The sequence below is a fragment of the Euprymna scolopes genome, chromosome 21, assembly GCF_053919585.1.
Source record: "Euprymna scolopes isolate OS-2025 chromosome 21, ASM5391958v1, whole genome shotgun sequence".
In the NCBI taxonomy this organism is placed as follows: Eukaryota; Metazoa; Mollusca; class Cephalopoda; order Sepiida; family Sepiolidae; genus Euprymna; species Euprymna scolopes.
The window spans coordinates 71280801-71352889 of record NC_136502.1 but is presented as its reverse complement, the minus strand read 5'-3'; the positions used below and the strand labels follow the sequence as shown (position 1 = coordinate 71352889).

At 32.0% G+C, this 72089-nt stretch overlaps 2 protein-coding genes and 1 long non-coding RNA gene across 4 annotated transcripts in view; all 3 read left to right on the top strand.

Moving 5' to 3' along the window:
• The window catches only part of LOC145242471 (RWD domain-containing protein 4-like), a 43131-nt gene extending 33367 nt beyond the window's left edge, over positions 1-9764 (top strand). Inside the window, exon 7 of one of the 2 annotated variants that reach the window (XM_080105529.1) lies at positions 8624-9764. In XM_080105529.1, the coding sequence (XP_079961655.1) occupies positions 8624-8968 (345 nt within the window). In that variant the 3' untranslated portion in view covers positions 8969-9764. Of the gene's footprint in view, positions 1-2539; positions 4722-8623 lie in introns of those variants that run through there. The other variant, XM_080105530.1, reaches the window with a different exon arrangement.
• A 5243-nt stretch (positions 9765-15007) lies between these two features.
• LOC145242469 (uncharacterized) lies at positions 15008-43101 on the top strand. The gene is made up of 2 exons (XR_013862742.1): positions 15008-15325; positions 42603-43101. It is a non-coding gene; the product is annotated as an uncharacterized LOC145242469 (long non-coding RNA).
• A 1086-nt stretch (positions 43102-44187) lies between these two features.
• LOC145242468 (uncharacterized) lies at positions 44188-45679 on the top strand. Its single transcript, XM_080105527.1, has one exon. The coding sequence runs from the start codon at positions 44335-44337 to the stop codon at positions 45490-45492; it is 1158 nt and encodes a 385-aa protein (XP_079961653.1). The 5' UTR covers positions 44188-44334; the 3' UTR covers positions 45493-45679.
• Positions 45680-72089: the final 26410 nt, after the last annotated feature.

Genomic DNA, 72089 nt, shown 5'->3' with positions numbered 1-72089 from the left:
CATCAATTTAACTTTAATAAAAGAGGGAGCTGCATGTTATCAATGATAGAGTTCGTTATACAATTGCTTGGCACTCATCACAATCATCCATTTGAGGTGGTTCCCTCACCTCCTTCCCCAGTCAAACTCATAGAGAATTGTCCGCTTGTTTTGTGTTGTTTATTAAATTGTTAGGTGAAAGTACAGACTAAGAAAAACACCCTCTCCTCCACATGTTAAGAAATGGGTTTCCAAAAAGTTCTCTGCATAAATACTATTGTTTTTATTGTTTTAACATCTTTATTTTATATTAGCTTTGTTACAATTAACGCTATGATTGTTTACAAATGATTTATTGTGGTTTGTGTGGACCGTTGTGCTTTACGTTGAATGCTCAGAAAAAGTCTCTTCTAATTAATATTTACCAGTTTTAAAATAAGTAAACAAACTTGGCTGTTTTTTAGATGAACAGAATATTCTTTTAACTGGTAAACATTAATCAGAAAGGACTTTTTTATGGAATATATGTGATTTGCACACTGAATTTTTTAATAAGAGATTCATTCATTTTTTTTCATAGAGAATTTGGGACGCTATAAGATTTTTACATTAACAACTTACCAATGGGGACTTGTTTAAAAAATTGTCCAGTTATTGAGTCCATTTGAAGAAATTACCAAAGAAGCAAGTCACAGATTTTCAGCCATATCAATGATAATGCCTACAATTTTGGCTTTGAAGTTATTTCTTTCAATCGTCCAATCTAATTCCTATATTTTTGACTTTAGTGGAATCCTTACCATTGTTGAACAATTAATGAATCAATGGAAACAAGATTTTCATCCTATCTAAATGATAAAAACCTGTGTCTACTTTCCTAGATCCAAGATTCAAATTTAAATTTCAAAAGAATGACATTGAAAACACTAAGAATTAGATTCAACATCTTCTACTTTCTACTGATGATAATGAAGCAGAATCGGCAGGATACACTTTGTCAAGCTCTGTTGAGGGTCAAGAAGATCAAAGTGAAAATAAAACTATCTCTTTCAAACCTGTTTGATGAATTAGTTTCAAATAAGCCTACAAATGAAAACTTAGAGCAAGTAGAAGCTGAGTTAAACCTGGAGACTGCAACTACAGCAGAATTACAAGAATCACAATCAACTCAAAAGGAGTTAATCCCTTATGGTTAAGTGCATTGACCATTAAGTAGCTTTACAACTACTTGCAATAGGTGAGGATCCATTTCAATGATGAAAGAAGACAGGAGGCCTTGCCACTGCTGAATAAACTGACTTGAAAATATTTAAGCACACTACTTTCATCTGTGGAGAGTGAGAGGCTCTTTAGTACAGGTAGTAATGTGTATGAACCTACAAGAACAGGCTGTGTCCTGAGAATGGAGAAACTCTAATGTTTCTACATTACAATGTAAAAGTATTCAACTTTAAATATTGAGGAGACTATGAGGGCAGAGGAGGAAAGCAGCAAGAACAGAAGAAGTAGAGCAGCAGCAAGTGCAGAACTTCAGTTTATAGTTATTCACTTCAAAAATTACAATTTGTACTTTGTAATTTGTTTGTAATTTCTTTTTTCTTATCAAATTATTTAACTATATATATTTAAGAATTGGAAATTATACTTTGCATTTTGTAATTTTAGTTTATAAAGGCAAAAAAGCCAAAATAGTGACCGGACACTTAATTAAATGTTAAGTTAAATTAGCAGTTACTATGTTAATGTGTCAAAGCTATCTGATGAATTACTTGGCAGTGATGAAATGATTTAAATTTAATAGGAAAGAGAAAAGTAGATAATCGGCCGATTTATCAGCAAATTTTCCGATTACTGGCAAAGTGACTGATTAGGCCGATTATCGATTATGTGCCGATTAATCAGTACACCCCTAATACATACATGCATTTAAACAGACAGGTGAGATTTATATTATAGAAGATGTACAGTTTTAACGTCCCAAATTTTTAAAAGGATTATTTCAATTGTATTTTCATTGCAAGTTGGAATCATTTTCAAACAAAAAAAAAAACAAAACAAGTGTTTTTCTCATGTAAAAAGAAAAAAACAAAAAAAATTACCTGATTAATTTACATATATTTTAAAATATTTGGTATTTTTTACGACTTAATTCAGTGTAGTTTACTTCCTAAAAAGAAATCCAAATCTTTTTTGTACTAATATGTTTCTACATTTTTACTAATATGTTTCAACAGCCTTTAAAGATAATTTAAAAATAGAATTTTTAATAAAATAAGAAAAATTGAACATTTTAGAGTGGGGAATCACTTTTCCATATAAATTTAGCGTAAAATGAATACTCACTTCTTGGCTTGGTAAACGAGACATGTAATCATTAGCATTTTTTCAAGTTTCGTGGCAGGGGGTAGGGGCAAAAAGAGGGAACGGGGTGAGGAGAGTTCAAACATTTATATATGTGTGTGTGTTTTGTGAAGGTTCCCTTACAGATGGTATCCGTTGTCTCCACATTAAAAGGGGGTCTTTCCCACTTTATTGTTTGATTTGCCTTTATTTTTTTCAGCCAGAAGATGTAAAGAATGAGAAAAACCAGAAAGATGAAAAACAGCCAAAAGTGAAAAAGCCAAAAGAGCAACTGACAAAAAACCAGAAGAAGAAATTATTCGACAGGGTTGGGAATCGAGGCGAGGTTGCCCGGGGTGCTGATTGGGTGGACGTTATCAAACACCTGTCCCAAACAGGATTCAAACTAGAAACTGGATGACGACTAAGAAAAAATAGTAATAATTAATAAAAATGCTTCTTCAGTGCAGATGTTTATTTTATCAGTTGTTATGGTGTTCAGTATACTATAGGGGATACTACTTGATCTATTTGTGTTGACAAATCACCATCCTCTCCAAATTACTGCCATTCTGTTGACCCTGACTTCTGCAATAACTGAGAAAATTAGTTTATTTTTTTCTGATCCAATTTATTTTCTTCCTTTTTTTTCCTCCAATCTTATTTTATTTTTATGTTCTTGTTTTTAGGGAAATTCTGATTTTTTTTTAAATAGATATTTTTTAAAGCAATATAAAGTGAATTTTTGTTTAAATTGTATGAATGTGAGTTCTGCTTTTATTTTTATTTATTTATTTAATAAAAAAGGTCAATCTCTATAAAATTGCTAGAGCCTTATTTACTTTTTCTTTTTCATTGCTATTTGGTTAGATTTTCTTTTTCTTTTTTCTCTTTCTCTCTAACCGTTCTTTTTCTTTTGCTGCTTTTTCTCTCTTCCTTTCCTCACTGAAAAATGAAAATTTTAATTTTGCCTTCAAATAATTCATGTTGAGTGTAGAGGAGTTAGATGACTTCTATTTCATCAAAGAATGACTTTCCATCTTTTTCCACCCTCACATGTACTCTCTTAATTTGAACTCTTTTTAGTTGATGAACTGATTGGAGTTGTTAAGAAAAGAAGTTAACTTTTGCATTGTCTTTTCCACACACACACACACACCCAAGAGGACCATCGATCCTCAAACTGGAAAATTCATCGCAAGTTCATCTTTTTTTACCATTGATTACTCACATCTCAGATATTTTTTGTTGGAGATTTTTTAGTCTTTACTTTTAGACTTGAATTAATGTCAATTTCAGACAATACATTATTTCTGATATGAGAAATTTCGCCGTTTCTGAAATTTTTAGATAAGGCTCGATAATTTAGATTATTCAGATGGTTCTCATCTTGCACGTTATTCTCACAACGTTTCCGATGATGTAACTTCTGATCTTTTTCAGACTCGGGTATCTGTATGGAATTTCCATCAGCCATGACTGGGTAGAAGTCTTGATATTAAGATTCACAAATTCGACAATACATACCTAAAGAAAGTCAGAAGTTACATTGGCTGAAACATTGTGAAAATAATACTCAAGATGGAAAAGACATAACAAAACCTTCTCTTATCATCAACTTTGTTGCAATAGACTTGCACATTGTGAACATTAGTGTCACAACAGATATGAATGTTGTCAGAAAGATGAACACATGATCTTGCAAATTTTATCAGATTCACACAATGACAGTAGCTCCATCATTGTGTGCATGATAAAGCGCAAAGGTGAAAAAGGTGATGTGGAGAGGAGCAACATGGAAACACAAGGAAGCTTGAGCCTTCTACATAGAAAGTTGTTGACCTTGAAAGTTTGGTTTCAAGGTTATGTTAGAATAACCTGAAATCTTATTAATCAATAAATAAAAAATAACTAATCCAGTTTGGTTTCATGTAGATGAATTTCAATCTCTCTAAGGTTGGAATCCAACCCCATGTTATATATTGGATACAGAGATTATGCTAACTAGTATGAATTTTGGTGAGGGTTACATAGTACATGTCAGGATAACCTGGTGGCAAATGGAAATAGACCCAGTGCAGCTGGCATGATTGAGGTGAGGGTTCAAAGGTTAGCTCCCTATACAAAATGCACTAGAGAGTTGGGTGTCAAATGATATTACAGAGAAATTACATCAAATTCGGAGGACAGAATAGTTTCCACTCAATTGGTATGGGAAACAATGGAGACAACATGCGTCTTAAGATGTAGAGATAATTTGAATGTATTTCGCCTCAACATTTGTGATCTGCATTTCTCACTGCCTAATTAGAAGAACAAGAAGGAATTAATTTTATCCTCTCTTTTAGTCTCTCCCCCACGTGAACAAACTTTCTCTCTTCAATAAAACCTTTGAAAACTTTGCAAGTCTCTATTGTGTTGATTCATTTTAAGTTAACAGAAGATCAACAACCACGAGGGGATCAACAGCCACACATGGAAAAGTAATGATAAAAGAAGAATGAAGACCAGCAACAACGTCCATATGTAAAAAAAAAAAAAAACTTCTCATTTCTTGATTACTCATTAACGATGACACACATGCGTATACAAGTATGCACTTGTTGTGAAAAACTTAGTTTAATGTTTGTTTGAACATCTTACACAGCTAATGTTGCAAATTTGGTGTAAGTTGCAGTACTGTGATTACACTTATATTTTGTTTTGCTAACTTTTTATAATCAGAAATTTGTGGAAGAGGTCGGCTAAGGAATTGCAGAAAGAAACAGTGAGAGAAATAAGTTACTGTGTAAACCATTGAAAAGAAAAAATGTCATGGCAGTTTGTACTAATATGACGAGAGGCTGCACAAGAAACTACTGCAAGGTCCAGACTCCATTCACAAAAAAGAAAGCCTCTTTGGAAGTTGGGTCAGAGTTTGCAGCCCTCGACTATCATTCAGATTGTGTAAGGCCAGATAAAATGTTTATTAAGAAAGCATACTCTACATACTACATTAAATAACATCAATTCTACCTTTGTCGGAAATATGACACATGGAATATAAGGATTAACAGATAAAAATGGGGGCAGAACATCCACAGTCCATTTTCTGCTTTTTAGCATGTATGAGGGTCGTTCCAAAAGTAAAACCTCATTTAAAAAATATTTTTTAACTCAAAAAGCTGAAGAGCTATAAAAACATTAAAACAAATGACCTTTTGTGCTCCAGAATTTATTTTCTATATAGTTGGTAATAGTCAACTAATGTACTTCCTAACTTCCGGTGTGTCTGCTACTGGAAACAATGACAAAGCAAATCTGTTTGCGTTTTTCCCCACGCCTACATCTCCCCTGTTCATGTACTCTTTTGTTTTATTATGTTTTTCCGATTGTTATTTTTTATTTGATAATCATTGAAAATTTTTTCGGCCTTATTTTCATTGAGAATTATTGAAACTGAGACATGCATGCGAGTATTATGTTTTTTTTTAAACAGTTCACTTCTTGTAATTAAGAAAAGAAATATTCAAGCTGAGATCGAAACCTAAAGATAGTCAGTCAAGTATGATAACCATTAGGCCAGCTTGACACAATCTTCAAAAAGTGTTTTCAAACCTACTTATTCTTAACATAAGGAATGTCATGTGAACCATTCATCTATGTGCATTCATGAAACAATTGACAAACAGATAAAAAATCCGATGACCCCCCCCCCCCAATGTACCAATTTTTCAATTTTGACCCTTTAATAGCCCTTTTTTTCTGGATGAAAACAATTAAAAAGTTTTCCACATGTTTGATTATATATTAAATTTTAAGTTTGTAGATCAAAAATCCGTTGAGTATATAGATTGAGAAGTGTCCTCACACACATTCTCATTTCTATAGATTTTTAATAATGTCCTTTTCTTATATTTTATTTCAATAAATTGCTTTACAACAGAAATACTGAAGAACAATAAAAGTGAAGGAACTGATTTGCCTTGTCACCGCTTTCCGTAGCAGACACACTGGAAGTTAGAAAGTATATTAGCTGACTCTAACCACATAGTCACCACCATTCTCAATGCACTTTTACCAAGAATCAATGACACATCTCTGCTTCTGATGCACGTCCATGACAAGGGTTGCTTTCTTAGTCTTATACCATTAATATCTGCAACAGAGATGAAATTTTTAAATCATGACATTCATAAGTTCAGTCATCATAACAATGCAATTTGCAATCCCCTCTGATCCATTCGGACGGAATAAAGAAATCGGAAAAATTACTTTTGGAATGCTCCCCGTACATCTAAATGATCTTTTTGTGTGTTTGTACGACACACGTTCTACGACACCTAGTATGCTTTGCTATGAAGCCTCATTACAGTGAGAAACTGTGCCCAGTCATCTGCATTAGAGTTTCTTGTTTTCTAGGCAGATGGCCTTATAAATATTTATCACACTGCGTTGTGTAACTGCATACTTGGGTACTATAACAGGTATTTTTATACCCCCTCCCTCATTAAGTGAAAAAAAAAAAATGACTTAGTGAAGTTTCTACTCTGAATAGTTGTTTTTGTATCCTTCAAAATAGTTTGCAGATTCCCCTCCAATTTATATAACATAAATTGGTGCTTGTCCAGAACCTACTCCACACTCATGATCAAAAGAAAAATTTGTATGATCTACGTAAGAAAATTATGGTTAAATGACGAGAGATGATTTCACAACACAAAATAGTCTAAAGGAACAAGGGAGATAACTTCTATAGAAGTTTTTCATGGAGGTGGGATTTCTGAACTAGCGCTCATAAATCTTATGTCTTAAGTAGGGCTGTGACAACAGCATATTCTTTTCATTGTTTTGACTCTTAAGTATATATCCGTTAATATCTCATGTTTTTATATAGACTGATGTGGTTCTCAGTTGATTGACTGTGTCTTACTGTGTCGGATATATACTTGAGAGTCAAAAGAATGAAAAGAATATGCTGTTGTCACAGCCCTAGTCATAAGTTAGACATGGATATAAAATTTGTCCACTGAAAGAACCACCACATACATTAATATACTTTTTTTTTACAAGGGAGTCACTGTTTATCAAGGCTTGAGAGCCACTGAAGGATAAAGGTTTATGAGTGTATGGTGTTCATTGAGACAACATCATAATGATTGTTAGTGGTGGAAATTGGTAGAATTTTACTATTCAAGAGGATGCCTCAACAAGAACTTGTTTACATTGGACTTGAAGATGATCATGTTGTACTTGGAAACAGAAAAGAAATTAAAGCTTAGTATTTAAGAAAGCAGAAAAGATCCTTGTTTGATTTCAACAAGTGGGGACATCCTGTGACGTCTTTATTAAACATGTGAGAGTAAGCAATAAATCTTAAAGAACATAATTTTTTTTTGTGTTCTTGTGTGCTAACCTGTTGTAGAGAATGTTGCCCAAACTTATGAGATGATCAACTACCAAATGTTATAAAAAAAAGTGCAGATTTGCAATCTTGTTTTTGTTGATTTTATATGTTGTGTCTTGATGAATTACAAGCTAATCCCCTCATAAACCATTACACATTCACATTGTCATCAAGTTCGATTCATCTGCTGGTAAACTCACTTGGGCACCAATATTTATAAAAACGTCACAGAAAATATCGGGTTACTTTTGTATGCATGAGAGACAGATGGATACCTACACAGAGTTAAATTGTGCACACAATTTGGGACAACACTCTTGACATGTCTTTTTCATTTATAACCTCCCCCGTCAAAAGCTAGGAAATCTCCATCCGAAAGTCATGTGGTTTCACTGACTTCCATTTTGAGGTCATCACAGAAAATGTGTTCACAAAAATCAGCTGATAATGCCACAAAAAATGTGATCAACTTTGTCACAGGATCTAATTTTTTAAAAATCAACTTAGCACAAAAACTTGACCTGATGGAAGGCAAACAGATGCCATTTCCTGATTCAGCAGTGCAAAAATACCCTAAATCAGTTGTAGAAATCTAGACAACATTTAAAAAGTAAAAAATGTTGCCCAGTGTTATTTGTATTATTTGGAATCTTCAGTCTAGTGTTCTCATCTTATTTTTAGATTTTAGGGAGCTTAAATCAATGTCGACTTATATTATTTCTAATACAAGGTGTCCATAAAGTTCGTGTGCACCTTAAAAAATTTATAACTTTATTCATATTTGCGATAGAAATAATCTGTAAAAAATGTTATAAAGTTTCATGTATCTAGTTTTAAGTATAGTTATTGAATAATTTTTCACCACAAAATTCGTAACAATTTTTAGATAAGTAAAAAATATTTTCTTTTGTTTTTCAGAATCAATTTGATCTTATGGCTTCAATTGAGAAAAAAGTAAACTGTGTCCTTTGGTTGGCTGAATTGAAATCTACTATTGCTGTACAAAGAAAGTTTAGAATTCAATACAATAAAAAAGCGCCTCATAGAAGCGCCATTGTTAAATGGATGAAAAAATTTAAAGAGACAGGCTCTGTCCATGATAAACCATGGTCTGGAAGGCCATGTGTCAGTGACGAAAGTGTTGCTTCCATAGAAGAATCCTTTACTGCAAGTCCAAGAAAGTCTGTAAGACGGGCATCATTGGAGCTCAGGCTGCCAAAATCTACTGTGCATAAGATTCTGCGGGCAAGACTTCATACATAAGAATGTATGAGATTTTTGTGATGAGGATTGTTTAGCCTATTGTTCTCATTTTGAGTGTCATTTTCACAACGTTTTGCTCGATATAACCCCCAACCTTCTTTAGGTGTATCAAACTTAGGAATCTTTCAGTTGAACTCAGGAATCTGCATGGAATTTTGAGCTGAACCCTTATTTAATCCATGAGGGTAGAATGTTCTCGTTCTGTCAGTTATGACAGTCCTAAGTAATTAGCAGTTGTATTTTTATAGTGTCCCTCTGAACTGAAAATTGAGCCTTCAACCTCCAGAAGAGTGCCACTTAAAATGAACTCGAGTGAACTAAATTTCTATTCAGTAATAAATAGGAACTTTTTCTTCACCTAGAATGTTCTTAGGTCATTCTGAATTCTCATTCATGAACTTTTTCTTTTTTTTTTTTTCGTAACCAGTTGTTATTAAAAATTAATTACTTTTGTTATTCTTTTTTTATATATAGCCTTTCCCTTTACTGTGTGTATCACCTACATGCTATTATTATTTCTACTTAATATTAATCAATTATTTGTTGAAATAAATACAATAGCATAAAATAATTTTTTGTTCTTTAAAAATAAAAGAAAAATGACAAAACAAAAATATCATATTCCAAGAATAACCAAAGAGCAGCCACCTTGTCCACCATTTTGAAAACAATCTAAAAAAAGAAACAATAAGTCAGTTATTCAAACTTGTGAGATTTATGTTGTAAAGCTTACACATTCTTATTAATTGCTTCAAAATGATTTTCTTTATAAAATTAAAACAACTTGATCAATTTATGTAATTTTTTAAATGATATTTTTATTTCGTCACAGTTTTTGTATGACATATGTATGTGTACATTGTACATACATCATACACATTTTTAAAAAATTTTGTTTTTTTATTACAGGCAAATTCTAGACAATAACTTTTTTTTTCATTCTTACTTTAAAAAAATAATTTAATCATGAAATCTATCAAAGTGCATTTTGGTTTATTTGTAAATAAATCTGCCATGTTTATCTTGTGTTGATAGTTAAAATAAAAAATAATGAATTACTTCAAGCTTTGAAATTTAAAAACGAATTAGAAACATTTTAACTATTGAATAGAAAATCACTTTAACTATCTTAAAAGTTGTATTAAATCCTCATGTATTCAAAGATTTGTTTACATACAATAATTTTATAAATAGATTAAAACATTATTTTAATATTATTTCAAAGAAATTTGACTATAGGAAAAAAAGACAATTATTATAAAATATATTATTAAAATCTTAGTTTATATCATTAATAAAAGATGTTTTAGCTAAAATGAACTTAAGCTAAAGCTCATTATCAAAAATATCTTCATATTACCAATCTACTAAATTAGAATAAGTACTTTTTTTAAGAAATGGAGTAAAATATTTTTCATTGCAAAATATATGGTAGAATAATAAATTGGATAGTCAGAATCAAATATAGATTAGATCTAACTTTGAAAATCCGATTAACTTAATTTTATATATTAGATAAATCATTTCCTTATACTTAATTATTTAATTTAAAGAATGGATAACAATTATTCTTTTAGTAAGAGTTAGTATTTCTTATTTGATTTTATTTATCATTTATCTAAACAAATATCAAGATATATGTGCGCCTTGTCTCAGTTTACATTTATTTCTTATTAAATTATTTATACTTGTTAAGAATGAAATACAGGAATAGAGAGTCTTTGCTACTTCCTTTGTAGGACTGCTATAGTTTCTTTGGATTTAATGTAGCAATTCATAAATGGGGATAAAATGTACCCAAATTTGATTGAAACATGCTTTACGAGTTGCTTGAAGTCGTGAGTGTGAAGTATTTGTTTATGAAGTGTTCAGCTGTTTTTCTGTAGAAATTATTTATGCAAGGGAAAATTGAGATCCTATTACATATATATATATATATATATATATATATATATAATAAATTCCACAGCCAAACAACGTCGCAGCCCACAAGAGCCATGACAGTCAAAGAACCGGAAGTCCAAGTCTTGTGTGCAGGGCGTTTGCTCAGTTGGTAGAGTGCTTGCCTTGCATGCAAGAGGCTCGGGTTTCGAATCTTGAGTTCGGATGTGTCTAACTGACGAGCCCAAATGAGGGCGAAACTCTAGTCTTGGACTTCCGGTTCTTTGACTGTCATGGCTCTTGTGGGCTGCGACGTTGTTTGGCTGTGGAATTTATTATATACATTCTCTCACATTCTGAAAATCATATATATATATATATATATATATATACCATAACTATAAGCATAAATACAGTAATGATTGTGTGTATATATATTGAGCAGAGGCATTTGGAAGATGTCAAAACATCGTGTATTCATGACCTACACAGCAGCAGCCATATAGCTTAATGGTGAGAAGCCTTGACTGTCATTTGGGTGGTCGGTTTTCGATCCTGGCTTGAGGCAATTGCCTGTCTAGCCACACTGATGAGCTGTGAAACAGCGAAACAGTACTCTAAGTGGATGACTATATATATATATATATATATGTATGTGTGTGTGTCACATTACCACCTCTTTGTTTACATTGAAACAAAACAATCTCAAATACGCCAGTCAGCAGAGACAGATAATCGACACATCATAACCATGCATTCTAAAAATAGCAACGGTTTTTTTCAACAGCAAAGAAAAAACACAAAAATTCTTTTTTTGGCAAATCCAACAAACACACTTTAATTTCGAATATATATACACCTCAGATATTTTTGTCTGTAATAAATTCGTCCTGAAATTAATTATAGTCATTTGTTTGTTTGTCGAGCTAATTTTTGTAATGTGAATACCTTTCCATGAACACAGTGACTTGCGACAAGCCCAGTAGCCATGGGAACCAGAAGCAGTAAAATAAATAAATAAATAAATAGCTCTTTTCAGGCTATCTACCAAACTATTAATGCGATTCAAACTGTCCTTTTAAGGACAACTCACAAACTACCAGAATGTATCCAGCTACCTATTCCAGTACCCATCGACGTCTGTTCTAATATCAGATCCAGTCTACACAACCCGGACCAACTTGAGGCATGTTATCCTACTTCAGGAACATACAAATTTCAACTCCATGAAACTCTCGTTCTTGTCCCAAACGATTTTAATATATGATCTCTCCATCACCATACGATTTACCATTTTCTTTTGGTAAATAAAAATGATATTTATCGTCTTTAACCGATCATTTGTGTTTGTCATCTCTTTGCTATTACCGTTATCTCTTTGCTTTGTGTCTACTTTGTTAGTTATTCAGTCAATTGGGATTTTCACACTTTCGACTGCATGCAACACACACACACACACACACACACACACACACATATATATATATAAATGAGAAAAGACAAAATATAAGTCGAGACAAGAAACACACACACATACACACACTTAATGGTGTTAACCCACTCATATTCAATTCTATAATAGGTCTACTGATATATATATATATATATATATATATATATATATATATATATATATATATATATATATATATAACAATGTGTGTGTGTGATTATACTACATATCTAAAAAACAATATTAGGTCTAAAATTGTAAATCTTCTGGGAGTTGAAGTTATAATTCTGACTACAGACGATAATAACTAAAAATGAAAAAAAAAAAAAAAATAAATAAATACTATGAGAAATTACATGACTTGAATCGTGTCACTTCATTGGTTAATCGGTTTAACATTGTTTTAATTACAGCCTTTCTGACTTGAATTTTTAACCCGCAAGAGCAGATGTGTTTAAACTGAAAACTTCAGTCCGAGTAAATCTTTAATGCATGACGGACTCATTCTTAATATTCTAATTAATTTAAGGGATTTGACGCCCTTTATTGTCATGGCACTTTTGAGGCAATTTAACCTACTAAGTTAGGTGTTCTTTTTTTTCTTTTCTTTTTTTTCTTTTTTTTTTGATGTAATATCGTCTTTTTAATCAGCAAAGAATGTTGATTTTGGTTTTACCTCTTCGACGGAATGGTCCGCTTTTTTCTATTGGAACATTGTTTAAATGGGCCTAAAGTAATGAACTCTGGAAAAATGGTGGGATCTTTCTATCGATCCAGTAGATATCTCACTGCTGATGCTATTCTCTATCTATATAAGAGCCAGGTACGTCCAAGGATGGAATACTGTTGCCACATCTGGGCAGGAGCTGCTAGAAAAGACTTGTCCTGCCTTGATAGAGTTCAAAATAGACTTCGTAGCCTCGTAGGAGATGTCCTTTTCTCCTCCTTACAACCTCTATCTCACAGAAGAGATGTTGCGAGTTTGTCTCTGATGTATCGTTATTTTCATGGAAAGTGTTCAACTGAGCTTCAATCTATGGTCCCCCCTCGCCAAACTTTCACAAGAAACACTCGTCTAGCTGTAAACACTATCAATAATTTCCCCCACTCTTTATCTGTGCCTAAACCTAAACATAGATTCCATGAACAAAGCTTCTTTCTTAGAACTGCACGCCTGTGGAATTGTCTTCCGTTTTCCTGCTTTCCGGCTGACTACAATATGGTTGTGTTCAAGTCTAAAGTAAATAAGTTCTTGATGAGCCGTTCCATATAAGTTATTAAATTTACCAAATTTTCATTACTAATGATTACTATATTGACCAACTTCTACTGTACACTCTTTAACCCTTATCCTTGAGTGGCCTCTGGGCCTTGATAATGTGGTGATGCCTTTGTAAAAAAAAAAAAAAAAAAAAAAAAAAAAAAAAAAAAATGATAATCAGTACAGAAGATTTTTCCCTACCACTTCTTACAAACTACGAGACTTGGCTGAGCAGCAAAGTGGCACAATATAATTTTGCAATCCAGAAGATGAAACGACCTGCCTTAATCAACCAGGTGTGTTTTTTTTTCGATGTTGTGTCTATTTTTTGCTCTGCCAGAGTTCTAAACCATGTGAGAATAAAATTCTCACAATACCTAACACTTTTATCAGGCCGCCGCCATGGCTGGCAGATCAAGAACAATCTACTCCCATAAAGGGTTCAGTTTGAAATTGTATGTAGATTTCAAAGTTTGAAAAGATGTATTTTTGGTACTTGTACAGTTTAATCAAGACATTAAAAAATGAAAATATCGAAAAAAAAAAAAAAAAAAAAAAAAGATGGTTATATTGTACGTATCCGTTATGAAACGAAGCTCTCCGAAAAAAAATTTCACTTAATTTCATCAAGTAGTTTTTTTTTTTTTTTTTTTTTTTACAGCGAAAAAACAAATTTGTTATGATACCGAGCAAAAGTTTCGATTTTTAGGAAGAAAAGCTAGTAATAAAGATGGGGAGGGAGTCTCGGCGCTTTAACTGGAGTTATCTCCCCGTGGCGTAGTAAAAATTTCCATAATGGCTGACTTCAACGCGCTCTCATAAAAACGAGTTTTCCACTGTAAAAAAAACAAACTACTTGATCAATTCAAATTAAATTTAATTTTTTTTCGGAGATCTTCATCTTCACTCCAAGACATTAAAAAATGAAAATATCGAAAAAAAGGTTATATTGTACATATCCGTTTTGGACTGAAGATCATCTTCAGTCCAAAACGGATATGTACAATATAACCTTTTTTTCGATATTTTCATTTTTTAATGTCTTGGATTAAACTGTACAAGTACCGAATTTTTTTTTTTTTTTTTTTGCAATGTTTGTTTTCAGTTTTTGTTGACCCACGTAAACATATCTAACCAGAAAGTCAGCGATCCTTGCGGCGCTTGCGCTGTTTACTATACTATTCCATTCCTCACCCACAGAAAAAAAAATGTCCTTAGTCTGGGTGGCAAAAGACGGAAATAATTTTTGTTTGGCGGGGGGGGGGCTTAAAAGTCAATTTTGTTATTAAGTTGTATTACAAAATTTCTTTTTTTATTTTGAATAAATAAATATACATTACAACTTGACGAAGCATGAAGTGTTGTTTACGTTTGATCTAACAATCACTCCAAGTGGCAATTTTTACGAAGGTACAATGTTGATTATACACCGCCTATTTCCTCTGACCCGTATTATTAATTGAGAAGAAAAATAGTTGCTTATTTTGTAATTTGAGTTATTGACATTTATTTTTATGTTACTCTACGTTACGTTTGATTAAATAAGACGAGTATCTTGTTAATGGCAATCAGCTATCATTTGTTGATCGTAAAGTGACGACATTTTTCTCCGTTTGTTTGTGTTAACAAACAACAACAACAACAACAACAACAAAACCAACAACAACCTGTTTAAATGTAAAACAAACAAACAAACAAACAAACAAACAAACAAAAAGAAAACAAGAAACAAACAACAATGTCTGATGGTGACAAGAAAATGGTGAGTTGACCTATGAATTGTTTCTCAACTTTTATTGGCATTGGATTTGACTGTTTCTTTTAATAAATTACAGTTTTTAATTCATTCGATGGTCGCAGTTAATTGTATGCCAAAACAGGTGTTTCTATGGAAGGGGACCCATATCAACCCGAATGTTTCCGATTTCGATTTAAGGGACAAATCGAAAATGACAGAAGTGATTTATGATTTGAAAGCCGAAAAAAAAAATTAATTAAAATTAAAAAAAAAAATGTGATATTATTGTAGATTAATACTCTCAGCTACCCAACAGCCCAGAGCCCCCTACCTAAAAAAAATCAATCTTTTTTTTTTTTTTTTGAGATTACTCGTAAACAAAAACAATTATTTTAGAATTCAGAGTGAAGGATTAGTTTTGCATATAAATTTAACGTACAATGATCCCTCATTTCTGTGTGATTCTAGCGTTTTAGGACAGTTAATCAGTTTTGATATGAGCGATGCCGCCGATGCAGTCTGTGCGCTTGGTTTTTTTTTTTAAACGATTACGTTTTACGAGATTGTCAATTAGTGATGAAAAAATTGTTAACTGCCCTAAAAATATAGAATGGTCTGGAGATGGGAGATCATTTTACGTTGAATTTATGTACGAAATTGGCCTCCCACTTTTTTCTTTTCACCGACAAACTTGTCAAGGTGTATCCTAAAAAAAATAAAAAATGATAGAATCTCATTTTCTTTTTTCTTTTTTTTTTTTTTTAGGAGAGGGATAATTTAGCTGACGGTGTTAATGTACAAATTTACCAAAAATGTAGGCAAACGACAGTAAAGCGAATGACTGCAAAAGGATAAGGTTCCTATTTACAATGCCTCCCTACATGACAGAGTTAGACACCAGGGTCGTTTTTTAACGTGGATTAAAGGAACAAAAATAAAAAATTGTCTCAGTCGTAAAGGACTTCTCCTCCACTGACAGACAACATTAACAAGAAATTTAAGTGCAGCAACTGCAACATCTGAAGAACAGATACTACTACACTGTGATCTCGGCCCAAAGGCCACACTAGTTTTAAAAAAATATATCTTCCCTCTATAAAAATAAAGCTGAAAAAAGCCAATAAAGTTGATTTATTTACTGATTTCAAGAAAATTATTAAACACATTCTTAAAACGAATGGGTGTGGGGTGAGGTAAATGACGATACCCTTAAGTCGGGGAAAAATAGAAAAGTTGTTTCATTTATTTGCAGTACTAATTGACTATTTGGTGACTGCTCAGCCATTTCTGGTCATTTCCATCAATTGTAATTGGAAACAATCGAGCCGAGTCATAAAAATATGCCTTTCCTGAACTAAAGTCTATCACTAACCCTAAGTTCAAATAGCATGAAAAACTTTCTTTCTTTTTTTTTTTTTTATCACTGTATGCCTGATTTTTTTTTTTTTAATGGATAGGCCAGCTTGCTTGGGAGCATTCAACTTTTAGGGACCTTTAAAGCTCAATTTTACCAATTATCCAATTTTAAAATGTAATTTTAAAATTATCCAATTTAAAAATTGCTATTTTTTAAAATTTAATATTTAGAATTTACTGTTGTTTTGTTTTATATGTCATAATTATTTTCTTCTCAATACAAACTAAGCAATAACAGTAAAAAAAAAAAAAAACATCAAAAATAATGTAAATAACAACGTCAAATGAAAATGTCTTTTATGTTGAAAAAAAAAAAGGATGATGTCTGAACTTATGTAAGTGGGGCTTCATTATTGCATGTTATACCACTCTAGAAATGAAAATAGAACTTGTCCAAATGATGAGTGGCAGGTCTTGCATTATTATTTCTTCACCATTTGGAGGGGGGTAGTTGAGGCAGCTTATACGGTTAATAAAAAAAAAACAAAAAAAAACTTGGTTTTACATTATAGCATCAACAGACGCTAAACAATTTCTGTAAAATACGTAATTTTAATTGGTTATTGAAATCAGACTTGAACCAAGGTGATACTAGAGACATGCGTGAACTCATTCAACGCCACCTAGTCTATAGAATTTACACATTGCTACATGCAATTATTACACGGTAACAACCAAAATAAACGTGTCTGCTCAATTTCTTTTTAAAACAACACATCTTTCATCTAGAACGTTGAACACCTATTAAATCCTTACTTTGTCTTCACAAGTCGTAAATAAAATTGAGATGAATGGAATAAGTTCAAAAAACATCTGCCGTTACTAACCAGCAGAGTGTTATCACTGTCAGCCAAGGGTCTATCAGGCATTTGTACACAGTGTGATGATGTGTGGAAGTGAAACTTGGCCAATGAGTTGAGGACATGTGTTGCATGGCACAAAATAATACAATAATGATGTGATGGATGTGTAATGTGAATGCTGAAGACATGCTTAGAACTAATGAGTTCAGAGGAAGATTAAATCGGGGCAATATAGGGAGACCTGTGCAGAACAGAAAGAATTGATGAAAGTTGGGTTAGTAAATGTACAACAATTGAGGTAACAGGTTCAGTTCATATGCTATGGCCAAGGAAACATTGGAGAAAGTGATGAGGATGGGCTTGAAAGAAAGAGGGATAAATAAAGACCTGGACAGAAATAGGGTACTTTGGAAGTTAATCTTAAAAGCCATTAAATACATGCCAGCATGTAAAACAAACGGTGAGCTGATGATGATGATGATCATCGTCATCATCATCATCATCATCATCATCATCATCATCATCGATAGACGTTGCCATTCTTTTGATTTGTCCATTTCTCTACATCATCGTTAATTACACATTCTTTCTATTTGTTAAGTTGTCTAAGGTTGCTTCAGCTACTGCTTTGCTTTCAAACTCTTTTAGACGACTTTGGCAAACTGGACTGGGTAATTGATGTATCACCAATTACTAAAACACCTTTTGCTCGGTTAGGTCGGTGTATTGACTTCCTTCCTGTCACAAGGAAATGTGATACAAGGCTAGAATGTTGGGGAAAACACAGCCTGAGCAATTCCATCAGTATTTCCCAGTAATAGTATTTCAGGAGATTATTAATACGTCAATCGCCTTCTCAAAGTGAGAGGATAAAGCCTGGGAGGGAAAGGGGCTCCACATTGTTTCCATATCTCAGATAGAGTTGAGATCACAAAAACAGACATTGTTTTACAAGTCGAAAGGTGATATTTATTTTCAATTAGCCACTTGGTTTAAAAGCACAAATGAACCATGATGTTAAATGTTAATTGAAACCACAAAGTCAGGATTTACTTTTGAATTGGTAGTTGAGATACCACTTTCAAATTTCAAGCACTCATGATATAATAAATTACTTGGCAATTTTAATCCATCTGTTCTAGAGAGGGCAGTAGCTTGTGTATGTGTCCAGTTAAAAGTCAGAAGGCACAGCCATGAAGTTGCTATATTCTTTTTCAGCATTATTTTGAATAGAATATGAAAACATTTTAACATTGAAACCGGAAATTAATTCATCATGGTTCGCTTCAAAATGACGTTTTAATTCTGAGATGTCATGATATAGTAATCAAGTCTTCGTTTTAATGTGGCCGCATTTCTTTATACTATGCCATGATACGAAATTCCAAAATGTTTTTGACACCTATAAACTGTCTCTATTTACTTGCCTCTGAAAGAAAGAGCACTCTGGATTGGGACAAAAAATAAAATAGTCTCGGTCTAGAAGGATCTCCACTTCACTGACCAAAAGATAGAACAGATGAAATGTAATATCAGTACAGATACTTCATGTTGATCTTAACCCAAACAACTTTGAAATGACAAGTAATTTTTATTATAAATAATAAAAATTACATTTGGGTTGTAATTTTTACAATGTAATCTCCGACTATGGAAATTGCTTCAGACAAAGCGTGAAGCCACTTGATGTAAGGAGCTAACAAGAATGAAAGCTGATTATCACAAAGACAAGAGATGCCTATTGACCTTTGTCTTGAAAAAACCAAGGCTGTAGGTAGGACGGAAACAGTCAGCAGGAAGAGATTCCCATAAGCCTGCAGTTCTTGGAAAGAAGCTGTATTATAATGACGTATAAAACAGGGAATTGATGAAAACCTCTAGATTAACAAGTCAATAAAGCTGGAACATAGGTGCGGTACGATATTTTCACAAAACCGAGTTGGCCAATAGTTTTGTGATCACAACATGTTTCGACTGGTCTTTCTCTGTTTCCTTCTACGCTGATGTTGCTTTAAGATCCGTAGAAAGAATAGATGAGTATGGTCCAGTCAACGAAGCTTGAATTTGTTGCTGGAGGGAAGAAAAGTTGCCAAGCAATCAAAAGAAAATGTCAGAAAGTGCTTTTATAAACAATAACGTTTATTAACACAATCTTCAACAAACACCACGGAATGGGAATGATTGTGTTTGACTGGCAGAATAAAGTTTTCTTAGAAAATCTTAACTGCAATTAGGCAGCGTTAATGATGAAGAACAGAGTGGCAACAGGTTTGATTCTTTAAGCGGCGACAAAAAACGAACCAACTCCTCCGTTTCCACTCCATTCAGGGGAATAGATGAGACAACTGAAGAGCACATGCCATAATAGTATTTATAAAAAATACTGAGACTAGTAACATGACGTCTGTGAGAGAAAGAGGTTGTAGGGAATAAAAAGAGTGGGACTAAGAAAATGATGTTTCTGCACGTTATCAAATGGAACAGAGATTCATGAGACCAAATATGACAACAATATGTCTTCAGGTGCATATTTTGAATTTGGGAATGTTTATGTCAAATTCAGAAACAGAATTTTGAACTGAACTTTGCATTTATTCCATATGGATCATGGATAAAGTCATTGATGAACAATCAATTAGAAGTAACATTTTTTTTTTACTACAAATGATAATAATTGACAACAAAGACTAATGTAATAATTAACACTTCTACCTGGTTAGGACTGACAGAGCAAGAACAATCTACAATTGATTAAATTAAGAGTTTAGTTGGAAATTTTAGATGGGTTCCTGAATTGAACATAAACATTTGAAAAAATTTACCTGGACGTGAGCGATTACAATGACTAAAATGACATTGTAAAAAGCGACACCATTTGCTGTTGCACGTATCGCTTCTTTCTCTCTCTTAATCCGAGCCCAAAAAAGAATCTCTAATCTAATAGGTCTCACCCTAACCTGTCCTCTCACTAAAATGTTGCATCTCTGTGCCTGTTTTACAAGTACTTTAATGGAACATTTCTGACAAACTCAGAGCACTTGTACCACCTCAACGTACATACCCTCAACTAACCTAACAAGCAGCAAAATTCCACTCCTTCACTGTTGAGGTTCATAGATGCAAGAAAGTTTCTTTCCTCGGATTGCTAGACTTTGGAATTTTTTCTCTGTTTCTTGTTTCCCTGACAATACTAACATGCAGAAATTTAAATGTAATGTGAACAAATAAATCACATTTCAAACTCCTACATAGTTCCCTATTGATATACATTGCATATCAAATTATTAACGAATTTACATTTTTTTAAATATTAAAGGAACAAGTGAATAAAAATCCATGAAACTTTGGAAAAGAGCTTACAATAAAAGTATTTAAAGCAGTATTAGCGAAACTATGACAGAAGACAGGCATATCTGTTGATTTCAGTGTGTCAAGTTATTAACGAGGTTGAGAAAAAAAACACAATATACCCATGACTTGTTTATTGAAATAATTTTCAAACATTAAATGAACTAGGAAAAATGCTTAGAACACAATAACTACATAACAATTTCTATGTTGACATAATTAGTAGGGGATTTGCAATCCTTTTTTATGAATAACTTGTAAAAGACGTTGGTCTACAGAATTAGTTAAATTTTGATTTCGTCAACAGTTATTCCTCACAATACCTCTTGGAGAGCATCCCACAACTCATCTTTGCTCCTTAATTGGGATCCACTTGCATAGAGGCGTCGCTTCATGATACTCGAAAGGTTCTCAACTGGGTTAAAATCTGGTGAATTCGCAGGCCACTCGATCTTCCGTAGTTCAGAGAACCCCAGTTGTTGCAGATACTCTTTGCTTTTGTTTGCTGCATGCGAAGACCCATTATCCTGCATAAAAAAATGGTTCTTCTGAACGTCAAACCTTTGCTTCTTCAGCCATGGTTCGAAGTGCTCCTTCAGAAAAGCTATGTAAGGATTTGACATCATTTTCACGCCTTCTGGGACTCCATGGACCAACTAAAGTACGTCCGATAATCCCAGCCCAAATCATTATCCCACCACCACCTTGTTGGCGCCTTAAACGCTGATGACGATGTCGTCCATCTAGGACCCATCCCTTGCTCCAGCCATCTGGGCCATCAAAAGTGACGCGCACTTCATCCGTGAACAAAACTTTGGATTGGACTTTCATGTTGTCCTCTGCTCATTTCAATCGGTTTTGTATGTGATGTTGCTTTAATGGCGGCTTTGTCACAGACTTATCAGACTTTGCCACTACTTTTAGAAGGTGACATCGAGACATTCTTCAATCCGGCTTGGTCAAAGACTTCTCGACTTGTCTGCCCAGGGTTCTTAACAACTTCTTGTTTAATTTGGAGTAGAGAACGGCGTGAAACAACTCTAGATTTACCTTTATCAGCTCTCTCTTATGTACCTTTGTAGGGTCCTTGACAAAGTTCTTCACAGTTTGATGGTACCTTCCTATCATTTTCAATATTTCGAGGGTAGTTTTACCTTTTGCTAGCTGTTCTGTAATAGTACTCTTTTCACAACTACTCAAACCACCTTTACGACCCATTTTATTGACGAAACAAACAGCCTCGTTAATAATTTTATACACCTCAAATACAGTGGATTCAGCAATTATGATGGTAAATTGTTTATACTGCACGGAACAGTACGAAAATTTCATGGTACACACAGCTCAGCATTGCGAACATTTACGAAGCTTTTGATACAAAACTACCGGTAAGTTTCTGAAACTGGTAAAAAAATAGTATGTTAATAATTTGACATGCAGCATAGTCTTAAATAGTAGCCCGTTACCCTTACATCAAAGTGGCACCAATATGCTTTGTTTTGGGGTGAATAACAGAAAAAATAGAATTCAAGTTAAAAAGTAAGACACAAGATCAAGTGTGAGTTTGATGAAAACATATCTGTAGAACAAACTAGATTTGAACTTGGTCACCCAAGTTTGTGTAGTTAACCATTTAGTCACTGTTACCCCCTTGTTTAAGCGCTTTATTTCCTTTTGTTTGATGACCCATTTTGTTACAGTGTATGTGAAGATTATCTGTATTCCTTTTTTAAAACTTCATAATAACTTAATGAGTACAGACAAGCAGTAGTTCACTGCATACACACACAGTCATACACTTATGCACTCTGACAAAATGCAATACACGCACATTCATGCACTTATGCACCATAATACAAAACAGCTTAAACTTACGCAAATGCCACATTATTACATGCATGTACATCCTTATAAACTACAGGCATAAAAACACATTTTCTTAATTTTCTATCTGGAAATTTCAAATGAATAATTATATATATATACTAGCAAAAGTACTCGTCGTTAACAGGGTTCAAAAACAGCCTACAGAAAATGGATTCTGATTTATGAAAGTATGATAGGGTTGTAAAGAGATAGCTTCGAATTTGGGGTTATCAGAACCAAATCAAAATATGATGAAAGTAAAAATAAAATAGATAAACCCCATAATTTATTATACCATACCCGTTCACACTGAAACACTTATCACAATATTCTGTGGATCTATATTAAAAAACCTTGTTAAACTTTGTGACATATTTCCATTCTATGGAGGTCAGGCATGAACGAACAACCCATAATTTTATTATACCATATTTCTTCAAACTGAAACATAATTATCAAAGTATACTTATGCAGATAGATATGAAAAGTCTTTATTAAAGTTTGTGCCTATTTCCATTTAATGGAGGCCAGGCGCGAATGCAGACCCCACAATTTTATTATACCATCCCTATTTAAGTTAAAACATACTTATCAAAGTATTATTATGTACATCTATAGCAAAAACACTTGTAAACGTTTTTTTTTAATTTTTAAATTTTTTATTTCCATACTTTGTGGACCAGGCGCGAACACAGACCCCACAATTTTAATGAACCACCTGTGTCTCGATACATCTATCAATTTTTTAATGCAATCAGTTTTTTAAAATAGTCAACCATATAGAAGCCTATTCGTGACCAGACACACACAGACATTCAGCTTTATATTATATATATATATATATATATATATATATATATATATATATATATAAAACATCGCTAATTCATTACCCACACAGCAGCAGCTGTATAGCGCAATGGTGAGAAACCTTGACTGTCATTTGGGCGGTCGGGTTTCAATCCTGGCTTGAGGCAGTTGCCTGTCTAGCCACACTGTTGAGCTGTGAAACAGCGAAACAGTACTGTATATATATTGTTTAAATCATGTTTTCTTTGTTCATTGAACATCCATGTTTTTATCTGATTTTTATCTGTTTTCTAATCTTTTTATACCAATTTGTCAATGTGGATCTTAGCATTTTCTCTAAAACACACTAACTTAACAATCTAGGGTCCATGCTATTACTAAAAACGTGAGATGATAGATAAAAAACGATGCTAAATTTAGATTCAGCACCTCAAAATTAGGTGAACTACGTTGGAATACTATGCAGCAGAATTGCAGAATGTCAAGTTTAGAAACATCAGATTGTAATGGCTAAGTCGGTTGATTGAATTTTAAGCCCTTCATTGGTTTGCAAACATTTCACAATAACCTAAAATAGAACAATATTAAAGAACGTGAAAAAATTATAAATAATATAAATAACAAGACAAAAGTAAAAAATTATAAATAATATAAATAACAAGACAAAAGTAAAAAATTATAAATAATATAAATAACAAGACAAAAATAAAAAATTATAAATAATATAAATAACAAGACAAAAGTAAAAAATTAAAAATAATATAAATAACAAGACAAAAGTAAAAAAATTATAAATGATATAAATAACAAGACAAAAATAAAAAAGTAAAAATAATAAAAAAATAACAAGACAAAAATAAAAAATTATAAATAATATAAATAACAAGACAAAAGTAAAAAATTATAAATAATATAAATAACAAGACAAAAGTAAAAAATTATAAATAATATAAATAACAAGACAAAAATAAAAAATTATAAATAATATAAATAACAAGACAAAAATAAAAAAATTATAAATAATATAAATAACAAGACAAAAGTAAAAAATTAAAAATAATATAAATAACAAGACAAAAGTAAAAAAATTATAAATGATATAAATAACAAGACAAAAACAAAAAAGTATAAATAATAAAAAAATAACAAGACAAAAATAAAAAAATTATAAATAATATAAATAACAAGACAAAAGTAAAAAATTATAAATAATATAAATAACAAGACAAAAGTAAAAAATTATAAATAATATAAATAACAAGACAAAAATAAAAAAATTATAAATAATATAAATAACAAGACAAAAGTAAAAAATTAAAAATAATATAAATAACAAGACAAAAGTAAAAAAATTATAAATGATATAAATAACAAGACAAAAATAAAAAAGTATAAATAATAAAAAAATAACGAGACAAAAATAAAAAATTATAAATAATATAAATAACAAGACAAAAGTAAAAAAATATAAATAATATAAATAACAAGACAAAAGTAAAAAAGTATAAAAAATATAAATAACAAGACAAAAATAAAAAATTATAAATAATATAAATAACAAGACAAAAGTAAAAAATTATAAATAATATAAATAACAAGACAAAAATAAAAAATTATAAATAATATAAATAACAAGACAAAAGTAAAAAATTATAAATAATATAAATAACAAGACAAAAATAAAAAAATTATAAATAATATAAATAACAAGACAAAAGTAAAAAATTATAAATAATATAAATAACAAGACAAAAATAAAAAATTATAAATAATATAAATAACAAGACAAAAGTAAAAAATTAAAAATAATATAAATAACAAGACAAAAGTAAAAAAATTATAAATGATATAAATAACAAGACAAAAATAAAAAAGTATAAATAATAAAAAAATAACAAGACAAAAATAAAAAATTATAAATAATATAAATAACAAGACAAAGTAAAAAATTATAAATAATATAAATAACAAGACAAAAGTAAAAAATTATAAATAATATAAATAACAAGACAAAAATAAAAAATTATAAATAATATAAATAACAAGACAAAAATAAAAAAATTATAAATAATATAAATAACAAGACAAAAGTAAAAAATTATAAATAATATAAATAACAAGACAAAAGTAAAAAAATTATAAATGATATAAATAACAAGACAAAAATAAAAAAGTATAAATAATAAAAAAATAACAAGACAAAAATAAAAAAATTATAAATAATATAAATAACAAGACAAAAGTAAAAAATTATAAATAATATAAATAACAAGACAAAAGTAAAAAATTATAAATAATATAAATAACAAGACAAAAATAAAAAAATTATAAATAATATAAATAACAAGACAAAAGTAAAAAATTAAAAATAATATAAATAACAAGACAAAAGTAAAAAAATTATAAATGATATAAATAACAAGACAAAAATAAAAAAGTATAAATAATAAAAAAATAACGAGACAAAAATAAAAAATTATAAATAATATAAATAACAAGACAAAAGTAAAAAAGTATAAATAATATAAATAACAAGACAAAAGTAAAAAAGTATAAAAAATATAAATAACAAGACAAAAGTAAAAAATTATAAATAATATAAATAACAAGACAAAAGTAAAAAATTATAAATAATATAAATAACAAGACAAAAATAAAAAATTATACATAATATAAATAACAAGACAAAAGTAAAAAATTATAAATAATATAAATAACAAGACAAAAATAAAAAAATTATAAATAATATAAATAACAAGACAAAAGTAAAAAATTATAAATAATATAAATAACAAGACAAAAATAAAAAATTATAAATAATATAAATAACAAGACAAAAGTAAAAAATTAAAAATAATATAAATAACAAGACAAAAGTAAAAAAATTATAAATGATATAAATAACAAGACAAAAATAAAAAAGTATAAATAATAAAAAAATAACAAGACAAAAATAAAAAATTATAAATAATATAAATAACAAGACAAAAGTAAAAAATTATAAATAATATAAATAACAAGACAAAAGTAAAAAATTATAAATAATATAAATAACAAGACAAAAATAAAAAATTATAAATAATATAAATAACAAGACAAAAATAAAAAAATTATAAATAATATAAATAACAAGACAAAAGTAAAAAATTAAAAATAATATAAATAACAAGACAAAAGTAAAAAAATTATAAATGATATAAATAACAAGACAAAAATAAAAAAGTATAAATAATAAAAAAATAACAAGACAAAAATAAAAAAATTATAAATAATATAAATAACAAGACAAAAGTAAAAAATTATAAATAATATAAATAACAAGACAAAAGTAAAAAATTATAAATAATATAAATAACAAGACAAAAATAAAAAAATTATAAATAATATAAATAACAAGACAAAAGTAAAAAATTATAAATAATATAAATAACAAGACAAAAGTAAAAAATTATAAATAATATAAATAACAAGACAAAAATAAAAAAATTATAAATAATATAAATAACAAGACAAAAGTAAAAAATTAAAAATAATATAAATAACAAGACAAAAGTAAAAAAATTATAAATGATATAAATAACAAGACAAAAATAAAAAAGTATAAATAATAAAAAAATAACGAGACAAAAATAAAAAATTATAAATAATATAAATAACAAGACAAAAGTAAAAAAGTATAAATAATATAAATAACAAGACAAAAGTAAAAAAGTATAAAAAATATAAATAACAAGACAAAAGTAAAAAATTATAAATAATATAAATAACAAGACAAAAGTAAAAAATTATAAATAATATAAATAACAAGACAAAAATAAAAAATTATAAATAATATAAATAACAAGACAAAAGTAAAAAATTATGAATAATATAAATAACAAGACAAAGGTAAAAAATTATAAATAATATAAATAACAAGACAAAAATAAAAATTATAAATAATATAAATAGCAAGACAAAAGTAAAAAATTATAAATAATATAAATAACGAGACAAAAGTAAAAAAGTATAAATAATATAAATAACAAGACAAAAGTAAAAAAGTATAAATAATATAAATTACAAGACAAAAGTAAAAAATTATAAATAATATAAATAACAAGACAAAATTTAAGAATTATAAATAATATAAATAACAAGACAAAGGTAAAAAATTATAAATAATACAAATAACGAGACAAAAATTAAAAATTATACATAATATAAATAACAAGACAAAAGTAAAAAATTATAAATAATATAAATAACAAGACAAAAGTAAAAAATTATAAATAATATAAATAACAAGACAAAAGTAAAAAATTATAAATAATATAAATAACAAGACAAAAATAAAAAATTATAAATAATATAAATAACAAAAAAAAGTAAACAATTATAAATAATATAAATAACAAGACAAAAGTAAAAAAGTATAAATAATATAAATAACAAGACAAAAGTAAAAAATTATAAATAATATAAATAACAAGACAAAAATAAAAAATTATAAATAATATAAATAACAAGACAAAAGTAAAAAATTATAAATAATATAAATAACAAGACAAAAGTAAAAAATTATAAATAATATAAATAACAAGACAAAATTTAAAAATTATAAATAATATAAATAACAAGACAAAGGTAAAAAATTATAAATAATATAAATAACAAGACAAAAGTAAAAAATTATAAATAATATAAATAACAAGACAAAAGTAAAAAATTATAAATAATATAAATAACAAGACAAAAGTAAAAAATAATAAATAATATAAATAACAGGAAAAAATAAAAAATTATAAATAATATAAATAACAAGACAACAATAAAAAATTATAAATAATATAAATAACAAGACAAAAGTAAAAAATTATAAATAATATAAATAACAAGACAAAAATAAAAAATTATAAATAATATAAATAACAAGACAAAAGTAAAAAAGTATAAATAATATAAATAACAAGACAAAAGTAATAAATTATAAATAATATAAATAACAAGACAAAAGTAAAAAATTATAAATAATATAAATAACAAGACAAAAGTAAAAAATTATAAATAATATAAATAACAAGACAAAAGTCAAAAATTATAAATAATATAAATAACAAGACAAAAGTAAAAAATTATAAATAATATAAATAACAAGACAAAAGTAAAAAAGTATAAATAATATAAATAACAAGACAAAAGTAAAAAATTATAAATAATATAAATAACAAGACAAATGTAAAAAAGTATAAATAATATAAATTATATGGAAAAATGCGCGCATGAAAATTAATATTCTTAAGATTTTATTAAACCTGGAAAAGTAAAGGACAAGAAATTCAACCTGTAAAAGTAAAGAACAAGATATTCTAGTAAAGTAAAAAATAAGAATTTTTTAGACTTAAAATATTGCAGCTAAAAATAAAAGTTAGAAAGGGTGTCAGTCGCTGGATTGAACTTATTTCCCCCCTATTATTTGCATATATTTATGTAGTGAAAATTGTTTGAATAAAATTAATTAATTAGTTAGTTCGTTAGTAGATGGAATTAATAATTTTATAATTTACATAAAAATTAATAATTTTATTATATCATAATTAGGATCATTTAATTCTTTCTAACTCAACAATAAAGAACATATGCAAATAATAAATAAAATATTTATCAATATTCAAATTTTATTTTTAGCTGCAATATTTTAAGTCTAAAAAATTCTTATTTTTTACTTTACTAGAATATCTTGTTCTTTACTTTTCCAGGTTGAATTTCTTGTCCTTTACTTTTCCAGGTTTAATAAAATCTTAAGAATATTACTTTTCATGCGCGCATTTTTCCATATAATCCATGATTTTTCCAGGCATTGCTATTGTATTAATATATAAATTTATAATATTTATTAATGATTGTCAACAAAAATTAGCTCTCAAACACACATTTATGCAATATTTATCATTCAGTCACAGTAGTTCCGAGCCAGGGTCTCTACCGAGACTGCGTTTCATGAATTCGTGATCTGTATAGAGCGTAAACTAAAAAAAAAGAAGATGCCACTTGGTGTCTTTTTAGATATCGTTGGAGCTTTTGACAAGATACCCTTCCGTAGTATGTTCAAGTCGCTACGAGAACTCAATGCGCCACCAGTACTCATCCGATGGATTGAGTATATGGTGAGGCACAGAACAGTTCAAGTAGAACTACTGAGGGCAACTGTTAAAAGGGAAGTAGTTAAATGAAACCCCCAAAGTGGGATTTTATCACCTTTACTATGGAACTGTATGCTGAATCCTCTTTTAAAGGAGTTTAAAAATAGGAATATTTATGCCCAGGCTGATGCTGATGACATCGCAGTGCTGGTCGCAGGTTCAAAAGCATCATTGGTCAGATGCATTGCCAAAATGGGACTACATTTTTCATGAAACGTGATAACGAAAAATTTGAGTTCATTCAAAGAATATGTATATCATAGAATTCACTAATATTTTTAATCGATAAATTCACCATTTTTTGCTATAAAATCATAAGGAGAGGTAAAAAAAATTAGTTATTAAAAAAAGTTCGTTTTTTTTTAATTATAAAAAAAACATACACGGGATTGAACCTAAAATCTTTCCACCAACCCCCGGTACTCTAACCGTTACACTAACATGTCATATTGGCAAAATCGCAGTAAAAAATATTTATATCCAAAAAAGGTTATGCAAAATAAAAAAAAGCGTTAGTCACTTATGTACTTACTCTCCTGTTTGTAAACCCACATATTTTGTTGTAACTTTTTTTCTACTGAACCAATTTTCGAAATTTTTTTTTCAAAATGTAGCTAATGAGGTGTTCTATCCAACTATATAACCTGTTTGAAATTAGGTTGCGAAGGGAATTAGTGGTGGGGGTTTGAATGTGTCTCGATTCATTCAATTTCGGACTTAAGCATATATTCAACCACTACCGTGGTTGAATGATAACAAGACAAAAGTAAAAAATTATAAATAATATAAATAACAAGACAAAAGTAAAAAATTATAAATAATATAAATAACAAGACAAAAATAAAAAATTATAAATAATATAAATAACAAGACAAAAGTAAAAAATTATTAATAATATAAATAACAAGACAAAAGTAAAAAATTATAAATAATATAAATAACAAGACAAAAGTAAAAAATTATAAATAATATAAATAACAAGACAAAAGTAAAAAATTGTAAATAATATAAATAACAAGACAAAAATAAAAAATTATAAATAATATAAATAACAAGACAAAAATAAAAAATTATAAATAATATAAATAACAAGACGAAAGTAAAAAATTATAAATAATATAAATAACAAGACAAAAGTAAAAAATTATAAATAATATAAATAACGAGACAAAAATAAAAAATTATAAATAATATAAATAACAAGACAAAAGTAAAAAATTATAAATAATATAAATAACAAGACAAAAGTAAAAAATTATAAATAATATAAATTACAAGACAAAAGTAAAAAATTGTAAATAATATAAATAACAAGACAAAAGTAAAAAATTATAAATAATATAAATAACAAGACAAAAGTCAAAAATTATAAATAATATAAATAACAAGACAAAAGTAAAAAATTATAAATAATATAAATAACAAGACAAAAGTAAAAAAGTATAAATAATATAAATAACAAGACAAAAGTAAAAAATTATAAATAATATAAATAACAAGACAAATGTAAAAAAGTATAAATAATATAAATTATATGGAAAAATGCGCGCATGAAAAGTAATATTCTTAAGATTTTATTAAACCTGGAAAAGTAAAGGACAAGAAATTCAACCTGTAAAAGTAAAGAACAAGATATTCTAGTAAAGTAAAAAATAAGAATTTTTTAGACTTAAAATATTGCAGCTAAAAATAAAAGTTAGAAAGGGTGTCAGTCGCTGGATTGAACTTATTTCCCCCCTATTATTTGCATATATTTATGTAGTGAAAATTGTTTGAATAAAATTAATTAATTAGTTAGTTCGTTAGTAGATGGAATTAATAATTTTATAATTTACATAAAAATTAATAATTTTATTATATCATAATTAGGATCATTTAATTCTTTCTAACTCAACAATAAAGAACATATGCAAATAATAAATAAAATATTTATCAATATTCAAATTTTATTTTTAGCTGCAATATTTTAAGTCTAAAAAATTCTTATTTTTTACTTTACTAGAATATCTTGTTCTTTACTTTTCCAGGTTGAATTTCTTGTCCTTTACTTTTCCAGGTTTAATAAAATCTTAAGAATATTACTTTTCATGCGCGCATTTTTCCATATAATCCATGATTTTTCCAGGCATTGCTATTGTATTAATATATAAATTTATAATATTTATTAATGATTGTCAACAAAAATTAGCTCTCAAACACACATTTATGCAATATTTATCATTCAGTCACAGTAGTTCCGAGCCAGGGTCTCTACCGAGACTGCGTTTCATGAATTCGTGATCTGTATAGAGCGTAAACTAAAAAAAAAGAAGATGCCACTTGGTGTCTTTTTAGATATCGTTGGAGCTTTTGACAAGATACCCTTCCGTAGTATGTTCAAGTCGCTACGAGAACTCAATGCGCCACCAGTACTCATCCGATGGATTGAGTATATGGTGAGGCACAGAACAGTTCAAGTAGAACTACTGAGGGCAACTGTTAAAAGGGAAGTAGTTAAATGAAACCCCCAAAGTGGGATTTTATCACCTTTACTATGGAACTGTATGCTGAATCCTCTTTTAAAGGAGTTTAAAAATAGGAATATTTATGCCCAGGCTGATGCTGATGACATCGCAGTGCTGGTCGCAGGTTCAAAAGCATCATTGGTCAGATGCATTGCCAAAATGGGACTACATTTTTCATGAAACGTGATAACGAAAAATTTGAGTTCATTCAAAGAATATGTATATCATAGAATTCACTAATATTTTTAATCGATAAATTCACCATTTTTTGCTATAAAATCATAAGGAGAGGTAAAAAAAATTAGTTATTAAAAAAAGTTCGTTTTTTTTAATTATAAAAAAAACATACACGGGATTGAACCTAAAATCTTTCCACCAACCCCCGGTACTCTAACCGTTACACTAACATGTCATATTGGCAAAATCGCAGTAAAAAATATTTATATCCAAAAAAGGTTATGCAAAATAAAAAAAAGCGTTAGTCACTTATGTACTTACTCTCCTGTTTGTAAACCCACATATTTTGTTGTAACTTTTTTTCTACTGAACCAATTTTCGAAATTTTTTTTTCAAAATGTAGCTAATGAGGTGTTCTATCCAACTATATAACCTGTTTGAAATTAGGTTGCGAAGGGAATTAGTGGTGGGGGTTTGAATGTGTCTCGATTCATTCAATTTCGGACTTAAGCATATATTCAACCACTACTGTGGTTGAATGATAACAAGACAAAAGTAAAAAATTATAAATAATATAAATAACAAGACAAAAGTAAAAAATTGTAAATAATATAAATAACAAGACAAAAGTAAAAAATTATAAATAATATAAATAACAAGACAAAAATAAAAAATTATAAATAATATAAATAACAAGACAAAAATAAAAATTATAAATAATATAAATAACAAGACAAAAATAAAAATTATAAATAATATAAATAACAAGACAAAAGTAAAAAATTATAAATAATATAAATAACAAGACAAAAGTAAAAAATTATAAATAATATAAATAACAAGACAAAAGTAAAAAATTATAAATAATATAAATAACAAGACAAAAGTAAAAAATTATAAATAATATAAATAACAAGACAAAAGTTAAAAATTATAAATAATATAAATAGCAAGACAAAAGTAAAAAATTATAAATAATATAAATAACAAGACAAAAGTAAAAAATTATAAATAATATAAATAACAAGACAAAAGTAAAAAATTATAAATAATATAAATAACAAGACAAAAATAAAAATTATAAATAATATAAATAACAAGACAAAAGTAAAAAATTATAAATAATATAAATAGCAAGACAAAAGTAAAAAATTATAAATAATATAAATAACAAGACAAAAGTAAAAAATTATAAATAATATAAATAACAAAACAAAAGTAAAAAAGTATAAATAATATAAATAACAAGACAAAAATAAAAAATTATAAATAATATAAATAACAAGACAAAAGTAAAAAAATATAAATAATATAAATAACAAGACAAAAGTAAAAAATTATAAATAATATAAATAACAAGACAAAAATAAAAAATTATAAATAATATAAATAACAAGACAAAAATAAAAAAATATAAATAATATAAATAACAAGACAAAAGTAAAAAATTATAAATAATATAAATAACAAGACAAAAATAAAAATTATAAATAATATAAATAACAAGACAAAAATAAAAAATTATAAATAATATAAATAACAAGACAAAAGTAATAAATTATAAATAATATAAATAACAAGACAAAAGTAAAAAAATTATAAATAATATAAATAACAAGACAAAAGTAAAAAATTATAAATAATATAAATAACAAGACAAAAGTAAAAAATTATAAATAATATAAATAACAAGACAAAAGTAAAAAATTATAAATAATATAAATAACAAGACAAAAGTAATAAATTATAAATAATATAAATAACAAGACAAAAGTAAAAAATTATAAATAATATAAATAACAAGACAAAAGTAAACATTAAACTTAATAAGAGCTTAATGAGTACATCACAAGCAGTAAACTTTTTTTATTCAATTTTCATCCCAAACAAGGTACAGTGTCACTTTGAAGTAGGGAGCCACTATCGGGGACATATGTTGCAGGGGCATTATGAAGGGAGATGAGTAGCAAGATGTCTGTTCACATTACACTTGAACTTCTGCATATCAGTACAGTTGAGAAAGCAGAATCCCAGAAGAGAGTTTCAAAGTCTAGCAGTTCTGGGGAAGAAACTATTGGTGTAGAGGGCTTTCTTACACCTAGGGATCTCTACTGTGAAGGGGTAAGATTTAGCTACTTGTCAGGTTTGTCAGGGGTATTCACGTCAAGGGGGTACAAGTGCTTGTAATTCGTCAGAGCATTCACCATTAAAGTACTTGTAGAACAGGCAGAGGGATGCAACGTTTCGTCAGTGGGACAGAGGCTGAAACCTAGATGACAGTTCAGGACCTGTCAGGTTGGCGACTCTCTTTTTAACCCTGACCAGAAGTAAAAGCAGCAGATGCACCAGCCCAAATGTGACAACAGTACTCCATATATGGGCGAATGGTGGTCTTATAGAGGCACAGGATACTTTCAAGCCTAAGTAGTTTTCTAGCACGGTAGAGAGAGCCCACCTTCTTTGCAGCAGTCTTAGCAATGCTCTCAATATATCTATTCCAGTTCATGTTCCTTGTAAACGTTAGGCCGAGGAGTTTAAAAGAAGTACTTTCGGGTAATGTGTTCTTGACCATTGCTATTGGTGGTAGAGAAGGTTTCTTGTAATTATTGAAGGAAACAAGCTTAGTCTTGGCAGCATTGAATGTGACCATCCATTTTTGTCCTCATTCCACTACAGATTGGAGGTTATCCTCTATTGTTTCTGCTATTACCTTAGATATGTGTTCATTTGTTTTCCCCTTGTGCTTGTTATAGAGTGTGGTGTCATCAGCAAATATACCCATCTCAGGTTATTTATGAATATCAAGAATAATAAAGGTCCAAGGATAGACCCTTGAGGTATTCCCACATTTATATCATATTGTTTAGATGTACGACCGTCGAGGACAACCTGGATTTTTCTCTTACTTAAGAAGGATTTAATTACATTATGTATTCTTCCAGTGATACCATATGATCTAATTTTCCTTAGAAGACCATCATGCCATAACCTGTCAAAAGCCTTAGATATATCGAGGGCTACCACTCTACCCTCCCTTGTTTTGTCTAGTGAACAGTATATACGTTCAGAGATTACAGTTAGGATATCTGCTGTGGAACAGGCTTGCCTAAATTCATATTGATTGTCGGTCAGTAGTTTAGCAGCTGTAAAGTGATGGACTAGAACTTGATTAATTAAGGACTCAAATATTTTGGCAAAAAGCAGGAGAAGGCTAATGGGGTGATAATTTAATGGGTCAGTTCTCTCGCCAGAATTCTTCAAAACTGGTATCACAAAAGCAGTTGCCAGCAGTCAGGAAAGTAAGATTTGTTAAGGCATTTGTTGTAAAGTTTGAAGAGAACTGGAGCAACCTCAGCAGAGCATTTTTTTAATTGCACAGCCCGGATGAGATCGAGTCCACATTTTTTTGAAATGTCTAGGTTTTTTATGATACCATGTACCTGGGAAGGGGTGATTTTCAAATCATCTTGTGTGGTGTCTGTTCGCAAAGGGAAGTCAGGGAGAGAGTGGTGTGCCGGGTCCAATGCGGAGTTTGAGGCAAACCAACTGGCAAGCAGGTTAGCCTTCTCAGTTGCTGTGCAAACAATTTCATGGTTGTTTGATAGTGGGAGAAGCATTGACTGCCCATTATCTACTACACTGCTGTAGATTTTCCAAAAATCATGGGTTCTTAATTTCTGTGCTTCGATGGGTTTTCTGGTGGTTTCAGTGTATTCTGTCTTAGCTGTCACTATTTCTCTCTTACAATTACTTCTAGCTTCTATACACTTCTGTCTGTTTGAACTGGACTTACGTTGGTTGAATCTGTGGTACGCATGCTGCTTTTGAGCAATGGCAGCTGCACAATAGAGGTAAACCATTGGGGAGATGGTTGGTTGTTTTTGTTTTATGGCATATCAACCTTTTTCAGGTTATTTAATGCCGAATCTAGTGATTTTGAGGAACGATTTTTTAATGAAGTATATTTGTTTTTTAAGTCGGATTCTATTTAACCCATAGTTGGGACCCTAACAGGTACTACCACTCCGGGTCAGAGTGGACCTGGGAGCAAATGGCAATTAAAGGGTGGCTCCACACTCCCCAAGGCCCACAAGCTGGGGCCTCACCATCGGATATAGTTTTAGGTCATATCCAGGACCCTATTGGGGAGAGTGGGGCTTGCTATAGAATATCCGTGTGGGAACATGTGCTTCAATTGCAATTTTGAACTATTCAATGGTCTCATTTGCACACTGTTCAGCTGGAAGAGAAAAGATATTTCCCCATGAAGCATCTCTGATGAGATTCCTGATGGCTTCCCAGTCAGCCTTTTTGTAATACCTCATTGTTTTGAGCAGTGGGTCTTCAGTTTTGGGTCGAGAATTTAGGGCGCTTTCTACCATTACCACAGCGTGATCAACATTCCTGAGTGGGCTGTAGGCGTTTGTTATACAGTCATTGGGAACTGTAGTCAGAAGGAGATCTAGAAGTGAGGTATGTTGATCTTGCTGGTCTGAGAAATGTGTTGGAAATGTAACCGTCTGTGAAAGGGAATGAGATATAGAGGAGCTATGTGTTGTGCTACCAGCTACATGTGTGTAATTAGAGAATCCAAACCAGTTACTGTGGTGGACATTGAGGTCACCTAATACATGTACTTGTGCCTAGTATTAAGGGAAACTGCTGTATCTATGCTGTCAGAGACTTTGTTTATTAGGGTACAGTCCTGGGTTGAGGGGGAGCGGTTGAGAAAATACAAGTAGCTAATATTATGTTGCATGTTTAGCCTGAAGTACATAAAGGCCTGATCGTCTGATTCTAGTTTTGTTTCTCTAGTCAGGGGGAGGGTGTTACGAATATAGACTCCAAGCCCGTGCATATGTCTGTTTGAGTTCTTACGGCAGAGTGGAAAATAACCAGGCATGTTAAAATGGTTAGAGGGAATGGAGAAGTGTAGGTTAGTTTCACTTAATGCTAAGATATCCGGGGTGTTTACTAGGAGAAATGATTCAACATCATCTAAGTTAGTTCTAAGCCTGTGGATATTTGTAAATGATAGCCTCAAGGGGAGAGGCAGGTTGGACTTCTTTGAGTTTGGTCCTGCTTTAAATGTAATTTTTGATTGAACTGTCATTTCATTTTATTTAATTTAAAAGTTTTAGTTAGGGTGAGTGAAGGGTGCTGGACAAGTGGTTGTGCAGAATATCAGACATGCAATACAAGTAGACCATCATCTGTCTCCTGACCTACAGGATTGTGGCCCATCAGAGATGAGTGCAGGGTCCCTTTCCATGCACGACATGGCACTACAAACATCCTGATATTATACAACTGTTGATGGAGCAGCCACTCTAAGTGCTACCAAAGAGTTAGGGCTCCTGTACTATCAGTCGGAAACAGCAGCCAGGAACTGTCAATCCGGTACCCTCACCCATCAGACAAAAGTCAGGCCAGTCCAACTGTACTGGCATATATGGTACTGAAGCACCCCCACAGTGTCCAGTTTAGAGTGATGGGATGTGGTGGGAATGAGAAAAAGGCGTTCCTTGCCCTAGTCAGAAAACAAGTTCAACCACTGGGTGATTCTGTCGAGTGCATGTGATAGCACCCCTATGCCTGGCTAATAGGCAAAGAAGGAGTTTGAAAGCTGGGCGATAGACAGAGCCTATCTCCTCCTTAAGCAGTTTAGGTTTGCCAACTGGTAATTTGTTTGAGTCACCAGCTCTAGAAAGGTTGTCGTCTGGGACAGAAGAGGCCTCCCTCCCCTAGATTTAGCTTCAGAGTTTTCCTTCTCCTAGATGGATGACCTAGGAAGATCTACAGAGTTTTCCTTCTCCTAGATGGATGACCTAGGAAGATCTGCACCTGGGTCCTAAACCAGGTATTTCTGCGACCCCGCATGAGTAGTTAATGTTAATCGGTTATTTAGTAGGTTATATATCTATTGAAATGTTACACTCCTCAAAGTGATTAAAAAGGACACTACGATGCTTTTCATTTTCATTATTAATGGAAGAGAGGATAAGTAGGAATTCATGCAGTGGAAGCAACTAAATTTGCAACAGGATTAGTTTGAGAGCGAGAGAGGAGTTAATGTATGGTTTAGATATAGTTCATATGTTAGTTTATGGATAGGATAACATGTTAAAATACTTGATTAAAAACTTGATATTAGGAATTAAAATTTGCTGCCCAAACTCTGAGTATTTAAGATGACAGAAAGATAAGATGTATGCTCAATATAGATACAATTAACAACATTTGATTTGGAGTAGAGTTCAGTGCAGGTATAACTGGAAAATACAGGTTATGGCATATTCTGTAAGCATAATTAAGTATAAATGGATAAATGGTATGTTTTCAGTAGATACGAATATATGGAATTTTAGCTATTAAGTATATTTGTTGTCTTCAGACTTCTAACGAAGGAAGATAACTTCGCCTTTCTTTTAAAATTCGGAAGTTTGTATTTTGTATAATAATGAGTATCAGTTCAGCTTTTATATATTAATTATTGTAATACTATCTCCTATCAAAGGGAAAGAGATAAAGGGCTGCTATTTATTATAGATCATTTTAAATCTATGTATAAGACTATGGCTAGTAAGTATCTACTTTAAAGCTTAGCTATGGGATAAGAGTATACTCAAAAGCATGCCTTAGTAGAAATCTTTAGAAGTTAATATATAACGATTATGAAAAAGCCTAATGTTTAAGGGTTGAGAGCTAAAAAACCCTCTAAGTTACGTGCAATGGATTAGTGATCAGGAGAGAGGGTTTAAATAACAGAGTAGAGTATAATTACACGTTAGGATATAGAGTTTTGGGTAGAAAAAAAGTTTGACATACAAAACAGACAAAGTATATATACAGTGCCAGCAAAAAGAAAGTCCGCACTTGTAATTTTTTCAAAAACTGCAAATTTAAGTTAAATTTAATGTAACTGTTTAAACAAACTATACCTGTTCATATTTGACTTTTAATTGAAATAAGTTCAAATTGAGGAGGCAAAAAGAAAGTCCGCGGTAACAAATTCACTTAAAACCAGCTTAAATTATCGCCCCTAAATCAGTTAAAAATATCCACCAACAAGCAACAAAGCATCACTAATTGTAATTGTTGTTGTTCCAGGTTATACAACGTAACATTTAGTTCCTATGCCACAACTTTCTCTTAGTGATCGTCAGGAGCTCATTAATCTCTACCTTTCTGGTTTGATCCAATCGAGAAATCGGCCACAGATTGAAATGTGATGAGAAAACAGTACGAAAGACTGTGCAACAGCACCAAAACACAGGCAGTGTTTGTGATGTCCCTAACTCTGGTCGTATTAGCAGTCATTTCAGGGAAGACAATGCTATCAAGTTCAGCAGCCTAAGAAACAGATTTGAAACGGCTCCCCACATCCAACAACAGTGCAATTTTGTTCAAAAGTGCTCTCTTTCTACTGTCAAGAACAGATTAAAGGAATTTAATTTGCGAGGATATGTTGCAAGACGCAAGCCAATGATTTCTGTAAAGAATAGAAAGCGCCGTCTGGACTTTGTCAGATGCAATGAAGGTCATGATTCTTCATATTGGTCAAAAGTGCTTTTTAGTGACGAAAGCAAGTTTAATAGGCTAGTCAGTGATGGTAAGCAGTACCTTCATCAGAGGAAAGATGAACAATTTAATCCTAGGTGCTCAGTTTCAATGCTGCAAGGTGGTGGAGGTCAAGTTTTGGTGTGGAGCATTATTAGTACCAATGGTCCAGGGCCTATAGTTTGCTTGCAAGGTTGAATTAATTCGACCAAGTACATTAATATGTTGACTGAGCATTTTCTACCCTACTTTGGTTGGAATTTGGATGATAATCCCATCTTCATGCAGGATAATGCTCCCATTCACACAGCTGGCAATGTCAAGAGGTTCCTGGAAGAGCATAATATTCCGTGTTTGGATTGGCCTGCACAATCTCCAGATCTCAACCCTATCGAAAACGTATGACATTACATTAAGCAACAGCTATGCAATGATAAAATTTCAAATTTGGAAAAACTTTGGACAAAAATTAAACAAAAGTAGTATTGCTTCAGTCTAATTCAAAGAATTCTCAAAAGATTGCAGAAGAGCTATGCTACTAAATATTAACTAGTATATTGTGTTCCTGTTGTATTTCTGTTGCAATTATGTCTTAAAGTTACATTGAAATAACAATTTTCCATTGTGCGGACTTTCTTTTTGCCTCTTCAATTTGAAGTTATTTTTTCAAATTGACGTGAACACTAGAATATTTCAATTAAAAATCACATATGAACAGGTAAAATTATAGAGGAATAAAAGGCGAATCAAATGAGGTATAGTTTGTTTAAACAGTCACATTAAATTTAGCTTAAACTTGCAGCTTTTGAAAAATTACAAGTGCGGACTTTCTTTTTGTCACCTGTGTATATATATATATGATATAATTGGATATAACTGCTGGGTACAATCGTGATAGAAACTTATGCTTCCACTAGAGTGAGCACAGACCAGTTTATACTTCTATTCTATTCTAAGTTCAATGAAAAAGCAGAAAAAAAAGGAAATAACTGAGTTGTGTACTTTAATTTTAAGCAATCTCTTTCATTTCTTCTTTAGGTTTATTTGTACATCTTTGGGCAAGAATGGATAATGCTTATCTTAGATGATTATATTCATGGTTCCACAATCCCCCAAAATTGCTACATATAGAATTGTTAATAAAATATTTGGTACAGATAAACTTAAGTCTATAGATGATTTGTCCATCAAGTTTAAGTCATGAATCGACAACAAATGCCATTTCAATTTTATGCAAGCAAAGTTTGGTGATTATCTTATCAGTAGGAATGGATCCTGAGTGGACTTCACACTCACCATAACTAATGCTTCTCATTAAACTTTTATAGGTGGGGATATCTCAAGGATAATGTCTATTGAAACAATCCATTCCTAAAGTGCCATCACATCCCATGTCAGGACAGTGCCGAGAGACACTAAGTGTATCCAGGTGCGCTCATTACCAAATGCTGATAAAGACCATTGGATATTTACAAGTACTTCAATGGAATGTGTTCTGACGAACTTTCTGCTCTGGTGCCCCCTTTGATGTAACCCTCAATCAGCTAAATTACATCTCTTCACTACAGATGCTGTAGAGCTTACTCTAATACCTTCTTTCCTTGAACTGCTAGCTTTTAGAATTCTCTTCCTGCTCCCACAACTGTACTAACGTGCAGAAATTAAAATTTAATTTGAACAATCATCTTGCTGCACAACTCCTCACTTAGGATGCTCCTTATAAATCTGGACACTAATTCTCTGTAGCCCTTTACATTTTAGTCGCAATGTGCTTTGTTAAAAGAAAAAGAAAATAGAAAAACTCAGATACAAAAGCTAAAGTTAATCAGTAAATAAAAGAACATCATTTAGGAAACGTTTCCAAACACTGGAATAATTTCTTTCTCTCAATCAATGTCAATTCTTATAATGTTCTCCATAAAACTGTTATAGTAAACTAGACTGAAAAATATTGCAAGATCAGATTGTAAATTTTATTAAAGATTCCATTGGTGTCCATTGTAAATACAACACACACTGATCTCATTTGGTGTCATGACATTAGGTTGAGAATCACTGCGTTAGATGGTTATTAACTTGCTTTTATATGAAAAAGGGATCATTGAATATCTGATGAAGTTATCTCAAAACAATTTCGAATCGTATTTTGCAAGAAATCTTATTTTAAAAAGTTACTAATTTAATAAAGTAGATTTGATTTTCCCTCTCTCTAATCAAATATCATAGGACTATAATCACAGATGCCACACATTGTTCTGATATGGTGTCCTTCATGCTAATGCCTTATGTATATTTCAGGAAATTATCAGTTAGTTTCATTCAACTTTCTGATTTCCCACATTATTTCTGATCAAGCTGATTCTCTCTCCCAAAAAATCACATGTGAGGAGATAGATTTTGCTCTGTCAAAAAATATTTACTAGCACTCTCTTATCGTTTACCAGGAAAGACCATCAATATTTCAGTTTTGCATTCCATCATATTATCTTTCACACATTACGCTATACAAACAGCTTCTTTATGCTCCTATTCTTATTGCCTGGACAGTTTGATTGGCTGCTAATGTGAAGTTATATGTTCCACCTTTCCTCTAAATATGTATTTAAATCTTTTTCAATTTTCCTTCTCATTGCAGATTTTTCTTGATGGAAACTAAATACAGATTAGAAATTTGGAAGCTGTTTCAACTGAAATCGTGTCATACTGTTCCAACTGGCATGAATGAACAGTTGCATGAAAATGCTAATAAGTTTTAAAATTCTTCAGTTGCAAATCAGCAAAACTAAAGGAAAATAAAAAAAGCAAGAATGTATATTCTTAGGATGTGTCCAGTGAATCTATCACATTTAACAACAAAAATGATATTTCAAAGCATAAGAAGCTGATCAATGCTGCTGAGAAATAGAATGTTTTTATGTAATTTGTATGTTTCACGCTGAAAATAATATTCCATACAAGCAATGGCTTTGCTATTCTGCATTGTAGTTATAATAACTTGTGCTACTCTCTGAAGATATCAGCTTCCTGATTTAAATGTACCAAATGTTATTGTTTTTTCCTTTTCTTTTGCAAAACCCTATCATGTCTTGCAAAAACAAAATTTTTCCTCTACAAAACAACCAAACAAAATTCCATGAATAAATATTTAAACATAAAGAAGTTGAAGAATGAAAACTTTTATCAAAATGACCAGATTTGGCATTAAAAACTTGAAAAGTAAAACAAGCAACCAAATTATGGATAAATATTTAAAGATATTTATATCTTGAAATATTTAAAAACTTTTACCAAAATAACTGGGTTTGGCATTAAATAACCAAAAAAGGGTTGATATGCCATAAAACAAAACAACTGAACATAATTATAAAAGGCTCTAACATCTGACTTTATAGATGAATTAATAGACAACAGCAGACATTATCGAAGTTTACATAGAAATACCTTTTATTTGGGCTAATAAAGAATTAAAAACAAATAAAAATCAATCTTTACAAAAGGCACCATTTATCATCTAGTTTGTGAAATTCAACAAAATATGTCTTTGAAGATTTACTATGTCATTGCTGAGTTGTCTAAGCTAAAAACATCTTGCGCAGACAGTGTCTTAAATCCAACTGCTGAGGCGAGTTTACTGAATTGTGTGGGTGCTGTAAGAAGTAGCCCAACAACTTTCTATGTTTCTTCACCAAAACCTCTGATTGGATGATGGGCCACTCAGTGGTACATGCTATTTTACAGCAAAATACAACGAACGAACTAACAAACAAAGCAGTTCATAGAAATGCATGGTCACATCTTAAAATAAAATGAGCATGGCAAAGAATTTTTGCATAAAATAATTTTAATAAAATATTTTCTATCTAAGATTCAATAATTTCTAAAAATTTTAAATATGGCAACCAAGAAAGAAACAAAATCTGAAGGCTATCTTTTCAATTGCTAATCCACTGAGATAGTGCCATTGGACCATTCCCCTTTTGATTCTTATCTTATGTAGAGCATTTAGCAAGGAGAGGTAAATTACTATTTTTTGAATTTTTGGTATGACTCAATCAAGAATTGAAACTCAGTTTATTAACAAACCTGCTCACCATTATACCAAATGATGGTGAGGAATTGTTTGGTGAAATATTTTAAATATTTTCTACCTTTATTTAATATTTTCCATTTTAAGTGTAGAATTTTAAATTCTTTGGTATAACACAGACAAGAAATGAAACACAAATCATTAGCAAATCCACAAACATTATAATTTTTGTCTGTTTATAAAAAACAAAAGAATGGTGATGAATTGTGTAAAATATTTTTGATATTTTTTTACATTTAATATTTCCAATAATAATAGTTCAAGCATTAGAATTTTGAACATGGCAGCCAAAACAGAAACGAAATTGCAACAAAACAGTTTAAGATCATCAAAATATTCTAGAGATAGTTCATCAACTGTAGAACTTCTAAAGAAAGGAAAGCGCTTTTCTTGTGAAAAGTGTAAATGCCATTTTTCAGATAAACCAAACTTGGAATATCACATGACACTCCATGCCAGCGATAAACCGTTTCACTGTGAAATTTGCTGGTCGTTATTTTCAAAGCGATCGAATCTCAAAATGCATCGACGTGCACACAACATCAAGAAAACGTATGCATGTGACGTTTGCGATTCGAAATTGTCGACAAGTTCACATCTCAAGCGACATATGCGCATCCATACAGGTGAAAAGCCATTCCGATGTGAAATGTGCACGTCAAAGTTTTCGCAAAGTTCGCATTATAAATCGCATCTACGGAAACACAATGACGACAAGCCGTTCTGTTGTGAAATGTGCGATTCCAAGTTTTCACGGAAGTCTGACCTGAAAAGCCACATTCGGACTCATACTGGAGAAAAACCTTTCAGCTGCGATGATTGCGAGTTGAAATTCTCGACGAAATCACGTTTGAAACGACATAAACGTAAACACAGTGGCGAGCGGCCATTCCACTGTGAGATTTGTGCAGCAAATTATTCAGAAAATTCTCATCTTAAACGACACATGCAGACACACACGGGTAAAAGGCCATTCCGTTGCGAGATTTGTCAGGCAGAATTCTCGCAGAAGGCATATCTTAAAAGTCACACGCGAATCCATACGCACGATAAACCGCATTTGTGTGAGATTTGCGGCTGCAAGTTTTCATTAAGTAAATACCTCAAGAGTCACATGCGAAGTCACACGGGTGAAAAACCATTCCGTTGTGAGATTTGCGATGCAAGATTCTCGAATAATTCAAATCTCAAAGTTCACATGAGAACACACACAGGTGAGAAACCGTTCCGCTGCGAGATTTGTGAGTCAAAATTTTCAAGCAGTTCAAATCTCGAAAGACACACAAGAATACATACAGGAGCAAAACCATTCCATTGTGAGATTTGTGGATCAGAATTCTCACAGAGTTCAAGTCTTAAAAAGCATGCAAACACACATTCGAGAAAAAACATTCTTTGTGAGATTGTGGCTCAGAATTTTCAGAAAATTATTATGTGAGTTTTAAAAATGAAATGATTTTTTTTCAAACAAATTTCCTAGAACAAGTACTTTTTCAAAAATATTTTATTGAAAAAATAGGTTTTCAAACAGATTTTCTAGAAAAAAATATGTTTATAAACAGATTTTCTAGAAGAAATACATTTCTCTTGATAAATATTATACATTAAAATTTTCTATAATTTAAGATAACCATATAATATTGCATACATTCATTTTTTTTATCAAATTAGCAGAAAATCATTAACTAAACGGGAATCTTTACTTATATATTTAAGATTATTTTCTCTGAGTTCAAGTTTAAATGCATACAAACACTCAAGAAAGAACAATCTTTATAAAATTGTGGCTCAGAATTTTCAGAAAATGTGAATCTGAAAAATAAAACAGATTTTTTAGTCATAGCTTGCTTGTGATAAGTATATTTTCATACTACTTCTACTACTAGACTACTCATATAGTGAACACATTTAAAATAAATAGTGAAAATTATTTTACAAATATATATATATATATATATATATATATATATATATGAAATAGTAAAATCATATATATATATTACTATGTATATCCATCTGAAATGTTATGAGGAGATATAATATTTTATGTATTAATTTTCAATATTTACTTTAACAAGGTTTTAAGTTGTCCAGAATTTTCAGAAAATGATTATGTGAGTTTAGAAAATAAAACGATTTTCTTAGCTATAAAACTTGTTTTTCTTGCTAAATTTTATAAATTAAAATTTTCTATAATTTAAGATAACCATATAATACATTCATTTTTTTACCAAATTATATATTGGCAGAAAATTATTAAATTTCTTATATTTTTAAAATTATTTTCTTGACTCTACAAGCAATTTTTTAGTAGCTTCCAAACTAACATATAAAGTTAAATCAAATAAAAACTAAAATCAACAAACCAATGATGAATTTATTAAATTGCATCTTCTTCATGGAAATAATTAAATAGATACTAAACAAATAAATAATATACTCCAAATAAACAATAGCAACAAACTAAAATACTATTCATAAATAAATAAATAATGAAAAAGTTACTCCCCATTACAACAATAAATTCAGTATTCTAAAAAAAAATGACAACAACAAAATACCTCTTGATGATGATTGCAGAAATTAAAATGGTTTAAGATGGATTATACAACAACTTTGGATTTTTACTACACCAGCTAACCCTGATACTCAGAAAATTTCTCTCAAATTTGAGAAAAAAAGAAGACTTAATAGTTTTTAATAAAACTTATCTGATATATACGAGGTGTCTTCAATACGTTTCCAAACTGTTTTGTATCATTAGACTCTTGAAAATTCACTATGTTATTACTATGCATCTTATAAGATGACTGACCAATTTTCACGATTTCCAGTTCAAATAAACAGCTACAGCAGGAATTGGAATACACCCTACTAAAGTCTGATTGTCACAGCTGATGAATTTCAAAAATGCAATCTGGGCATGAGGACACTTTAGAAGAATGATATGCAATAAAATTCTTTCTTAAACTTGGAAAAATGCCACAGAAATGTATGGAATGCTTCAGGCTGCATCTTGCATGAATCAAGCATCAGTTTGTGAATGGTATAAGAGATTCAAGAAAGGCAGGGAGTTTTTAAGGGATGATGAGAGATGTAGGAGGAACAAGTAAGTCAGAACCCCAAAGTTGATTGGCCAAATAAAAAATTTCATGGATAAGGACCATCGTGTGTCTATAGAGAATAAGTACACAGTTTGATGTCAGTGTGGAAACTGTAGATACAATTATTTGTGAGGAACTGAAGTTGCAGAAAATTTGTGCAAAGTTTGTCTTAAACATGCTCCATCCTTGTTACAGACTATTTGACCAAGATGGACATCAAAACAGTTCCTCGCCCTCCCTATACTCCAGACCTTTCTCCCTGTGACTTTTGGTTATTCTCTAATCTCAAGAAAAACCTAACAGGCGGTCGTTATGAAACAATTGGGGAGATTAAAAAGGCTGTGATGAGGGTCATTGACACACTCACACATAAGGACTTCTATAGGGCCTTCTAGAAGTTGTTGGAACGGTACAACAAGTGCATTGCAATCGGAGGAGATTATTTTGAAGGGACTAGGGTTTCATATTTGTACTATTTATAAAAGTGCCCGTACGAAAAAAATACTTATGGAAACTTATTCAGGGCACCTCATATATATAAGTTTTAGTATGAAAATATACTTATAGCAAGATAGCTACATAAGAAAGGTTTTAGGAATGAAACCCAAACATTTTTGTTTAGCTTACTTGTCATAAGTATATTTTCATACTACTATTACTAAGCTCTACTAATATACTGAACGCTGTTAAAGTAAATACAAAGAATTATATTTTATATGAAATAATATATATATATATATATATATTATTTCATGTAAATACATAAAATGTTATAAGGAAATATATTTTATGTATGGATTTGTTGTATTTATTTCAAAATTGCTTAATGCATAATTAAAACTAAGTAATAAGTAGGGCTAGGACAACAGCATATTTTCATTGTTTTGACTGTCGAGTATATATCAGTTGATATCTTGTATGCTTTTATATTGAGTGATATGGTTCTCGGTTGATTAACTGTGTCGGATATATACTCAAGAGTCAAAACAATGAAAAGAATATGCTGTTGTCACAGCCCACAGCCTTAGTTATAACACTATATATAGCAATTAAGCTACACAGAGTTTTCCGCATTTCATACCCATAAGGAACCATCAGGCTAAAATGATGAAATGTAACCCTTTTGTTAATGGTTACTTCAGAATTTGAAAACAAATTGTGTTCATTATGATTTGAATTGGAACTCTTCATTATCTAATATATAAAAGGCTATATGTCTGTCTGTCTGTCTTCATATTTTCAAACTGTATCTCCTCCGAAACTAAAAGTCTCAGAGCGGCACTAGGGGCTTCAAATGATTGAATTTTTTACAGACCGTTCTTTTATAGGTCTTTAGCTGGTTAAAATAGTTTTTAAGAGGTCAGAAATGGGTAAAAATTGAAAAAAATTGTTATACATTTTGTACATTCATCTTAGTTTATTTTTAATTTTTAATCAGTTTATATGTGTGTCACGTCGGTACAGTGGTAACGTCACCAGCTTTGAATGCTACAGATTTGCTTTCGGTTTTTATTCCAGCTGATGGCACACAGATACTTCTTTTTTTTACTTTTGAAATCACGACTATGATAATATATACGAAATCTGGACAAATTAAAATATCACATTTAAGCGTATTTTACACCTGAGCAAAGCCGGCGCCAACCCCACTAGTATATATATATTCTCATACAGTAGAAACCGAGGATATGGTGGGCCTAGGATATGTTTTTTTCAGGTTACAATGTGGAATGCAATGTTTTTCCGAACCCTAGTTATGGTATTTGCCCCACCTTACAGTGTTATTTATAATTTTATTTGATTATATACATGTGTATTATATACTGTATTTTATTACTAATTTTTAATGCTGTATCCCAAGGTTCTACTATATATATATATATATATATATATATATATATATATATATATATATGTGTGTGTGTGTATATGTGTGTGTGTGTGCGTGTGTGTGTATTAGATGCCTTTAAAGTACATTGTTTCATTTACATATTCTGTGATGTTGATACAATTCTGAATTTTAAGTCATTGTTTTATTTTTACTCAACTATGTTTTTTAAGACTTCTTAAAGTTCTGTAAATGTTAATGCTAATAAATGTTTAAATTTTATTTTTTTGATTTTTTAAGAAATTTTTCTTCATCGAAACATCAACCTCATTGGCAAATGATTAAACAAATTACAGAAATTCCTTTTGTGATGGAATATTGTTGGTATGAAAGCTAATTTGCAATTCTATTTTAATGTTGTACATTAATATACTTTCTTCCATCTGCACAATGTGTATTATGCACTGATTGCTATGAGGGTCTATATGCACTAAGAATGCAGCCACATCTTGTGTGCATGTTATTGGGCAACATTGAAACTAGTTCATACATAAAATAGGTGTTTCAAGCTTTTTCTTTATAAAAATCGTTCCAGACAAGGCATGAAGCCACTTGATGTAAGGAGCTTAAAAAATACTACTTCAGGATAAAAAATTAGTCAATGTTAAATGTTATATGAATAGATTCTGATGCAGGAAAAAGCAATTCTTCCCCCTTTATCAGAAACATTGTTCATGGAATGTGAGAACTAAAAGACAAAATAAGGTAAAAAAAGAATTACGATGATGCCAAAAGGAAAACCAACATGCACTTTCTACTCTACTTTCAATGACATGGATATGCAAAATCTCACCATAGTCAATTATAGCCAACTATGGCTTCGTATATAAACAGGCACTACTGAGTTTTCTGCATCTAGTCATTGCACTTGCTCACTGAATACTCAGAGTTGTTTGTAGTGCTACTAATGTTCCTGTTACTTTGATATTTTGTTGCTCTTTTAATATACATGCTTGTTTTTATCAAACTAAGCACATACCCATTATATCTGGAATCAATACAAAAGAATTTTGTGCCCTCAGCAAACCCTTAGATGTATGCCCTCTTTGAAAGTTTTGATGCAAGTGTAATAACTCATGACTACGTAGTTTCTGTTGTGGTCATATGGGATTGTAATAATTGAAACTAGAATTTTTTCTTCTCTTAATTAAGCCCAGATTCCAGTGTATATGTGTTCGGAGATGATCGTTAGAATATCCACAGTAGAATAGGCTTGCTTAAATTCATACTGTTAGAAAAAAAATTGCATTAATGAAGTGGTGGATTATCACTAGATTGATTAATGATTCAAAGATTTTGGCAAAGAGTGAGAGGATGATATTTTTACAGGTCAGATTCAGAGTTCTTGAAAACTGGTACAACAGGCAATTTTCCACCTATCAAGAAAGCAAGATTCGACAAGGTATTTATTTAGAGGTTGGAGAAACCAGAGGCCAACTAAGCAGAGCATTTCTTCATTAATATAGCAGGAATAAGATTAGGCCTACATATTTTGGTTGTATCAAGGTGAGAAGGATGACAACCAGATCGCTGAGTTTCCAACTTTTGAAACATCACTGACAGCATCATTTTCATCTTGTAGCTTTATTTACTCATCCATACCAATTGATACTATCACTTATTTACCATGACATTCAAACATGCTATCCAACATTTCTCAAATCATATTTTTTATCAAAGCCTACTCTGAATTTATATCTTCCAATCCTTGATTTTTGAAGACTTGAGGAAAACTGATAAAGCTAATTGCTAGGAGCAATTAGTAGTGGCGCCATACTATTTTGTCTATTCTCGGGCGAACGTTGTCCACGAAATGTTATGCAGGCGGTTAATAGTTTCCAGGAATATTTACATTTTCACAGTAATGGATGCTAAATCAAACACTAATAAAAGAATAACTTTATTTTTTTATATAAACCTAACACCCTCTCTTGTCCGAGGGCCGGGCCGCATCCATCGCTATCCTGGTTCACGGGAGCATACTTGTGATGTACTTCTGGCCATGTTCGTCGCTCCCAGCTCACAGGACCATAGATGCAACCCAGCAGGGCTACATTCTTACTTGTCTAGTGGTGGACCCCTCAAGGGTGACCAGACTCTCACTGGTCACTGGAAAATATCTTTCTGCTGCTCAGGGCACGCAAAATGTGCATGACCCTAAGTCCGTGTGGCAACATTGTCGATTTCGGTCGTCACTCTGGCTTCGTGCTGGATCCAGTCTATCTCTTTCATCATCTGGCGTCAGAGCGTACCTGAAATAAACTGCATCTTCATTCAGGCCGGCAATCGAGAAAGAAAAAAAAAACTCTGGTTCATTTTTGTAAAAACCAACAAAATAATTATTCATAAATCGTTCTACACTTGTTTAAAAGTCGAGTTCTTTGATCCGAGCTTCATGATGCAGGTTGTATAACTTAAGTTCCTCTAATTAATTTCCCAGCTAAGAACAAGAGCCTTTCAACTTAGCTCCTATGAGGGTTTCGCCCCCCTTGCCCCAGGCGGGGTGAGAGCGATGTGGATGCCTTGATGCCAGCCAGTAAAAAAAGGACCCTAACTCTAAAAAGCCAATTGTTTTTATAAAACTGGCCTCTTTTCCCCTCTCTCATATTGGAGATTACTTTTCCTTTTTTTTTTTCTCTGAACCTCTTTTTTTTCTCTATCCCATTATCTTATTCTTTTTCTTCTCTCGTGAACTCCTTTCTCTATCCCCTTATTTTATTCTTCTCATTTTCTATTTTCTTGTGACCTTCTTCTTCCTCTTTCATGACCATATCTCTCCCTAGGTTCAATTTATTTATTTATCTGTCCAACTAACTTATCACTGGCTTGATGGTCTGGTAGTTAAATACAACAGGTGGACCCAAATGACAACATCTCCCAGACACCAAAGCAGACCTTTTGAACCCAAGTCATTGTACCTGTCTCACTCAATTAGTAGTTAAAATTCATTTTTACCAAATCCAACTAGAAAAACCATGAATGTTCCACGAATACTGTTATCAGATTTTATATTTGCTTTTCATTGAAAAAGATACGATTTCTTCTCTGGTGGACAGAAATCTCATAAACATCTGTTTTTCCTTGACCACGTGTCAGCATGCCCCACCCCCCCACTGACCATACCTTATCCTCTCCCATCTTCATCTAGCTGTATAGGATATCTGGCACTGCCTGGGATCCCGTTACATTTAGATTAATTAGAAGAAGATAAAATTAATTCTTTAAACAGAACAGTTTTCCACCACTTTTATGTCTTGTTATGAAAATTAAAATCAACGACACTAAACCTTATGTCTATAATTCTTATTTCAATTTTGATCTAAATCCATTACATGATTTTGATACTAGGAAATATTTAAAATTTAAGGCTCAAGGAGTATTAAGAAGAAATTTCGAGAATCTTATTTAATTAGTGTCTAATGACTATGGATCCAATTTAATGCAAATCTGAAATATTTAAATTTGAAAAGGTTGTGCTCATATTAAGCCTCCTAAAACCATCTAAAACAATCCAAGAAAACTGAAGATTTAGAGAATATTTATTAATTGATGTCTAATACTTATTATTAAAATGTCACAACAAATGAAGGTATTTGAATTTTCATGAAGGCATTCCGTCTTGTTTTTACCTTATTTGCATAAAGCTAGACTAAATAAAATATTATGACCTTTACGTCTAGCAGTTATGTTCCAAAATTCATAATGATCAGTTAATTATTTTAAATGTGAATCCTGTGCTACATAGAAATATACATACATATATGCACATACCTAACTTTATAAAAAATAGAAATTAATTAAATACACAGTGAAAGTTGATTATTTCTACTAAATTTTAGATTTGTTCACCCATAGTTTGTCGATAAGCTTCTTGCTGATATGCAAACAGACATGATCCATTTTATTAATATATCATTTATTTTACTATTTTCGGATTCAGCAAGGAAAATGTACTATTTTGCATTTTGGTAAAATAGACTGAGATCTTGATACTCTGTGAACGGGTATTTTGTGTTTAGAAAGAATTTAATACGATTAACATCCTCTCCGATGGAATCTATTGCACAGCAAAAGATCAACCAATTTTTACAAGACTCTGGATGCCATCTGGAAGACCTGTGTGACAAAGATAGTTGGATGGAACGAGTCGGGAGAATCACAGAAGAATTCTCAAACTCCTTTATTCTCTATCTATCATACACGTCTATTGACCTTAGTTTTTTCAAAACTAAGGTCAATAGACGTGTATGATTGATCTTTTCTTCTGAGTAGCTCCTCACAGCAAAAATGATTTTTTTTTAACTACTTCATTTAATGTAACAAAGTTTTATAACAAAAAAAAACAATCAAAACATTTAGTAATTGTAAGAAAAAATGATTTTTTTTAACTACTTCATTTAATGTAATAAAGTTTTATAACGTTAATAACAAGAAAAAAATGTAAAATGCAACAATATTGTAAGTTTTTTAAACAAATCATTCGAGTAATTGTAAGAAAAAATGATTTTTTTCAACTACATTAGCAAAATAGAGTTACCTCACTGAGAACAATTAGTTAAGCTTGTGAATTGCCATTTAAGGTGATTGTCTAGAATTCCCGCATATTAAAAAACATGAATAAAAAAATCGGTATGATGTATGTACCTGTGACAGAAAGAAAAAAAAATCGGTATGATGTATGTACCTGTGACAGAAAGAAAAAAAAAATCGGTATGATGTATGCACCTGTGACAGAAAGAAAAAAAATCGGTATGATGTATGTACCTGTGACAGAAAGAAAAAAAAATCGGTATGATGTATGCACCTGTGACAGAAAGAAAAAAAAATCGGTATGATGTATGTACCTGTGACAGAAAGAAAAAAAAATCGGTATGATGTATGCACCTGTGACAGAAAGAAAAAAAAAATCGGTATGATGTATGCACCTGTGACAGAAAGAAAAAAAAAATCGGTATGATGTATGCACCTGTGACAGAAAGAAAAAAAAATCGGTATGATGTATGTACCTGTGACAGAAAGAAAATAATGTATACTAAAAAATCATGCAAATTGGTCGTGTAGTTTTATTTTTAAATAAGAACATAAAATTTTATGGCGAAATTAAGACGCTAACTTAAAAACAATTTGAAGGAAGATTGGAGATAACTCCCAGAGAAATTTCGAAAAGCTATTTATAATATGAATGGGAGGATTGGAAAAACTCAAATTCACTTAAAAATTATTTCCTTTATAAAAATAAAACTACTTGATCACTTTATGTGATTTGTAGCAGAAACAAATAGAACTCTTTTTCTTGTGCATCAGTGCCTCTCCTGACTGTGCAATATGGCATAGCGCAGGGACCTTCCTTATCCTCTAAGGATCTCTAACTGCTTCCATTCCGGACGAGAAAAACTCCTTCTCTTTTCCAGCCAGATGCCAAAGAGAGCGGACCTGTTTCCTCCCTCTCCCTCTCTGCCTACACCGGTATCGACGATGCCCACTTGGGAATAACTACCGGGCAAAAGCAGACAAGTTTTATCCGAGTTACATCTTTTTGGCATCTTACCCTCGCTTCAATAAACCTTTTCCTTGTTAAGTTTTACAAAGTTGTTTGTTCGTTGAATTATCTATTTTATTAGGGAGTGCCCGAAAAGCACTAACTCAACTCTCTAAAATGGTGACCCGACATGTATACAAGTTTACTGAATGGCGAGCCTGACTTCTTCCCCGTTTAAGCAAGGAAAAGGTGGCGAACAGAAATTCCTGTGAAATACTTTTCTCAAGAAAAGTAATACTATACGGACAAACTTCACACCTCTGAGAAGGATGTATATATAAAAAAAAAATTTTGTCACGGAAACATTTTTTCGTCACCATATAAAAAAAACGAAAAAAGAAGACATTATTTCCTGCACCAGACTCTTTTGACCTGCGTGGTGGATATCCTAGGAAAAAGAACGCGAGAGACACGGATAGCAGTTCGTCGTAAATGATTTGAAAACCAAAAAAAAAAAAAAAAAAAAAAAAAAAAAGTGACTAAAAGTGTTTTTTCCCCCTCTTCTTGGGGAAAACGACCCCAGAACGCACACACATGCGAACAGGAGACAAGTAATTCAAGGGACAGTTAATTCCACGAAACAAAAGAGAGAACTTTTGCTAAAAAAAAAAAAAAAACTTGCTTTCACGTATCGACCAAAACGTAAGTACTCGTTTAAAGAATTCATTTACCTCCAGGTTATAGGTTACACACACAGGCACACACACACACAAAAAAAAAAACACAAAAAATACCTATACACACATATTGTCCATTCTTTTTTTTACCACTGCTCTTTTGAATCATTCTTCTAGTTTATTTTCTTGTAAAATTTTTTTTTTCCTCTTTTTAGCCTGTTAAATATTTTTCTTATTTTTGTCTCTGTCTAAATATTTTCCCTAAATATTTTCCCTTTTCCTCACGTGGTCCTTCGATAATGTCCTTCTAGTATCCGGATAGTTTATTTATTTATTTTTTTTGGTCTAGTTTCCTCTTAAAATAACCACATTGCCTGCCTCTGCCGGTGACGTTCGAGTTTAGTTTGCCCAACTCGAATCATATTTTGCTGCGAACAACGTTTCGGAGCAAACACAATTACATATTTTATTTAGTGCTTTCCCCGCGTCTTTGGCTCCTGTTGTCAAGGACTTAATAACTGACACCCCTCTTAATGCTACATATGAATGCATAAAGCGGGAAGTACTGCTCCTGACGTCAGTCTCGGTGGAAAAACGTTTTGAAATGTTGGTCCATGACGAACATTTAGGGGACCACAGGCCAACAGAGTTACTCTGCAGAATAAGGGAGCTGGCAGAAAATGTCCCCCCTGACAGTACCCTAATTAAGCAGCTTTTCTTTTCAAGGCTGCCGGTGCAAGTAAAGGCAATACTAGCGCCTATGATAGAGAAGCGTTCCGTCGACGTAGTAGCAGCATCGGCGGATAAAGTAATGGATCTTGTGAGAGGGCCTACCACCGCGGCGATCCCTCAGCAACAGGCTGAAGTACCCGTGGGCCCTGCGGTGGATAGAAATTTAACACAAGAAGCAACATCGGTGGCTATACTTACAACCATCGAACGCCTCACCAGAGAGGTGAGTAAGCTGAACATGGGTCACATTCGACCCGACGCCACTTCAAAAGCCGCTCATCTTCCCCACACCACCGTCGCCATTCAAACATGCCAGGACTATGTTTTCACCATATTTGTTATGGCGCTGAGGCACAAAAATGCAAAATGCCCTGTTCTTTTCCAAACCAGGGAAATTAGATAGTGGGAAGACGAGCACGGAAAGCTTTCCACAAAATTCTAACAACCGTGCCTATTTCGTTCTGGACTCTCGACCCCAAGCACATTGTTTGGTTGATACGAGTGCAGCTTGCAATATCTGGCCGCTGAAACTCATTAAAGAGAAGCCACCAGTGTCGCTTATCCCACTGCAAGCAGTAAATCATTCTCCCATTCCCATGTATGGTCAAATTTCATGTTCTCTGGACTTGGAATTACGGAGAGACTTTACACGGGTTTTTTGCATAGCGGATTTACCTTACCCCATCCTAGGTGCGGACTTCCTGCATCATTTTAATTTAATGGTAGACATGCGCAGACGCCGGCTGATAGATGCTAGTACGGAACTTTCCATCCCTGGCATAATGCGAAATGTCCCATCTATCAGCCCGGTATTTTTCATTGCCGCTGATCCTTACCATGAGTTGCTACACTCCTACCCGGAATTAACAAACCTAAATTTTGTGATGAGCAAACCCATGCACACCACAAAACACCACATCGAGACCACAGGTGCTCCTGTGTTCTCACACCCTTGTCGCCTCCCTGCTGATAAACTTAAAGCAGCGAAGGCTGAATTCAATCATATGCTACAGTTGGGAATAATACGCCGCTCGTTCAGTCCATGGGCTTGCCCTTTGCATATGGTCCCAAAATGTGACGGAGATTGGCGTCTGACTGGGGACTACCGATGACTCAATGCCATGACGGTACCTGATCGTTACCCAATCCCACATATACAGGATTTTGCTTCCTCGTTGCATGGTTATAAGACCTTTTCCAAACTAGATTTGGTCAAGGCTTACCATCAAATTCCAGTAAATCCGGCCGACATACCAAAGACGGCAGTAACAATTCCATTCGGAGCATTTGAATTTTTAACTATACCTTTCGGTTTACGTAATGCCGCTAGTACTTTTCAGCACTTCATGGACGAAGTTGTGCGTGATTTGAACTTCGTCTATAACTATATAGACAACATTCTTGTGGCAAGTGCCTCACCTGAGGAACACGTCACTCACCTCTGCCTACTGTTCGAGCGGTTTCAGCAATACCAGGTGAGGATTAACCCTGATAAATGCGTTTTCAGTGCTTCATCACTAGTTTTCCTGGCCACATTATCAGCCCAGACGGTATATCTCCGTTACCGGAAAAGGTGAAGGCTCTGCAAACCTTCAACCACCTACTTCACTTCGCCAACTAAGGCACTTTTTTGGTCTGTTGAACTACTACAGATGCTTTATCCCACACTGTGCAGATCTTCTAGCTCCTCTTTCCGACCTGCTACATGACAGGAAAAATGAGCAAATCTCACTTAATGAGGTCCAGCTCAAAGCTTTCAATGAAGTGAAAACAAAACTAGCGACAACATCTTTACTTACACATCGTGTACCTGATGCCCAATTTTCACTGGTCGTTGACATATCAGGCACAGCTGTAGGTGCAGTGTTGCAACAGCAGCACCAACAACAGTTACAACCTCTTGCATACTTTTCGCGACAACTGAAACCGGCAGAACAACGTTAGAGCACGTTTGGCCGTGAATTACTGGCAATGTACCTTGCAGTGAAACACTTCCAACATTCACTTGAGGGTCGTCAATTTGTGATCTACACTGATCACCGTCCGCTTACATACGCACTTTGTTCTAAGCTGGAAAAATATTCCCATTTTTTTCTCTGTCCTCACCATCGGATATCGATTTACAGCAGATGGCCTTAGACCAACCTAGTCTGGACACGTTGAATCCATTGTCACCTGAATTTGCGACTTTCAAATTTGCATACCTGCCCATACCTACCTCAGACACGCAGATCATCTGTGACACCTCAACGGATTCACCTCGACCATTTGTTCCAAAGACTCATCGTAGAGTTGTTTTTGACACTTTACACAACCGCTGCAAAACCACAGTGAAGCTGATTACAGCTAGATTTTTCTGGCCAAATATGAGGCGTGATATCACTGCCTGGACATGTTCCTGTGTATCCTGCCAAAAGTCAAAGGTACATGAGCATATCTGTGCACCCCTTGGAACATTCAGCACCCCAGATGCTCGATTTAGCCATGTTCACATTCCTGACCTGCATAGACCGTTTCACACGATGGTCTGAAGCTATTCCCCTAAATGATATTTCGGCTGAATCTGTAGCACAAGCCCTTATATCAGGTTGGATATGGCATTACGGAGTTCCCACCAGCATCACCACTGATCGTGGTGTACAATTCGAATCCCACCTATTCCGGGAACTGTCCAAGATCCTAGGGATCACACGCATTCAGACAACAAGCTATCACCCAGCTTCTAACGGGATGATAGAACACTTCCATCGCCAATTGAAAGCAGCATTACATGCTTACTCTGACCAACAGCGATGGAGCAAATATGTACCGGTCGTCCTTCTTGGCTGCCGTGCCTCAATGAAAGAGGACTTGGGATATTCTGCAGCCGAACTAGTCTATGGAGCACCTCTAAGTGCTGACCCTGATAGAGGATACAACAACTGACTCAGATGCTGACGAGCCTATCTCAGTAAGCTACCACCGATGCACCCTTAGGTCCCAAAGGACATATCAACATGAACTCACATGTTCCTTAGGAAGGACGCAGTAAACGCTCCCCTAACTCCACCCTAAATTGGCCCTTATCACGTGCTTTCGTGCACTGATAAAACTTTTATCCTTGACATTAGTGGTAAAAAAGAGACAGTTTCCATAGATAGGGTAAAAAGAGCCTTTTTGGACACATTACTACATGAGCCACACATTCCTCCAACATACACACAGCATCATCATACACCTGAGGTAAATGCTCCACGTGAGAACAGTTATGTGACCACAACACGTAGTGGCCGACGGGTACATTGGCCAAAGAAACTATGTAAAACTGTATATTTCTGTTAAAAAAGAAACTTTTCTTTCTCTCCTTTCTACAAAAAAGAACGTTTTATTTAAAAAAAAAAACAAAAAAAAACAACTTTTTACAGAAAACTAAGAATATTTTTTTTTCGTAAAAACAAAAAAATAACGTGGATAAATTGACATTTTTATTTAATTTTTTTTTTTTTTGCTATTCGTCCTGCTACCTTTTTCTCTATCGGCTTTCAGCCTAAGCAGGGGGTTATGTAGCAGAAACAAATAGAACTCTTTTCCTTGTTAAGTTTTACGAAGTTGTTTGTTCATTTATTCAGTAGCTTGTGTTGAATTATTTATTTTATTAGGGAGTGCCCGAAAAGCACTAACTCAACTCCCTAAAGATTTTTTGCTGTACGATATTTTCTTTCTGTAATGGGTACGTACATTATACAGATTTTTATTTAGTTTTGTTTTTTAATATGGGGCAATTCTGGACAAGCACAAAATTTAATATAAAATGATCACTCAATTCTGGGCTACCAAACTGTACTGATCATCACATCCAGGCCAGATAGCATTTCTAACGACATCTATTATATAAATCTCACCCATCTGTTTAAATGTATGTATTTATGTATGTATGTATGTCTGCCTAAAACTTTCGACAGAGGCGACGGATTTTCACAGGATCAGTATCGTTTTGAAGCTCGACCCCTCAAACGACACATATCGAAAAATCGGCTAAAAAATTAATTCCTTCACCCTCAACTGGGCACTTTTCTGCAAGGAGAGTTCGCCTTTTCACCGATATTTTCGAAAGTCATCCCCTCTTTATGATTGACTAGCCTTAATTTAAACTTTCGCCACTTTTGGTTTGATGATGGACACAACGGCAAACAAAGACATCACGTTTTTTTGTTTTTTTCTCACATTCTTTTCCTCCTTCGCAGTACGGGTTTGAGACTGCCTGCCTACTACCACATTTTCTTTTTCTTTTGCTTAACACACCTCTAAACATCCGGGCAACGCCTGGCACCCAAGTTAATTCCTTATAATTGCTATCTGGTCTAGAAGTAGATTACCGACTCGTGGTCCAGAAGTAGTGTTATATTCCTAAATACTTAGGAAATAAAGACAAACGTGAGTTACACCGAGTGGTATGTGTAATGGGGTTTATTTATAATACAGAAACGTAAGGCTGCTCGCCTAAGGTAAATAGAAGTACATAGTAACAAGTATGGGGAAGAAAGTCTGATAATCAACACGTAAGACTATCCGTCTTACTGCGACTGCTTGTCTGCCGCTGTCTGCCGCTGTCTGCCAAACAGTCCAATATATATATACAGTTTGTAACCGGTGTATAGCCAGTTATGTTCCTTCACAACACCTCCCCCTGAAGCTGAAATCTTCCTGATTTTAGCTTAAATACCTCTTCCTTTTAGGGTCAGGGCTTAATCTCCTGGTAACTTTTCTCTTTCTTGCGCTTTTCCTTCTGGTCAGCGTTACCCGGGGTAAAGGTTTCTGTCCAGCCCGTATGGTCGGTTCAGGCGAAATATTCATTGTTTGCGGTACACACGCTGGTTTTGGTATATCAAAAATATCGCACAATGTTTCCATTGGTGTCTCTTCCACATTTGGAGACAGTCTGGGACGTATTTGATTTCTGTGTCTTTTGCAGACAAAACTTAATCCTTGGATGGTATAGACCATGCTCCCAATCCTTTTTTTGATAATACCTTCAACCCACTGATTTCGTCCATTTTGAAAATTTTTGAAATATACATTTTCACCTGGGGAGAAGCACTTGGTATTAAGGTTTTCTTTTTTGAAAACTTTCTTTTTCTCTGGTAGCAGCCTATCGAAGACAGATCTTATCTTTCTTGCAAACATTAGCTCAGCCGGGGAAGAATTGACATTATTATTAGGATTTGGTGTCACCCTGTAAATTGCTAAAAATGTTTGAATACATTGTTCGTCTGTGTCCGTAGTAAGATTTTTCTTAAGTGCCCTTTTAAACGTATCTACAAATTTTTCGGCCAACCCATTCGATCGTGGATGGTACACAGGTGTTGTCATATGTAGAATATTTAGTGAGTCACAGAATTCTTTGAATTCATGAGCAGTAAATGCTGTTCCATTATCGCTCACTAAGGTTTTTGGCACTCCAAAACGGCTAAAAATTTCATTAAGCGCACTCACAGTGTTTTTTACTGTTGGATGTCTAAACTTAAATATTTCTGGCCATTTTGAAAAAGAATCTACAATAATCAAGTAAAAATAATCATTTATAGGTCCCGCATAATCAATATGCAGACGTGACCAGGGTAGGTCCGTCTTTGGCCATGGCGTCGTTTTTACTGGAGGATCTCGAGCTGCTAATTGACATCCTCTGCATGTCTTGACACATTTTTCAACTTCCTTGTCCATACCAGGCCAGTACACATATCCTCTCATAAGGGATTTCATTCTCGAAATGCCCGGATGACCTGTATGAAATTCCTTCAGAATTTTCCTCTGTAACGTTAGTGGAATTACGATCCTCTCACCATACATGAGCACATCTTCACAGATGGAAAAAGGCGTTGTTTGATCTACCTTTTTATTTTTTTTTATCCATCCCAATTGATTTTTCATTTTCTTAATGAAAATGTCATTTACTGCCTCTTTTTTTATTTTTTCGAAAGTTACCGGAAGTTCACGTATCATATTACACATTGAACTTGTACATTCACTTTCGTCTTTAAGCGCAGCAATTACCGTTTCTTCGAAACTTTCGCTTCTTTTAGGGATCAACCGTGATAATGCATCTGCGTGTCCTAACTTTTTTGAGGATACATGTTCCATCTTAAACTGATAGTTTAAGAGGGTTACAGCCCATCGCTGTAATCGATTCGCAGTATGTGTGGGAATGCCTTTCTTTGATCCAAATATGGTAAGTAGGGGTTTATGGTCGGTTTGCAAAATAAAAGATCGTCCATGGAGAAATCGATTGTACTTTGTAATTCCAAATATTATCGACAGCGCCTCTTTTTCAATTTGGCTGTAATTTTTCTCCGCTGCAACCAACGTTCTTGAAGCATGGGCGATAGCTTTTGTCCTACCATCCTCATACTTGTGAAGTAATACAGCGCCAACACCGTAATCACTGGCGTCCGTTGCTAGTATTAGTTCCTTTTCTGGATTGAAATGTGCCAATGCTAAGTCTGACAGTAGACATCTTTTGATATTTTGGAAAGCAGATTCACATTCCTTATTCCAGTTCCATTTAACACCCTTTTTCAGTAACTCGTTAAGAGGAGCTCTTAAATTATGTATGTTAGGGATGTAAATTGCATAGTATTGAACTAATCCCAAAAACGATTTTAATTTTGTCACTGAATCTGGAGCAGGCATCTTTTCAATTGCTTCAGTCCTTTGTGGATCCGGTCTTCGACCCTCTTTGTCGATTATTTGACCTAGATATTTAATTTTTTTCATAAAAAAATCGCATTTTTCTGGGCTCAATTTAAAACCAAATTCCTGTATTCTTTTGAATACTTCTTTTACATGCTTCTTATAATCTTGCAAATTTTCACTTTTAATTAGGATATCGTCAAGGTAGGCCATTGAAAATTCCAACCCTGCCAGCATCGTGTCCATAATTTGCTGGAAAATAGCAGGAGCAACCTTTAATCCAAAAGGAAGCCTCTTTAGCTTAAAAATGCCCTTATGAGTATTTATGCCTAAGTATTTGGAGCATTCATCGCTGATCTTAATTTGCAAGTAAGCATCTGAGAGGTCTATCTTAGAAAAAATTTTTCCTCCGTTAAGCTTAGAGAACAGATCTTCTGCGGACGGAAGGGGATAATTATGGTCCAATAGACAGTCATTTAAACCCGTTGAAAAATCTCCACAGACCCTTATTCTGTTATTTTTTTTCTTTACATACACGGTTGGACTTGCCCAATCTGTGTGGTTAACTTTTTCAATGACTTCCAGTTGTTGAAGTCTATCCAACTCTTTTTCGATTGCGTCCATCGCTGAAAAAGGCACATTCCTTTTAGGTTTGAATACTGGAGTGGCATTTTTCTTTAATTCAAATTTTGCCTCTGTCTTAATACAGAGTCCTAGTCCTTCGGCAAAAACATTGGGAAATTCAGTTTTCAAATCCTTCAGGAAGTCTTCCCTTTGGTTTGCTTTTTCTGCAGTTAAAACGTTACAAAACGAATTTATGAGTTTCTCCCATAAATTAAACAGGACAATCCAATCTACCCCAAACAGGCATGTATTCTTTCCTGGTACGACGTACACTTTGGATTTATGAGTCTGGTTAGCGAATGTCACTTTGCATTTTAATTCTCCCTTGAACTCTAATCTTTTGCCGCACACACTTCTCGCCGTCTTTCTGGTTTTCGTTAATTCAGGTCGACCTATCCTTTTCCATATATCTTCATTTATAATACTAATATCTGCACCGCTATCCAGAAGCAATGTAACCAGATGTCCATTTATCCGAACATCAACATATTTCCGTCTTTCGCAGCTTTTTTCTTTATTCATGCGAAGCGTATTTACATTATCGGTCCCTTGTCTTTTCTTCTGGGCACAGTATGTTCCCTTGTGACCTCTGAGACCACATTCATAACATATTTTGTTCCTAAACCAGCAGGTCTTATTGTTGTGTCTTAAACTACCACAACATTTACACTTTAGCTTTGGGTCTTTGTATCCTTTAAGGATCCTGTGTTCTTGGAACCTGGACTTTCTTGTGGTCCCTTGCCTTTTTACTTGCTGCACCTTAAAAATATTTTTCTCTTCAATGCGAGTGTTGTCTTTCTTTATGTTAATCAAACGTTGACACTCTTCAGTGACTTTTTGCAATGTTATGTTAGGATCCGCCTCCATAATTGTTAGGATCCGTGAACGTATATCTTTGTCCCTTGGTGCTGTGAGACCTTGTACAAAGATTAAACATTTAAATTGGTCTGCGGAAATTTCATTCAATTTAAATGATTCGCATAAACAGTTCACAGTGCAAGCATATTCTAGATAGTCTTCAGCTTCTGCCTTCTGAATGTTCAAACATTTGTATCTAGAGTGAAATAGGCTATCCCTTTTATCAAATATTTTCGACAAGGTACTAATTGTTTCCTCGAACGAAACCTCCTCCGGTTTTTTTGGTAGAATTAGATTTGCATACTTGGTGTTTTCATCAGTACCCAGTTTTTGTAGTAGCAGGGTAACTTTTTCCTCATCGGTCCAGTCTAAACATCTTTTCGTAAAAATTGTTTCGTATCTTCTGTAGTATGCAGGGAAAGTAACACCAGTATCCGGGGAGTAACGAAATTCCGTTAGTGAATTTGAAATACCCTCGGCAGAAAAATTAGTCTTCTTCCCGGTCGACGTTAGAATTAGCTTTTCTAAATTCTTTTGCTGTGTCGACATTTGTCGTTGTAGTATGTTTGTTTGTTCTTGTTGTGCCTCTAAAGTTTTTTGTGTTCTTTCTTGTTGTTGTTGCAGCTGTTGCTGTAGCTGTTGTTGTTGAATTTGTTGTTGTTGTTGTTGTTGCGCTAAAAATTGTTGAGTCATTTTTGTCTGTTCCTGGATGCTAAGGGCTAGAGCCTTAGTTAACTCTGCTAATTGTTCCATGTTAGCTTCTAGTACAAAAATGTCTTTTCGAATTCTACACAATAATTCCAAAGAAAAATCGTAAATTTACGTATATCGTAAATTAGTAGCAATATGCAGACACAACACGTTTCAACAAAGTTCATCCATAGTAATTCAACAGGCTTTGTAAAATAATTCTTTTTTTTTTTTTTTTTTTTTTTTCAACAACGTAAGTTCATACACAAAATATTTCTTACTTCCCACGACAAATAGTTCCAATTATTTATATAAAGGCAATAACAAACAATTAATTTTCCAAAAAAAAAAATATATGGCTGCCGTTCCCACGTGGCATAAAATGGTACAATAGTCGTATTTATATTTTTTCTTTCGAAACTCGTAATCCTTTAGTGTAGTTTCGAATTCAACTTGCGACCATTTTTTTTTTTTTTTTTTTTACTTGTCAAAATAAATATAAATTCCACTTTACCTTGAACATATTTCTATAATTTCTTGTGAGTTCTTTACGAAGAAAAATCCGTACTTTTCGCTACTTTAGGTAGGAAAATTTTTTTAAAATTCATTGACGCACATGGTCAAAAATCCTTGTGTAGTTTGTTTTTTTCGTAAAACAAAAAATCCTTGCATTGTACACAGTCCTTGGTACGGTAATTTATCTCTGTTAAGAGAAAGAACATCCTTTCGTCGCCATTGTTATATTCCTAAATACTTAGGAAATAAAGACAAACGTGAGTTACACCGAGTGGTATGTGTAATGGGGTTTATTTATAATACAGAAACGTAAGGCTGCTCGCCTAAGGTAAATAGAAGTACATAGTAACAAGTATGGGGAAGAAAGTCTGATAATCAACACGTAAGACTATCCGTCTTACTGCGACTGCTTGTCTGCCGCTGTCTGCCGCTGTCTGCCAAACAGTCCAATATATATATACAGTTTGTAACCGGTGTATAGCCAGTTATGTTCCTTCACAACAAGTAGGTTATCATTTTATGTTAAATTTACATGCGAAAAAAATTCTGAATGGTTACGTCTAAAATATTATTTCCTTTTACTGCTGACTTTTTTCAGGCTGTTTACATTTAATTAGCTAAAAATAGTATCATCTCATTTTTATTTTTAGAGGTTTTAGCAAAGGATGCAAGGTTTCAATATTACCAAAATCTGTTTACAGTGTGATTAAAACCGGTTATTGTTAAGATGTCCTATATTGTTGATGTTATGTTTTAACATTATTATTGCTTTCAATTGTTATGGACAAGAGTTTTCCTAATTTACCCAAAAACATCATTGGAAAAAAATGTTTTATAGTTTTTGAAATGCAAAATTGATTTTGGAACAATGGCTAAAAAATAATTTCAAGCCAGAATTAAAGTTTCTTGGCCAAAATCAAGTATTATGTTGACATTTTTGTAGTTAAAACTTGAAGAAAAACGAAAATAAAGGATATTTTTTCAGACGGATTATTATTATTGTCCCAAATCATTTTTTATTTTATCAACATTGGTCTTATCGCTTTTATATTTTGTTATGAAATTACAATTAAAGTAACCTTTAATTTTATGACTAAATATTTTCATTTTTATTGTCATTTCTTCATGTTTTACATTAAAATAAAAAATAAAATTAGTTTCTGAAAAGCGAAAATAATTTGTCTTATATAAAAGTGAAAGTGTCTGTCTGTCTGTCTCTGTCTGTCTGTCTGTCTATCTGTGTGTGTCTCTCAGTGTACATTTCCCTACACAATAACTCTGTCAATTTTCAGTCTAAAGACTCGAAATTTGATATACAGGGTACTGAGATTTGGGAAAATCTTTGTAATCCGTATTCAACCAGAAATTTGCCTGTTAAGGGGTCAAAGTTCAACGATTTGACCTTTGAGAACTCTACCAAACTCCTCCGCCAATTTTGGGTCTAAACACTTGAAATTTTAGATGTAGGTTCCTTGGACATGGATCAAACTCTTTAACTTGATTTGAGCCCAAAACAATCAATGTTAAGGGGTTTAAAATTGGGGTCAAAGTTTAAAAGAATTTAATCTCTCAACCAATTATTAGTCTAAACATTTGAAATCATACATAAAGTGTATTCAGATATAGGGCAAGCTTTTTAATCGGCTTTTGGCCAAAAATTTGTCTTCTAAGGGGTCAAAGTTCAAAAGATTTGACCTTGCGGTCTCTAGCAAACTATTCAGCAAATTTTGGGTCTAAACATTTGAAATTTTACTTAAAGGGTATTCAGACAAGCTTTTTAATCAGTTTTTGGGCGAAAATTTGGCTTCCAAGAGGTCAAAGTTAAAGGAGTTGACTTTTGCTGACTCTGCCAAACTCCTCCGCCAATTTTGAGTCTAAACACTTAAAATTTTAGATGTAGGTTACCTGGATATGATTCAAACTTTTTAATATGTATATATATACATATGTACATAAAGTTATGAACAGTAAGGGCCCCAACAAGCTGGGCTGAACTTCTAGTATATATATATATATATATATATAATAACAATGGTTTGATAAAGTATGATGAGAAACCCTTTAGCAAGAGGTAAACACACATCTATTTTTGGAAAGTAAACACAAATAGAGGTAAAAGTCCTTAATCCGTGGAGTTTTGAAGAAATATTTTCCTTCTCGTCAAAGGAGAGGAGTTAGCAAAATGCATAAAGTATTTCAAGAAATTAAGTATGAAAAGGATCATACTAGCATGAAAGTGAAATGTTGAATAATGAAATAGATGGAGTGAGGTCAAAAGAAAAAATTAGTTTCACGTGAGAGTGTGCTGTTGAGCCCAAAATCAGGTGGTAGAAACAAAATATCCATGTTTATCCGAATGCATGTTGTTGGAGATTATAAATTGTCCAAAAAATAAATATCTTAATAGGCACAGATGAATAAGTCCAGTCTGTGAGGTTATCCAGACAGAAAGTTATTTGAAGAATAATTGTAGAAAGTTATCACGCGGTGGATTGAGTTTATTCAAAATGAGGGAGAGTATTGCCCCAACGTGAAGACAGTTTAACACTATGGAGTAAGGGAAGATGATGATCTGGTTGTCATGACAATCTATCTTTGCAAAAATAGTAATTAGGGCAGTGAGTGGGGCGAAGTCGAATAGGTGAATGGGTGAATGGCCTGGTGGGATTATGGGCAGTGTAAACGAGGATGAAGCATAAATATTTAAAAAAGGATTTTTTGAAAGGATTTGGGGGGATATAAGATTATTGTGAGAAAGAATATATCTGGAAGATTAAAGGGCTTTTATTGAGAGTTTTGGGGGATTGTGGGGATTGAGGAAAGAATAAATGGTAATTAGAGGAAGAAGCGAGCGGCTGGCGCTTGTGGATATTGTCTGGTGCAACCAATAGAAAGGAAAGAAAAAATGAAAAGAATTATGCTCAAACTCCTGTACAAATGCATGTATACTTATGTATAAGCACACTCAAAAGCACACATGAATACAAGCATTAAAGCATATATACACGAGATTACGAAGGAATTTCGTAATTTCACTTAATTTTATTATTTTTATTTTACTTATTTACTGTTTTTATTTTATCATTATCTATTTTTGGACTCCATTTTATCACCTCCTATTCTTATTTTTAGACACCATCTTTTAAGTTACTACGCTATTTTATCCCAATTCAATTATCTCTATTTAAAAAAAAAAAAAAAAAATTCCTTCGTAATCTCGTGTCATTTTATTTACTTAATCTATCACCGCTATATTTCCAGACGCAATTTTTTAATCTCTACGATATTTTAACTTTTAGACGTAATCCACCACACTAGTTTACTATAATTTATTTTCTCTCATAAAATGTATATACATGTATATATGACATCTAATTTACATAAGGAAAACACGCTGCTCTCCCCCATCATTATATATAGCCCCAATCCTCCGACTCTCTCGTCAATGACCATCCCTCTTGAAGAAGCCCGCATAAATCGGGCGAAACGTTGAGTATTCAGGTCCTTCCACCTCCATTTTATTTCATATCGTCGGATTTAATCCAGCTCAACAATCATATATATATATATATATATATATATATATATATATATATATATATAAAAATGTAAAGTTGGTTCATTCTAAAGAAATAAAACCATGTTTATACGTTACCAATTTATTTGAAATTTTCAGACAACCCATTTTTAGAGTCGAGGTATGTTTTTATGTTATTAAAATAAATTTACCTAATTAAAATTAAAATATTAAATAAAATAAATATATTTATTTATCGTTTCTGCGAATCTGTTCTGTTGATAAAACTGAACTTCCGGTTCGATTCATTTCACAGCCACGAATTGACGAAAGGTTTAATTTTCTGTTAACTCGATAAGTAAAAAAAAAAACAAAAAAAAACATATTTCATTTGTTTATCTTCCAAATTTTTTAATTTACACATCTTTTCTTTATTATATAAGGCCAAAAAAAAAAAAAAAGTTTGTTGCTTGCTTTTGAGTTTTTTTTTTTTTTCTATATAAGATTACTCATGCAGAGAGTGATCCGTGCTGAAATAATGTTATTATTTAAAAAGTCATTCTTAACATGGGGAGGTAAGGATGTTTTGTACCTATTCTGTACTTTAACCTTACAATTGAATAAATAATAAAAAAAAAAACATATCGTAAAACGTTATTTAAACGTGGAAATATGATTTAAAAAATAGCGCGGCTCTCTGCATTAGCACCATTTTTATTTATTGTTGTTGTTTCACGAATTTTCGGCCAACTATTCCTCTGGCCTTCATGAAAAGAAGTCCTTTTATAAATGTTCAGTAACTTTTTCCTTTTATTATTCTTAAAGAGTAAAACTTTTCTTATTCATGAAAGGAGTTAAGCCTACGTAAATAAATAAATGTTTGTACACGTGACAAATTATCAATAAATGGTTTAGTTACTTTTTTTAAAAAATGTTTGTAAAAGTGCGAAAGGCGACGTTACGTTGTTGTACAAACATTACTCCCATGCTTAATTTCTATACTTATAGGTTTTTGGAATTTTTTTTCACTGGATTATTATTGATTGGACACTAATTAAACAGATTATTAAAAAAAAAAAAAATGTAAAAAAGAAATCATTATTTCGACATTTGAAAGTGGTGCTCACTTTTTAGTTACAACGTTCTGATAAATCAGTCACCCATTTTGTAAGCAATAAAAACGCGGTATATCAAAACCATAGAAAGTAAAAATAATGAGTCTCTACCGCATTTGTAAGTCAGAAATATATTTGTTTCTCAAAGAAAAAAAAAATAGAGAGAACAGGACTTTTTTTTATTGTTTTCATGAAAATAAAGTTTCGAGATTTTTAATTATTTTTTTTTTTTTACTTATTTAGTCAGTTTGTGTTTTTTTTTTTTTTAAATTGTTTTTGTGAAAGGTGAGTTATTTTTCAAAACTTTTGTTTTGTTTCTTTTTAATTTTTTTAAAGTATTATAAATTTCACTAACATGCTGGAGAAATGTTTAATAATTTGGTATTTTTTTAGATTAGGTCCACCTCCACAATTTTCCTTTCAATGACGACATTTATAGGTTTCCGAGTATGCTGAACACGCAAATTGCATTGAAATTTTGCGGAAATAAATAGTTGTATTATGCATTGTATTCTTCGGCGGCCATCTTTTTACGTGCACACACGCCATAAACAAATACACACACGTAAAAAAGATGGCCGCCAAAGATTACAATGCATAATACAACTTTTTATATCTTGATAACTACTTATTTATGCAAAATTTCGATGCGATTTTCGTATTCAGCATAGTCGAAAACCATTTCAAGTCGTCATTTAAAAGAAAATTGAGGAGGTGGACCTAATCTAAAAATTTACCAATAATTTTTAATCCCGTACGCCTCCCGATACATTGCTTCGTCAACATGCGACCATTTTATATCTCCCGAAGACACTTCCATATTTAGAAAAAAAATAAATAAATAAATAAAAAGTGACCGATTTACCAGAACGTGGTACCTAAAAGTGAGTATCCCTTTCAAATGTTGAAATGATTTTTTTTTTTTTTTTCGATTTTTTTTCATAATCTGGTTAGTGTTCAATCAATAATAATCCAGTGAAAAAATTTTAAAAAACCTATCAGTATAGAAACTCCACCACGTAAGTAAATAAATAAAAAATGTTACGTGCGCATGCGTTAGCCTTGACTAGGGGGGTACTAAGGGAACGACCATTAAATAATTCTGCGGGTCGCCATGGAACTCAACGCCCAAGGAGTATCGAAATAGTTTTCATGATCTGAAGAAATTTTTTTTTCCGAAAAGTGGGTGATCACTTTTCTATGTAAATTTAACTTAAAATGAGCACCCACTTTCTGGCCACCTGAGGAAGGGGCATTTATTTTCGTGTTTATTGGCTTAAAGGTTTTTTTTACACGAATGCATATTTAACAGTTTTCGTTTATGCTCACGCATAGCATAAACAAAGGCTACGTCTGTGAAATGGAAAATAGTCCCAGAGTTCAGGGGTTAATACCATGCAAAAGAAATCAAACAAAAAGACTTTTAAGCCAAGAAACACACAGAAAGAAAAAAAAAATAGCATCCATTTTTTTTCTATCGAATTCATTTGCTGTTTTTATTGAAAACTATTTTCCCCCGGATTTTTGATATAATTTTCCATTAAGGGCTGTGCGTCTCACGTTCGTAAATAACAAAATTTTTTTTGTAGATTTTGGTGTGCTAAAAACGAATCTGCAAACCATTTCCGTCACAAAAAAATAGTTTTTATGATATGAAGAAATTACTTTTTCGAAAAAGTGGCGATCACTTTTCCATGTAAATTTAACTTAAAATGAGCACCCACTTTCTAGCCACCTGAGAGAGGGGGGATTTTTTCCCATGTTTATTGGCTAAACAGCTTTCGTTTATGCTTACGCATAGCGTAAACGAAGGCTACGGCTGTTAAATGGAAAATAGTCCCAGAGTTCAGGGGTTATTACCATGCAAAAGAAATCAAACAAAAAACTTTTTAGCCAAGAAACAGAAAAATGCCCCTCTCTCAGGTGGCCAGAAAGTGGGTGCTCATTCTAAGTTAAATTTACATTGAAAAATGATCACCCACTTTTCGAAAAAGTAATTTCATGAATGTCATGAAAACTTTTTTTTTGCTACGTAAACGGTTTGCAGATTCGTTTTTAGCACACCGAAATCTACAATAAAATATTTCATTATATATGAACGTGAAACGGGCCTTAAAGTAAAATAATACCGGATTTTTTGGAGCAGATTTGCCGTTTAGTTGTACAAAT

Excerpts from the sequence above, each read along its gene's own strand:
- LOC145242468 (XM_080105527.1), top strand. The coding sequence starts at position 44,335 with ATGGCAGCCAAAACAGAAACGAAATTGCAACAAAACAGTTTAAGATCA.